This window comes from Hyperolius riggenbachi, chromosome 6 (genome assembly GCF_040937935.1).
Source record: "Hyperolius riggenbachi isolate aHypRig1 chromosome 6, aHypRig1.pri, whole genome shotgun sequence".
Taxonomy (NCBI): domain Eukaryota; kingdom Metazoa; phylum Chordata; class Amphibia; order Anura; family Hyperoliidae; genus Hyperolius; species Hyperolius riggenbachi.
In genome coordinates, this window is record NC_090651.1 from 50,471,085 (window position 1) to 50,532,032 (window position 60,948).

The following is a 60,948-nucleotide window of genomic DNA, read 5'->3' on the forward strand; positions in this document are numbered from 1 at the left end:
ATGGGGTATTTTCAGGGTTTTATATTCCTCCATACACTTAATGAATGGCAGTTACTCATTCCAACTGTCAGAATAGTGATTGAGCAAGTAGGGTGGGCTGGGCGACATCTTTGTAAAGATTCTTGCCAAAGGGATGTTTTTTAACTACTTGCTGACTTCTCCACGCCAATTGGCGTGAGCAGTGCGGCAGCCCCAGGACCACTCCATGCCGATTGGCGTGAACGGTCTTCTATGGGGCTAGCAGGAGATCGCATGCACATTGCGCACGCATCTCCTGCTCGGGGGCGGAGCTCTGCCCCGCCCTCAATCTCTGAGGGAGACCGTTTTTACCTATAGTACAGCGCTGCGATCGGCAGCAGCGCTGTACTGGGCACAGACGTGTGATTCGGCTGTCCCCCTGGGGGACAAGAGAGCGATCGGCTCTCATAGGCAGAAGCCTATGACAGCCGATCGTGTCATTGGCTGGTGGGAGGGGGAGAGGGTAATTTAAAAAAATCTGTAAATTTTATTTATAAATCAAGTGTTGTTGTCGAGTAAGTCATAATTGCCGTAATTGGCCGCCTAGAGCAGTGGTCCTCAAACTAAGGCCCGCGGGCCAAATACGGCCCCTGAGGCTTTTTTTACTGGCCCCCCACACACAAAATGTATTACTTATAGATGCGGTCAGCTACATCTTTAAATATTGGTGGTCCAAATGTAGAATAGCAATGCTGGCACCACCCATCCATCCCCATGGAATCCAGAAAGCAGTAATTCGCTGGTTTCCAATCAAATTCCACATCAGGTGATACTGCTGTCCAATTGGACTGCAGGTTGTCACCTGGGTATGCTTCACTGTCTGGCCCGCAAAGGCATTTCATGTATATTCCGGCCCCCCCAGCAGTCTGAAGTATGTTGACCCGGCCCTCGATCCAAAACGTTTGGGGACTCCTGGCCTAGTGCTTTGTTTGTCCACTGCCCTGCAGTCATCTTCTGTGTATATACTCCTCCACCTGAACACGCCTCCAACTGCTGACTGGAGGCTGTGGAGAAGGTGGGTGTGTCACACATGCCTCCAAAAGGGGCGCGACAGTGTGGGGGCGGTTTTCACTGGGCTAAAGCTAGTGTGACATCTAATATGAATATTTATTCAGAGCTCAAGCACACCTTTGAGGTGGAGGTGGGATTAAGACCCACATTATTTCTGTCATCTCAGAGTTGTGTATAAGTGACAGTAATATTTGAGTCTTTTTTTATGCAGACAGTCTTAGAGGGAAGTCACTTGGGCCCCCCAAAAAGTTCTTGTCCTACCTTTACCTACATGAGATAGGTAATGGTATAGATTGGCAGTCCTGCTGTCACTGTGGAACACTGGGAGATTGCCAGGCCACGATGCCAATGAAAGTTTGGCAGAATTGAATGTGGTTCCAATAGTATTTTTTTTTTTATAAATTAGCGGACTCTTGCAACCTGAACATTCTGCTGCCCAGTATTCAGCGGTAGGTCAGCCTAGCGGTTGCGAGTTTACTTTACTTTTTTCAGCAATTACGTTTTGCGATTCTCATTCTAGTGAATGAGGATTGCGACTCAATTGCCTGGAAAAAGCTGCATGCAGCGTGTTTGCGATTGCTGCAGGGAGAGTGATCCCGTAGGAATACTTGTGCAGCATTGTCGGCGATCAGCAAGCGTGGATCATGGGCAAAAACCGACAGAGAGTGAATGGGGCATTACCGACAGTTCAGTTTTCAGTTACACTGCAGAATAATTGACTTGCCATACAATGCTGTGATTGCGTCGGATTGCGTTATTCTAACTCGTTGCTTGCAGGCTTTGTATTAATGTCTATGTCCCAGTTCCATTGCAGTTCACACTCATTATAACACGTGCATTATGTTACTCGTAAGTGACAGCTAGTATAGAACTAGTCATTTACTCTGGAACAAATGTACATCTTATGCATGTATACAAATGTATTTTAAATTTGATGTATGTTGTAGTGCCCCCACTGGAAGGCTTTACTGAACTGAAGTAGTCTTCTGTGTTTCAACAGCACCATCTAGTGGTGACTATAGTCAGTGCAAGCATGTAAGCAAGCTCTGACAGTTGGCCAGTGTATGGCCTGGGGCACACCAGAAGAGTTTTTCTGAGCGTTTTGAGTTTTTAAATCTGCTGCTAATGTTATCCTATGTGTCTGTGCACACTGGAGCAATGAGGTTTTGTAAAAAAAACCCATAGCATTACATTGGGAAGAGCCTTTGAAACCTCTAAAAGCTCTTCCCAATGTAATGCTATGGGTTTTTTTTACAAAACCTCATTGCTCCAGTGTGCACAGACACATAGGATAACATTAGCAGCAGATTTAAAAACTCAAAACGCTCAGAAAAACTCCTCTGGTGTGTTTCAGGCCTAAGTGAGATTCTGAGATCTTTCTATGAATCCCGATCTAATTTGGTACCTTTTTACACAAGTGCATAAGAAGTGTAACTTTACCAAAGCACATTTAGGTTTTTTTTGTTTTTTAATATGCTGGAAAAGGTTATATTTAATTTGTTTCAGACTTCAGTGTCTCCTTTATTGCAGGTAATTCTAGAATGGGAGAATAGTTACTTTGCAGCAACCACTCATTAAAGCTTTAAGGGACTTCTATAAGAAGGGATGAAATAGGCTTATGATATACTAAACCATAGCGCCCCCTACTGTCTTTTTTTTTTTTTTAGTACTGCAATAATTCATTGATCTGCTTGCCTGCAATTGGGTTGGGGATTTGTAAATATCTAAATTGCTTGAGTTTTTTTCCCCCTTGTTTTTTTACAGGACTGCAACATTCTGTGAGCTAACAGTACTGTAAGTTGGACTTTTTTTTCCCGTTTCCAGTAAGATCTGTGACCTTGCTGGATGGCGACCTCTTTGCAGCAGATGTGTAATATATATATTCTCCACTTGGGGCGCCCTGGATAACATGAAGCAGATATTCAAAGTCAGGTCTTCCAAGCGCTGCTTTTTTACTGAAAGGGAAATGAGTCTTTACCCCGCCCCTTCCCACCCTTGGCATTGAAGAAATTTCACTGTTTTAAGGTCATGATAATGTGGAACTTTCTACTGGAAGATACAAATGTCATTTTACTTTTCCTGTTTTGTTTTGTAACTAGTAAACAATTTAATGATAACCATTTCTTGCTGGAGCCACACCTAGTACTGGTTTAATTAAACAAAGATCAATCTGTTTTCATCAGTTTGTTTGGGACTGTTTATTTTAGTCTGCAAGTTAATATAAAATGAAAATAATTAAGGAATCTGCCATCTTTATTCCCTTTTGACCTCCCTAGCGTCCAATGTCTGCTGGATTTTTGTGCAAAAAGTACCATAAAAATAAAATGTTTGCCTGTAACTTACCAAAATGTGTAAAGCAAGAGTCTAGTATACATTCTCATAAGAGTTTCAAACACAAAATCGTGTGAAAAAAGAATAAAATGTATGTGTATAACTTAATCCACCACTACAGTATTTCTACATCCTCTGTGACATCTGAGCCACGAGGACGTAGATATAAATCTTGTAGCTGAAGCACAGCTGTGCATGATTGGGCTTGCACTAACTGCTGTTGCACTAATTGGTGAAAGGGAATATATGTTCCCAGAGCCAGTAAGATTGATTTTTACCATTAAAAATACTTTTTGGTTCATAGTGAAAATTATATACTATAGTATTATTGCAGAATCAAGTATCTTAACCATAAATTGTGACAGGAACTTATCCAAGATGTGTGATTAACGGTTGAAATAGCCAAACAAAATTTGTGTTTTATTTACAGTAGTGCTTTTTATTGTTAAACTGGAATTGGTGAAACTGAGAAATTTTTCCCTCTATTTGCCTTTAAAATGCATAGAAAACAAAATTGGTCAAGGCCCAGGGAAAAAATGCTATACAATGAAAGCCTAGTTTGTCTTGGGGGAAAAAAAAAAAGAAATATATATATATATATATATTTTCATTTAGGTGTCATAAGTAGGGATAAAGTTATTGCTGATTAAATAGGGACATAACTAAAATGTCAAAACTGCTCTGGTCCATAAAGGGCAAATGAGGTCTGGATGCGAAGGGGTTTATTTTCCCTTTCTTACAGGCCAAAAAAAGCCTCAATTCCCTAAGCAATAAACACATTCAGTAATGCAGAAAACAGATGATTTTACTAATCACATTGCCAAGTTCCAATTCACTAAACCTATTACCGCACTTAAAAGTAAAATTTACTTCTGCCCTAAATACCTCAAGAAATTGCAATTCACAATGATTCAAGGATTCGGCAAATCAAGTAAACGTGTTTGGTATTTATCTTCAGCTATGACCAGCAGGCAACTCACAATCTCCATGTGGTAAAGGTTGACGGATGTATTACACAGCCAATAGGGAGACCCACACAGCTCTGCTTCTCGTCCCATTTAATCTGATACTTGGGGGGGGGGGGGGGGGGTACTTAAAGGGAACCTAAACTGAGGATATGGATTTTTCCTTGTAAAATAATACCAGTTGCCTGACTCTCCTGCTGATCCTGTGTGTCTAATACTTTTAGGGCCCTTTCACACCAGAGGGCTTTTTCTGCGTTTTAACACCACGGCCGAAGTTGGCGTTTTCCTAGGTAAAATGAAAGTCCATAGACTTTCATTTTACCTTTCACATCTAACACTGCGTTTTGGAGCGTTGCGTTTCAACGGTCCCAGGAGCTTTTTTAGGGCTGACCGTGGCGTTTCTCATTACAATTGATACTAATGTATTGGCGTTAAACGCCTTAAAAGTGCCAGCAGCCAAAACGCAGCGTTTTAGCCTTTTACTGCTGCCTGTAGTGTGAAAGAGCCCTTAGCAACAGCCCCTCAACAAGCATGCAGATCAGGTGCTCTGACTGAAGTCAGACTGGATTAGCTGCATGCTTGTTTCAGGTGTGTGATTCAGCCACTACTGCAGGCAACTGGTATTGCATAAAAGGAAACATCCATATCCCTCTGTTTAGGTTCCCTTTTAAGAATGGCAGAGCAGGAGGAGACATTTAAAAGGCTTGAATGTAAACCTTCAGACGTGCATCTGTATACTAATGCACAGAAAAGCTTTCTCTAGTTCATATAGATGCACATCTAAAGGGGATGCTCTGGGCAGGAACCGGCTCAAGCACAGACTTGTAGGAGAAAACCGATAGCTTTCTGCCTGACCTGCTCCACAGCTGATGAGACTAATGAGCAGGGCTTAGGGCTCTTTCACATCAGACAACGCGAACAGGAGCCGTTCTCCTGCACGCGTTGTCTGCCTGCGGCGTGTCGTCGGGTATCTGCGGTGCGACGCAATCAGCGGCGGTAGCTGGTAATTAAACCCGACGGAAAACGCCGGCTCGCGGGTGCATTGGAGGAAAAACTGCGCCCGGGTGCGTCGGAACCGCAACGCATCGAAACGCAGCATCGAGTGTGAAAGGTAAAATGAAAGTCTATGGACTTTCATCTTACCTTGGTTAACGCAAACGGCTTCCATTTGCGTTAACGCACAAAGTCTGCCCTAATGTGAAAGAGCCCTCAGTGAATTGAAGCATGTTTTTTCGGTGTTTTACCGAACGTCTACTGCATGCGAGTAATCTTAGTGAATTTAGGGGGGGAAAAGTTTAAAATACCAAATGCAGTATTTTACCGTCCTAAATTATTTCACCTTTATTTTGCCTTTAGTGAATCGAGGCTAATGTCCCAACTCTCCAGCTTTTTTGCAGACACTGCATTTTTTTCTCATGTTTGTTTTTTTGTTTTGTTTTTTGCATTAAAGGACAACTGAAGTGACAGGTCTATGGAGGCTGCCATATTTATTTATTTTTAAGCAATACCAGTTGCCTGGCTATCCTGCTGATCCTCTGCCTTTAAATACTTTTAGCCATAGACTCTGAACAATTGTGCAGCAGATCTGGTGTTTGACATTATTGTCAGATCTGACAAGATTAGCTGCATGCTTGTTTCTGGTGTTATTCAGATACTACTGCAGCTGAATAGATCAGAAGTGCTGCCAGGCAACTGGTATTGTTTAAAAGGAAATAAAAATGGCAGCCTCCATATTCTCACTTCAGTTGTCCTTTAATTTTTGCATGCAGGTTTTCAGAGCATTTGAAAATTTGCATACAATTGTAAATTATAATGTACAAAACTGAACCCTGACTAAGGGCCTGTACACACTTCTGCGCTTTTCAATCGCAAGGTCTTTTGGAAAATAATGAAAATTGGGAAGACTTGTACACACTGGTGTGATGCGCTTTTTCTATTCTCATGAAGGCTTACAATTTAAAAATCGCATGCGATTTTAAAAACGCAGTGCAAGCACAGCAGTGTACAGTCCCTTAGAACTGCTGGATAAGCCTGACTTGTCTGCACCTTTTCAATTATTTTACCCTGGACAGGTCATACTTGTCTATACCACCAGGGAGGCTATACTAGGTTGGGGGGGGTAACAACTGATGTGTGTGGTCATCATGGATAGAGTCCCCTTTAACTAAAGACTTGGGAAAGCTTGCAGGACTTCCATACTCAGAGGGAAAAAAAGTCAATTTACACTCCAGTGAGGGAAATGTCTGAAAGGGATCCCTCCCAGGGGGTTTCCTGAAATTCCAGACACTTCAAAGCCTGGAATACTCATGGAATGCAAGGAATTCTTGTTTATGTATTAGGCTAGGAACACAAATCAAATCAAAGATAGCTTTATTGGCATGACCAAGATTCATTACAGGTATTGCCAAAGCAAGGGGAAATAGGGGACATGGGAGGGGGTGGGGTAGCAGAAATGCTAGTGTTGTGGAAACCGTAGCGGTTTTGCTGCTAGTGCAAGTCATTGGGCTGCATCAAAAAAATGCATATGTGGTTTGAAACATGCATTTTTATTTATTTTTTTTAATGCTGGTTTTGCTGCATAGTTATAAAAAACGCACATAATGAAAGTCAATGGTAACGCAATGTATTGTATGCATTTTTTTTTTTTTTAAATTGTGATGTATTTCTACTTCCTGTTGTCTTCCTAGTGATTTCCATAAAACGCAATATAAAAACGCATGGAAAACATGCACTTTTTTCAGGGACATGGCCTGAAAAAAAAAATAGCTCTACGATAAGTTTCACAGGCGGGTTTCCACTGTGTATACTCGGAGAACGATGATTAGCTTTTAAATTATTTTTAGATCATTTAAAACGGACCTGAACTCTTGCACAGGACAAAAAGAGAACAGAGGCCTAGTGCACACCAGAGCAGTTCTGCTGCGGTTTGCGATCCGCTTGTGGGTGCGGATCCGCTAGGGTAATGTATTTCAATGGGCTGGTGCACACCAGAGCGGGAGGCGTTTTGCAGAAACACATACTCCCGGGCTGCTGCAGATTTTGGATTGCGGATGCGTTTCTGCCTCAATGTTAAGTATAGGAAAACCGCAAACCGCTCTGAAAAACGGCACTTCAGAGCGGTTTGCCAGGCGGTTTTTGTTACAGTAGCTGTTCAGTAACAGCTTTACTGTAACAATACATGAAATCTACTACACCAAAAACTGCTACGCAAAACGCTAGCTGAAATGCTACAGAAAAAGCGTTTCAAAATCTGCTAGCATTTTGCGGATCTGCTAGCGGTTTTTGGTGTGCACCAGGCCAGAGAGAGAAATGCCCCCTGTATGTATTTAGAGAGTTTAGGCTGTTTAATTCCCCCTCATTTGTGTCTAATCACAAATGGTAATTTGATCTCTCCTCTCATGTCTGCCATGGCATATAAGCTCATTTGAAAGCACAGGCTGTTATGTCTGCTTCCATGAATCAGAAACTGCAGATTTAATTAATTTAGGATTAGTACAGCTGCCTGGAATACAATGGTTTGCAAAAGTATTCAGCCCCCTTGACGGTTTCCACATTTAATCGCATTACTGCCACAAACATGATTCAATGCTATTGGAATTCCACGTGAAAGACCAATACAAAGTGGTGTACTAGTGAGAAGTGGAATGAAAATCATACATGATTCCAAACATTTTTTTACAAATAGATAACTGCAAAGTGGGCTGTGCGTAATTATTCAGCCCCCTTTGGTCTGAGTGCAGTCAGTTGCCCATAGACATGATGAGTGCTAATACGGCTGCACAGTTTTTCGGTTTTAAACCGAAACCGCGGTTCGTGTGGAGACGATCTGGTGATCGTCACACTCCTCGGTTTTCAGACAGCTGCCCGCTGTCTGTACGCTTGGCCCGCCTACCACTGCGCTGATTAGCCAGAAGCAGTGAATATTTATTATGGTTAATAAGCCGGGGGGCGGATCCACTCGAGTGAGCGGCACACAGCTTCACCAATTGCTGGATAGCTATGGAATGACTGCAGCGGTAGGTGGAGCTGTACGCTTTATACACCTACCGCTGCAGTCATTCCATCGCTATCTAGCAGTTAGTGAAGCTGTGTGCCGCGCGCTCGAGTGGATCCGCTGCCCGGCTCATTAACGATCATAAATATGCACTGCTTCTGCCCAATCACTGGATCTCCTCGGCGCAACGGTAGGCTGATGCTGAGAATCCATCAGCAGCTCCAGCAAGAGTCTCTTTGCACTAATCCATCCCAATGACCGGCCTCCGTGTCACATGTCAGGACATGAAAATCCAGCTTGAAAAGAGATCGCGCCCTGTCTGCGAGGTAACATATATCCTGATAAGGACAGTGTGCTTTGCTGTATTGATGTGTATTTTAGAGAACTGCTATCCAACATTCTTTCAGCATCTACCCCTTTATTGTAAAATGGTACATTCTAAGTACTCCATGTTGTGGGTAACATCCTCTTTGAAAAAAAAATCGTGAAAAAATCGAAATCACAATTTTTTTTAGATAAAAATCGCAATTTCAATTTTTACCTAAAATCGTGCAGCCCTAAGTGCTAATGAATAAATAGAGTGCACCAGTGTGTAATCTAATGTCAGTACAAATACAGCTGCTCTGTGACGGCCTCAAAGGTCGTCTAAGAGAATATTGGGAGCAACAACACCATGAAGTCCAAAGAACACACCAGACAGGTCAGGGATAAAGTTATTGAGAAATTTAAAGCAGGCTCTCGTAGGCTACAAAAAAATTTCCAAAGCCTTGAACATCCCACAAAGCACTGTTCAAGCGATCATTCAGAAACGGAAGGAGTATGGCACAACTGTAAACCTACGACAGGCCATCCACCTAAACTCACAGGCCGAACAAGGAGAGTGCTGATCAGAAATGCAGTCAAGAGACCCATGGTAACTCTGGACGTGCTGCAGAGATCTACAGCTCAGGTGGGAGACTCTGTCCATAGGACAACTATTAGTCGTGCACTGCACAAAGTTGGCCTTTATGGAAGAGTGGCAAGAAGAAAGCCATTGTTAACAGAACAGCATAAGAAGTCCCGTTTGCAGTTTGCCACAAGCCATGTGGGGGACACAGCAACCATGTGGAAGAAGGTGCTCTGGTCAGATGAGACCAAAATGGAACTTTTTGGCCAAAATGCAAAACGCTATGTATGGTGGAAAACTAACACTGCACATCACTCTGAGCACACCATCCCCACTGTCAAATATGGTGGTGGCAGCATCATGCTCTGGGGGTGCTTCTCTTCAGCAGGGACAGGGAAGCTGTTCAGAGTTGATGGGAAGATGGATGGAGCCAAATACAGGGCAATTTTGGAAGAAAACCTCTTGGAGTCTGCAAAAGACTTGAGACTGGGGCGGGAGGTTCACCTTTCAGCAGGACAACGACCCTAAACATAAAGCCAGGGCAACAATGGAATGGTTTAAAGCAAAACATATCCAATGTGTTAGAATGGCCCACTCAAAGTCCAGATCTAATTCAAAATACTTAGTTGCACCACTCTGACACATACAAAGATAAACTCTCATTCAAGCCTATGAGCATTTCAGTGCATGCTTTTCACGCTTCTCTTTTTATAACCAGAGTTATACAGGTGGTAGCCATTAGCAATTCCTCCTTTGCTGGACACCATCTACTCCACCAGTTTGCCGGATTCTGTCCCGGCAATATGAAAGGAAGGGAGGGGTTCCTCCAATAAATGTAAAATATTTTATATTTGTCATCATGCAGCTGAAAAAAGGCTGCCATTTATTATTATAAGTTAGAAAATAGATTTTATTTCTGAGATCTTGTATTTTTTATTTGGGTCCACTTTAAGCTATGTGATAACAGCTATCCTGTCTCAGCTCAAATGCAAGCCCTTTGTCCTAATGCTGTGAAAGGTGTTCGGTAAATAAACAGGCAGCCTGTTTATTTACCTAATGGTGGCCATACATGGTACAATTTTTTCATACAATCTTACCATTTCTATGTAGTTTAAAAGTAAATTAAATTAATATACTGAAAGCATAATTTAGGCAGTTCCCTTATACTACATAGAATTGGTAAGATTGGATGAAAAAATTGTACCATGTTGGCACCTTAAGGCTCACCACACACCATACAATCTTGGTTGTTCAATCTTACCACTTTCATGTAGTATCAGAGCTTATCCAATCAATCATTCAAGGTATTTTCAATCTGTTGGCCCTTATACTACATAGATTTGGTAAATCTGTACAACCAAGATTGTATGGTGTGGTTGAGCTTAAGACTGAGTTCCCCAACCCTATCCTTAACCACTTCACCACTGAGGGGTTTTACCCCTTGAGCACCAGAGCAATTTTCACCTTTCAGCGCTCCTTCCATTCATTCGTCTATAACTTTATAATTACTTATCACAATTAAATGAACTATATCTTGTTTTTTCCGCCACCAATTAGGCTTTCTTTAGGTGGGACATTATGCCAAGAATTATTTTATTCTAAATATGTTTTAATGGGAAAATAGGAAAAATGTGGGAAAAAAATAATTTTTCAGTTTTCGGCCATTATAGTTTTTAAATAATGCATGCTACTGTATTAAAATCCCATGAAATGTATTTGCCCATTTGTCCCGGTTATAAAACCGTTTAAATTATGTCCCTATCACGTTTGGCGCCAATATTTTATTTGGAAATAAAGGTGCATGTTTTTCAGTTTTGCGTCCATCCCTAATTACAAGCCCATAGTTTATAAAGTAACAGTGTTGTACCCTCCTGACAAATATTTAAAAAGTTCAGTCCCTAAGGTAACTATTTATGTATTTTTTTTAATTGTACATTTAATTTTTTTTTTATTACAAAAAAAAAAAAAATGGGGAGTGTGGAAGCTAATGAGTTAATTTTTGGTGTATAAGTATTTGTATGTGAAAAATGCTTTAGGGTGTAGTTTTACTATTTGGCCACAAGATGGCAACAGTAACTTTGTTTAATGCGACCTCCAAGCGGCCTTCCGGACGCTTGGAGGGAGTACTAGGAGGCTGGGATCGGGGTTTTTTTCACAATGATCGCGCTGCTTAGCGGAGAAGCAGCGGATCATTGCGGGGCTTAGAACGAACGGGAATGGATTTTCCCGTTTATTGATCCCCGGGCGAGTGGCGGGTTTACCCGCGGGAGTGCGGGCAGCGGCGGGAGCGCGGAAAGTACGGATTTCTCCGCCCCTGGGGGTGAAAGGATGGAAAAAGGGACGGAGAAATTCATACGGGCGGGGGTAAAGTGGTTAAAGCCCACCAACAGTACATGTTTTGCAGGAAACCATAAACATGCACAGGTGGGGTAATTAGTGTCTCAGCAGAGCTGATTAACTGCCTCTGGATTTTCACAAAACATGCACTGTTGGTGGGCGTTGAGGACAGGGTTGGGAAACAAGGACCTAAAACATTACAAAGCGCAATACTTTCTGCTGAATGAACTTGCATTAGGATGGGGCTTTAAAGGAATCAGGCAAAAAAAAAAAAAAAATGTTTCACTTACCTGGGGCTTCTACCAGCCCCATGCAGCCATCCTGTGCCTTCGTAGTCACTCACTGCTGCTCCTGTCCCCCCGACGCCAGCTAGTTTCGCTTTTGCCGACCTCGGGGTTGGTGGGCCACATTGCATACATTTTTACGCATTCCAGCTGGTGCAGGAACATTAATGCATATTTTTTTGTGTTAGCGGTGCAACAAAATTTTCGCATTGCACCGCTAACGCGAAAAAAATGTATGTATTAATGTTGCTGCACCAGCGGGAATGCGTAAAAATGTACGCAATGCGGCCCGCCGACCCTTAAGTCGGCAAAAACTAAACTAGCTGGCGGCGGGGGACTGGAGAAGCAGTGAGTAACTACGAGGGCACAGGATGGCTGCATGGGGCTGGTAGAAGCCCCAGGTAAGTGAAACTTTTTTTTTTTGCCCGACGATTCTTTTAAGCTGACGAGAGAAGAAAGATGTTAGCTGTTATCACACAGCCTAACCGAACACAGGCTTCCCTTGCCTTATTGGTGACGCCAGGATCTGTATCTGAGCTATAAATTACCACATTCAAATGACCTTTGTAAAACAACAGCACTATCTAATAACATGCTACTAGGGAATACCCAATAGCCTGTAATGCCCTTTTTAAGCTGCTGACCCCATAGCAGACGATGCAACAGCAATTCCCATCTGTGTGCCGGGGAAGTACTATCAGACTTCACTCATCTGAAGTCTTTGTAAGCAGTAAGCAATTATTTGTCTGGGAAATGGTAGATTTTTTTTTACTAAAGATTTCCGTTGAGAGAAAGAAAACTGAGCTGTATTTCTTACTTACTTAAGAGGACAATATTGCTGATGGTTTGGCTCCCATTCATTTGTAATACATTTGCCAGTCAATGGAATAGGTGTGGAAAATTAGTAGCAAACTCTGAGCAGCCAATCACTCCCGTGATCAGCAAATCGCTGGAACGTCACCTAGTGTGAACTAGCCCTGAGGGCCGGTTCACACTCTGCGTTTTGCCCGCGATCGACTCCGCGATTTGTAGGCAAAAATCACGTGATTTGCACATGTGAATCCGTTCAATGGAACGAGAATCACAGAGCAATCGCCTCCAAATCGCTGCAGTGTGAATGTATCCATAGGGATACATTGTAGCAGCGCTTTGCTGATCGCCGGTGATCAGCAAAGTGCTGAAGAATCGCCCCAATGTGGACCAGCCCTGAGAGCTTCTCTGAGCACGTGTGATTTTAACCACTTCACAACTGAGGGGTTTTACCCCTTCAGCATCCAAGCAATTTTCACCTTTCAGCTCCTTCCATTCATTTGCCAATAACTTTATCTCTACTTATCAGAATGAAATGTGTTAAATGTCTTTTTTTTATCACTAATTAGGCTTACTTTGGGTGGTACATTATGCCAAGAATTTTTTTATTTTAAATGTTTTTTAATGGAAAAATAAGAAAAAAATTGGAAAAAAATCCTTATTTTTCAGTTTTCGGCCATTATAATTTTTAAATAATGCATGCTACCGTAATTAAAATCCACGTAATTAATGTGCCCATATGTCCCGGTTAATACACCATTTAAATGATGTCCCTATCACAATGTCTGGTGCCAATATTTTATTAGGAAATAAAGATGCATTTTTTTTCAGTTTTGCATCCATCATTAATAAAAAGCCCATAATTTATAAAGTAACAGTATTATACCGTCTTGACATACATATTAAAAAAGTTCAGTCCCTAAGAAAACTATTAATGCATTTTTTATAATTGTAAATTTATTTCATTGTATTTTTTTACAAAAAAAATAAATGTTGGTAACTATTGGGGAGTGTGGGAGGTAAGGGGTTAATTTAAAATGTAAAAACAGGTCTTTGCATTTAAAAAAAGTACTTTTAGATGTAGTTTTACTATTTGGCCAAAAGATGGCCTCAGTCTTTTTTTTTGTTATATGTCCTGTAAGCGAAATATGTATGCTTACAGGAAGTGTACTGAAGATGGGAAACTTTTATTTATTAGAATGATCGTGCAGCTTCTCATAAAAGGTGCCGATAATTGGTACGGGGACTTAGATCAATGATTAGGAATTGCTTTCTCATTCATTGATCTCCTGGCGGGCAGATGGCAACATGAACGAGTGCACAAATAAGCGGGAGCGCTTTCAGCAGTGGTAGCAGCGGGAGTACGTATATTTACTCCCCTGGGCGGTTAGATGAAGTCTGCAGGGGAGTAGATATACTGTACTGGAGCTGTGAAGTGGTTAAAAGCCCCTGCTAATGTTATCCTATGGGAGGGCTGGTGCACACCAGAGCGGTTCTGGAGCGTTTTTTAAAACGCTTGCAGGGGGAAAATCGCTTGGCTAATGATAGTGAATGGGATGGTGCACACCAGAGCGGCTCGTTTTTTCCACAAACGCAAACTCCTGTCCTGCAGCATTTTTTAGATTTCTGAGGCGTTTCTGCCTCAATTTTAAAGTATAGGAAAGTGGAAAACCGCTCTGAAAACACTAGATCAGAGCAGTTTTCCAGGCGTTTTTGTTACATTAGCTGTTCAGTAACAGCTTTACTGTAACAAAATATGAAATCTGCTACACAAAAACGCTCCAAAAAAACGCTAGGCATGTTTAGAAAACATGCCTAGTATCGCTCTGGAATCTGCTTCAAAAACCTCTACCGTTTTTCGGATCTGCTAGAGGTTTTTGGTGTGCACTGGGCCTATGTGTTCACACTGGAGTGATGTGATTTTGTAAAAATCCCCCAAAGCATTGCATTAGCAAGAGTTTGTAAAATCTCTAGCACTTAAAGAGACTCTGTAACGTCAAAAAGATCCCCTGCGGGGTACTCACCTCGGGTGGGGGAAGCCTCCGGATCCTAATGAGGCTTCCCACGCCGTCCTCTGTCCCATGGGGGTCTCGCTGCAGCCCTCCGAACAGCCGGCAACAGAGCCGACTGTCAGTTCAATATTTACCTTTGCAGGCTCCAGCGGGGGCGCTGTGGCTGCTCTCGGCTCCGAACTACACGGAAATACCCGGTCTCAGTCGGGTCCGCTCTACTGCGCAGGCGCCGGAAACTTCGCCTGCGCAGTAGAGCTGACCCGACGGCGATCGGGTATTTCCGTGTAGTTCGGAGCCGACAGCCGGCAGAGCGCCTGCGCAGGAGCCAGGAAGGTGAATATTGACGTCATTATTCTCGGGGGCTGCAGCGAGACCCCTGAGGGACGGAGGACGGCGTGGGAAGCCTCATTAGGATCCGGTGAGTACCCCCCAGGGGATCTTTTGAGGTTACAGATCCTCTTTAAAAAGCTCTAGTAGTGTGAACGGGCCCTTACTGCTTACAATGATGCATATTTAAAGCTCTGGAGGGCCACATATAAAATGGCAAAGAGGACCGCATTCGGCCCACAAGCCTTGTGTTGGACACCTGTAGGTTAGAGGATTCGTTTTATTTGCAAATATACTGCTGCAGTGGCTGATCCCGAAGCTGCATACATTGGCATCAGTTTGGAATTATTAGTATTTCACCGGCCATCCCTAATAACCCACACTACACACTGTCCTGGGCAAACCAAGCATCAATAAAGCTTCTGGACTCCAGATTTACTTTTATATATTTTATTATCAAAGTTTCTCATAAAACAAAATTTCAGGAACTGTACATCGAGATGGCACAAACTAGAACCCAGATTTCATTGGTGGGTCACCAAAATAAAAAAAGCAAAGAAAAGGAAGCTGTGAATTTTTTAAAAAACGAATGAACTTCCTACTGTGTGAGAATGGAACCACTATCAGAATACTATGGCGCTAATAGTGAACACAAAAACAGCATGTGAGGTTCTTGAAACAAAAGAATAAAATAAAAATAAAGGACTTCTCAAAAGCATCATACACAACATCCAATCAAAAATGCAGGACTTGTATCTGCCAAGCAAAAACAGGAAAACTATTCAAGTGAATGGTCAGAGGCGAGTGCTAAAACACACAGACTTACTGGATAAGATAGCACAAAGAGCAACAATGTGCAGTTACCCATAGCAAACTGAGGTTAAATGTTCCTTTACAGAGAAGCCATGGTAGTAGTAAAGACAACACTTAGGAGCCATACAAATTATAAATACAGCCAGTTACCTATGCTGCTGGTAGCATCTCTAGACGTCACATTAATCTCCCATACCGGGACAAATATGCTGCCTTAAACCATGTTTCACAAGTGCTTGGGGTAACAGTGAACCCCTAATTGGTGTATAGATGTGCTGTTCAGCTATGTGCCAAGCAGCCCGGTCTGTCTTACGGAGAGGGGAGGACATGCAGGAGACATCCCACTGCAGGTCGCAGCAGGAACTACAATAGGGGTGGGCCAATGTCAATGTAGTCATGAGGATTGGCGAAAGACACCTGTACGAGATTTTCACCTTAACAAGTCACAAATGATATATTTCAGTGCCACAAATGTAGAAGGTGGTCATATCTTTAAGACTGGTATTAAATCTGTAACACAAACAGTTTGATACCCACGTAGCAAGAAGCCTCTGGATGGTTCAAAGGCTTCCAGTGCCCTTGACCCCACCTCCATTGGCCAGGACCCTCTTCCTGTCTGCAGCCACGCTCCCCTCCATGTACTAGCACAGTCATACTCACGCAGCCACACGATGGTCATGCTCATACACGGGAGTCTGTTCACGACTGGCTCCATGATGGATCAGGAAGCCCTTGAGACTATTCAGACACTTCCCTGTATATGGGTAAACCCCTACTGTGAAGGGAGGAGCCCGTCAGCCACACAGCCTGTAAATGGCTTTCTTTCCTGTTACTGCAGGTCATTTTAGTTTAAGATAGACCGGAGAACTGTCAGATTATTAATGGTGTCAGTATAGCGGTTGGAGCGATTCCGGTTCTAGCATAATGGTCACAGAACAAGGGTGAAGACAAAAACACCTTAACTAGTATGGATAAGTATGTAAAATAAATCCAGGACCATTTCACTGCTGCAAAAGAAAGCTGCCAGGTTACAGGGGAGGCAATGCCTCCATCATCAGAACCTTAAATTACAGCCCCTATCATGATAGCTGAGGTGGGATGGAAGACGCTGAGCCAACAAGTGCAAATCAACTATCTAGAGAGGGGAAAAGGTAAGGCTTACTTTTCTCATGACATGTTTGCATAATCTTAACAACTTCTAGTTCTCAATTGTAACCCAAAGTAAAATAAAGTGATTTTTGCACTAAAATCTTTATGTCACAGCACTTTGAAGAACTGTGGGGTCAGAGCAAGATGCAGCAAACCAGCCGATATAGGGGCAGAGCGTTCATCTGTACGTCCATCCCCCCCATGGGCAGGGTAAACAGCACAAGAAACATGTCATTAATTGTAATTAAGGTTTAGCCATATTTACAGGGGAGTCTTACCATACACTTCAACTAATGTATAAGCAGACAAACTTCTCATCTTCATTAAATATTCTATCTTCACCAAAGTTGAAAACCACAGCATTCTTTGCATTAACACTTAGGACACTATGCTGCAGAATCTTCCTATCAGAGGTGCTGACACTCCAGGGTAGTAGCAAAATTCCTTCTAAAAGGTGCTCAATAGCTGCCGTGATACCCCAATAATAACAGCAATCCAGTGAGGGAACGGCGCAATCATGTATGGAGTTTAAGGCATTTGAATGTTTTAATGCATGCAGAACTTCTTGCCCCTCACCCACACTTTCTACTTAGCTGAAAAGTGGTTCAAAATATTAAAAAAAACAAAAACACAACAGTTTCACTCTAACACTCGAACTATCAGAATCAGCAAAACTCAGATGACTTCTGACCCCCTGGCCCACATCGTCATTGCTCCTTGTGCTACCTTACTCAATAAGCCTTGTTGTTAGGTAATTATTATTATGTTAACTGAATATTCCTGAAGATCACAAAGACAGACGTGAAAGCTGAGGGGATCATCACAACCTTCAGAAAAAAAGTTAGTACGTTTTATTGAAGCCTCAAAACGGGACCCACAAAATATTGAATCTGCATGGCTAGCGACATACCCAGAATAATAGGGTGGTTTCACTTCCAACCTGCCGTGCTCGACTGTCGGCCGACAACGGTGGTCCAGCAAGCCGTGAACGCAACTTCGGTGTTGTCGGCTAGAAGTTACGCGCCAGTCCGTCTAGCACAAGACAAAAATGGGCAACTAAGTAGCGAAGGATACAACACATGCGAGGTGTAAGACGCATGCAACATATTTGTTAAGTTGCGCCACACTAGAGAATTGGGGCTGTTTTTAATGTACAGGTTTTCAACCACACAATACCGGTTATTCACTTCAATGTTTTATATAAGACAAACCTTTCAGAACGGCTCTAGTAAACTCATGGAAATGTACATTCACCAATAGCTCAGTGTTGCATACAACCAAAAATTAGGACATATTAAATAGAAAATAAAAATCACATAGGAAGAATCTGGGGTTTAATCGCTCATGTCCATGTCTTCCTCATGATGGTCATCTCCGTTCACTTTGGAGTCCTTTGTGGGCTCGCTGGTGGTTGCTCCCTCAACTACAGCCTCGCTCTCCTGTGGCGTGCTGCTCTCCGTCACTAGGTACTCTTCTCGCTTGTCCTTCTCGCTGTCGTAGCCCTGTTCCTCTTCATCATAATCCCGGGTCACCTGCTTTATGGGTACAAGAAAAAAACTAGGTAAAGATTCATACCAAAGCAGAACCGGGAACTGCAGACTCATCACACATGCTTAGTTAAATAAAAGGGAACAATACATAGTTTAGTGTCCGGCAAAAGTCTGTGCCCCGTACCCATTTAACCTCCCAGACGGTACGATTCCTTCCTGATTTTAGAGTCTAAAAGCAGTCTCAACAGAGAAGCTGCAGCAGCCTGTGCACTTACTCACCTTCCTGAGATCCTGCACTGCATTTCTCCCTCCATCCTCCAGGTGACACTGTAACCCTACATTGAGATCGCCAGCTGTCATGACGACAGACGCGATCTCACCAGAGGGATCCACAGTCTCCGAGGACAGGAAGGAGAATGGCGTCCGGCATCTGGATCCTGGGTGAGGAGAGTTTAACTGCCTGCAATACTCTGCACTAACTTCGCGGCGGTTACCACAAGTCAGGCAAGGGTTGCCGCTCTAAGCTACGGATTTCCAGCCCCAAGCCTGACTTGAGGTTATAGCTAAGGAGGTGAAAGTAGAAGTCCAACTTGAAGAAACAGATTTTAGGTTAGGATATTGTGAAAAGGGGATTTGCTTGCTTCTTGCTGATTTGAGACCATTCCCAATCTTCGCTCTACAGGCCACCAAGGGCCTGAGCCCACTGATGCAGTGGTGTCCACTTTTCAGATACAGATGCGGAGGAGCGGATACAACTGCTTAGTGGGCTCAGGCCCTAAAAGTGATACTTTGGGAGGGAATGAAAACTGATATGCAGGTGGATGGCCTCTCTAAAGTTCTGAATGACAGCGCATTTATCCATCTACCCTCGGCCCTTCAGTGGCTGGGATATCAATACATTTTACTGCCTGCCTGAGAGGTTTCTTTCTGTCTGAGAGGTTGACACCTGGTGGAACAATGCAATACAACTACACAATTCATCAACCAAGAACGCCTGGGGTGACTGAGCCAAGTTACCAGCCAGTGGATGATTAGAGCGGCCCTGGAAGACGGGGAGGGAGCCCACAGCTTGAAGGGGGTGGAGTAAGCACCGGGAAAGTATCAATTAATTTAGTCCCTTGTCTCAGGTACACTAAGGACCAAAGCTCCCCCCCATTCTGACGGTTGTGATCACCTGGTAAGGAGTCAATGAAACTGGCTCCTTGCCCATAGTAGGAAGCTTGGCTGTCACATGAAAGCCGAATCTGCAGCCTCAGCGAGCAACAATCGGCTCGGGAACGTGGCAACTGCTGGTGTAGAATCTACACCACAGAGATGGACAGTCGCAAGTGCGGCGTAGATTCTTACTTCTTGAAAATGGACTGCTCGAAAGAAGTCAAGGCGAGATTTGACTGGTCCATTTTCAAGCTGCATAGATTTGCATCAACTTAGATTAATTTGTATCTCATTGACCATCCCTTGTAATGAATAAGGTGCAGCAAGGTGTTTTAAGTTCCAGGCATGCGTCTGACCATAGCTCAGCTGCAGCATTACTATTGTAATATCAGGATAAAGTACAGCAACGCTAACTTACTTTCACATCTTTTTCACTCTCTGATCTGCGATCCCGTTCCTTCTCCTTGTCTTTGCTCTTTTTCTTCTTACTTGAAGATCGTTCTCTTTCATCCCTATTCCTTTCACGGTCTTTATCCTTCTTCTTTTCTTTTTTATGTCTGAAATTCAAACAAGCTAGTTTAGATACGATGCAAACAATACAATAACTTTATCACGGAAGACAGATCGGACCAAGTAACAGAAATGGCCTTGATGCGGTCAGGCTGTAGCTTCTCATGTGCTGGCAGGCGTGACTTATTGATATTATAAGCCGGCATTTGTTTTGTACCTGCTTTATGTCGTTTGATTGCCCTAAGCATTGTGTTACACCCACACAAATTATGGTGAGTGGATTGTGGTGCAGCTTAAAGTGAACGTGAGGCTGCCATATTTCCTTTTAAGCAATGCCAGTTACCTGACTGTCCTGCTGATCCTCTGCCTCTAATGCTTTCAGCCATAGACACTGAACAAGCATGCAGCAGATCGGGTGTTTGATAATATTGTCAGATCTGACTGGAATAACTGCATGCTTATTACTGGAGCGATTTAGACACTAGTGCAGCCAAATAGACCAAGCAGGTCTACCAGGCAACGAGTATTTTTTAAAAGGAAACAAATATGGCAGCCTCCATATCACTTTCACCTTGGGTTCACTTTAATTGTGCAGCATCCATATGCATAACTGGTGCAGGGCTATCTGATGTGTCAGAAATATTGCATTTTTAATTTTTTTTATTTTTGCTTTGTCTTTTTTCAAGATGTCATAATAGCACTGTCTAAATACTGTATAATAGATTTATTTAAAGTGGATCCGAGGGAAACTTTTACTCATTGCATTCCTCAAGCCAAATACTTTTTTTCCCCATAAACTAAACAAGCCTTGTCCACAGCTCCTCCAGCACCTAGGCACTCAGACTCATGTAGAAAGGGTTTATGGGAGCTCAGTCTGTGGGAAGGGGGGTGTTACTAGCCAGAGATTTCAGAGGCAGAGGGGAGTCAAGCTTTTACAGGCTGAGGGCTGGAGATGCAGAGCAGCTTGCCTGTGTGCAATGATCAGAAGCAGAACATGGCTGCTGTCATTGTATCACAGGAAGAAATAATCATATACTGTTGAAGCTGTTTGCAGCTAGATTTGCTGTGCAAATAATCTAAACTTTAGATAAGAGACAAGTTACTTGTTAGTTTTTCATCTCGGATCCAATTAAAGGTGTGAAAACACGTCCTACTTTTCGCTTACTGTGTGGGAATCATTGCTTTATCAGGTGAATTCCTGTAGGACTCATAAGATAAAAGTGTGTGCAGGGTTCTCCCCCAAAAATTTTTCCAGCCGGGTGGTATGAATAAGGTGGGTGGGGCAAGATGAGAGAATGCAGGGCCAGTGCTTCTGTGAGCAACTATGCTTACAGCATAGGAGGAGGTGAGCCGATGATAGCCGGGTGCTTGCCAAAACTAGCCGGGTGGAGCACCCGGCTAAAAGAGCCTTGGGAGAACACTGGTGTGAATATAGGAAAATGAAAGTAGCCATTCTGTTACTAGAAACAAAGTATTCTGGTGATGGATATGGCTAAATGCATACATATGCATCATGGGAGGAGCAAGTTTATTTTTTTACAGTAGATTCAGTGGAGGCTGTTGAATCCTGAAAATGAAATGAGAAAGGCAGAAAGACGATTAGATGGACTCTGTCCCTATAACCCCCACTGCGCCTGTTTCACTGTAACAAATGATCAATGAGCGATTTAAAAAATGGGGGGGGGGGGAGGAGAGAGAAGCTGGAAATGTGGTCACGTACAAAGGTTAAAAAGCACAGGCATATGGGAAGAAGGGGTGCGGTTCAAAGTAGCACATGAGTGGCAGACTCTTAGGGTGAGATGCCAAACAAATTCTTATTTTTTCCTCCACAGTAAGATTTAAAATTCAATGTCCTCAGCCCAAAACATCATACATCCACAATGCAACTAAACAACACAACTAAAGGACAATGGTTTAGCTATGAACTCATGAGACTGTATGCCAGCATCTGTATAATGAAGAGGAGATAGCACTGACCTCCTCGGTGAAGGTGAGCGAGAGTACTTCCTCTTCGGTGACCTCAGCTTTTTAGGAGGAGACCGAGATGGAGTGCGACTCTTCCTGCGTCTCCGATCTCTGTTACAAGAAAAAGAAGCAGCATTAGCCGTGTACAATCTTTCAGCAGTGAATGATCTTGCCTCAGTTGATATTTTGATTATAGATGAAGCAAGTGTCAATCAGAAGCAACTAGTGTTCAAACCAGTGAGGACACATTAACTAGATGTTAAAGAGGAACTTCAGCTAATTAAATGTTAATTAAAATAGATAGGCAACAATCTCTCACCCACCCTGTTTTAAAAGAACAGGCAAATGTATGATTTCTTGAGGGCAGCCATCTTTTTGGTTCAAAGGAGGTGACAGGGAGCATGAGACAGTTCCAACTGTCCTGTGTGCTGATCACCCCTCCCAGTTGCTAGGCAACGTGAATAATAACATAGGAAATCCCTTCATGCTTTGCACAGCATCAGAGAAAAAAAGCCCTGGCAGTTTTCTTTGATGGGTGGAGCTTAGCTAAAAATGCAGCTAACAATTCTGCTTTGGAATGAAAAACAAAGTTCTGATGCTGTGAAACAAAGAAACACCAAGCCTTTTCAGTTCTGCTGAGTAGATTTTTAGTCCGGAGGTTCACTTCAAATTGTATTTTTGTTAATTGCGTGTGTATGCATATTTTATTCTACTAACCTCCACAGTAACCCCCTATTCGCACACCTAACCCTCCACTATATACGCTTAACACTAACCAGCCCCCTATCTATGCTTAACACTCCATAACCTTCATAAACCTGGCACCTAACAACCACCTATTACCGACACCCTGTCTTACTGTGAGAACTGATCTATTAACAATCCTTTGACATCCCTCCAAATAACCTGCTAACTTATTTCCCCTCCCCCGATGCTTGGCTATATAGCTGATCACCTTTTACCAATCCCCTATCGCTCCATAATACCTGTTCCCTATTGCCCATCCTTCAACGTTCCTCAAATAACTGGGTGCCTAGGTTAGCCCTGCTTGGCTATATTATGGCTGACCGTCTTTTACCGATCCTTCCCTACTCCGATAACCCAGACACCTACTGTACCCACCTGCCCCCAGCCATTGGGTATAAGTATTCCTTGTGTGGAAAATTATTTTACTACAGAGAGCAGGAAAAGTTTGCTTACCTCTAATCTTCCGTAAAGGCAAGAATCTCCCTGTGCTGAACAGACACATCGCCCTGGCAACAGTCTCTTCAGCAGAAAAGGAGGCAGGCAGAGAGTGAAGATACAGGCACAGGGAGATTCTTGACCTGGTAATTTTCTGAAGCCCAGTTGTCAGTAACAGCAGAAGAGTGTGCGTTGTTTCTGTGTTACATCTGTTTACAATAGTAAGAGGCCTCATGACATCCCTTTAGATGTACATGTTTTGTTATACTGCCTCTGCTCGCTCTGAATCTCTCTATTAGTCCCCATTAGTCTTTCTTAACATTTTATTTCTTTCCCACAGCTTAGATGAACTTTCCAAGAAACTTTAAACATGACCTGCTTAAGCGATTTCCCCTACTAGCTACTCTGCATCTTCAAACAGGAAACTGAGGGGTTAAACTGCTGAAGAGATTCAGGGGAAACCAGTTTTGTTCCATCTCTGTCTGTTTGCTGCCTGGTGGGATAGGAAAGCTGGTCCCAGCGGAAAAGGCTTTGGGTCCAATCAAAATCTTTTGCAGGAGACAGGGGCAGTTCCTATTGGCTTCTGCTCCTGTCAGTCATAGGGTATCGTCTCTGCTTCTAAGAGTTTTGCGATTTCCACACTGATTCCAACAGAAGAGAACTGCCGGTAATCATCCAGTGCTTTACTGCATGCTGTACCCTTGATGAATTGACATTTACTGACATTTGTTGAGGTGTTTTTACCCTACTGCCCGGTAATTTCAGCTTTTCATGCGGTAACAGCCTTGATGAATCGACACTTTCCTAAGTGATTGGCAAGAACAGCTGTTTTCAGCATTACCTAATGTGGTAATGCTTGGTGAATTGACGCCTGTCACACTTTAAAACAATGGGCGCACACACATATGCATCCAACTAGCCATTCAGGGGGCCACAAACTTTCACACCAATGCTGCAGCAATTCATGGCAAGCGCCAGCAAGGACGCGCCCAGTTCATGGGAGCTGCTGACAGAGCGTAGGATTCAGCACCTTTAGCCTCTCCAGGAAAATGGGCATATGATCAAGCAGGAGTGTAAAATGCAGCACACCACTACTTATGGCTTTACAGGAACTAGGAATTAATAATAAAATACACATTTTATTTGTTGAATAAGCATGCAACAAGCTGCACCAATCAGAATCAGTTGCTGCCATTGTTTGCAAAAACCTCAGAAAATTAACTCCTCACTGTTTATCTCCAACAGGAACCCTCAAGCTGTACCTCAAACTTCATCCCACCTATTTTAGCAAGAACATTTTCTTCAACTATTTCAGGTGAGATGGTGACACAGTAGACGTGCATTTGGTATATACGGTACCTGCTTGTGCTTCTGGACCTTCTGCTTGTGCTGTAGCTTTTGGGAGGGGTTTTAGACCGTTTTTTCTCTTTTTCTTCTCTTTTCTTATCTCTGGAATAAGTAACATGAGGAAAAGATATTGAGCCTTGAGCACAGTATCGGTGTCCGTGAAATAGATCAAGGTGACACGTATGTATGATACTGCAGGATAACGATGGAGTGATAGTGAAGGAGAGTATGACGGAACAACAGAGGAAGAGACAATCACTTACCGAGACTTTGAGCGAGTGCGTCGGCTTCTCTCCCGAGAATGGGATCTTCTCCTGCGGGGGCTCTTAGATCGCCGGCGGCTTCTAGATTTTGAGTGAGATCTCCTCCTTGATCTGCTTCTAGAGCGTCTATACATAGGATAGAAACACTAAAATAAGGTGGAATAATAACATTCCCATTACTCTTACACACAGGATACCAGAGCTGAACCAGTTATTAAAAATAGTGGTAACAGACACCGGTTGGATGCTGCCCCCATTTTTCGAAGAATCATCTTTATTTCGCCAAGTACAATTGGTTTACCCGGAATTATTAGTGGTTCTCTTGGAATAGGCAGAGCATACAACAGTCATAACATTTAAAACATACAAAAGTTTAGCATCCAAAACACACAAGTGTAAAGCAACTGAAACAACCACGGTACTAGAAGCATGTCATTTAATAACGGTTTCAGCTCTGGTATCCTTTAAGGTCCTATTTTGATCATGATCTAGGTAAAAACAGAAAACCTTTATGCTAGATCTACACGGCACGATGTTACTTATCAATCGAGCCGCATAGATCCAACAGGTCCGATCTCGCCACCGCTCGATTCCCCGCGAGCGGACAATAGCGGGGAATCGAGCAGAAGATAAGCGGCTCCGGTGGGGACGAGCAGGTATCTAATCCGATGCACGCGGGGACGCAGAAGAGGCGATCCGGCGGCTAATCGAGCCGCCGGATCGCTCCGTGTAGATCTAGCTTTCAAATTATGCTCAGACCAATTTGCTAACAGAAACCACACTTAATCTAGGCATTCTCCTAAGCATGGTACTGAATCTCCCCCCGCGCCCGCCCCCCCCCCCCATACACCCCAAATCAAAACCACCTGCCGCCCCCGTACATAATTGCAAAGTGCTGCAGATAAGCTCTGCTTAACCTATAGGTTAGTTCTCTTCTGTTTAAGCCAGATGTGGCTCTTTTGATGGCTGATCCTGTCAGGTCCAGTGCCTTTTTAGGACGAGATCCCCACACTTTGATTGGTCCAATAGGCTGTCTGTCACTTGACAGGCAGCCTATTGGGCCAAAGTGCAGGGGATCACATCCTACAAAGTGAATCAACCCCCAAGTCAGCTGGCTAATTATAAGACAAGACAAATAACATTTATATCGCGCTTTTCTCCTGGAAGACTCAAAGCGCCAGAGCTGCAGCCACTAGGACGCGCTCTATAGGCAGTAGCAGTGTTAGGGAGACTTGCCTAAGGTCTCCTACTGAATAGGTGCTGGCTTACTGAACAGGCAGAACCGAGATTTGAACCCTGGTCTCCTGTGTCAGAGGCAGAGCCCTTAACCATTACACCATCCAGCCACTACAATTATACAAGCTGTCAGTCTGTATTTCTCCTGTCTGGCTCTCAGAGAAATTGCTGATGTTGCTGAAACCCTAGAGAAGCTGAAGACATGTCTGACACTTCCGCTGCCCGGAGGATCAATTGTATACACATCACCATGGCAACAGGGATGTGAGCCCTACTGTCCCAGTTTAAAAAACATTGTATGGCTCTCACGGAATTACATTTTAAAATGTGGCTTTTATGGCTCTCTCAGACAAAAGGGTTCCTGACCCCTGCTCTATACCCTTCCTAATTATGGTTAGGAGTACTAAATACAAACTAGAAATTATGTAAGAATGTATGTACACTGTATCTTATTTCAACACTTACAAGCTGTGACAACTTGATAATAAAAGTGCAATATTAATAGGCGCTCCACGTCCGTAATTCAGCTTTACAGGCACAAATTGTAACCTGAGGAAGCTGGTAAGGCTCACGAACCGCATCGCGTAAAGCAAAAAAAAAAATTCTGTTTTCCCATTCCTCGAATGAAGTGAGACTATTTTATACATTTTAATATTTTATTTCCCTGAGGCGCCTCCTCCCACCCTCATTTAGGGGGTGTCCTCCCTCCTCCCCCAATATGACATCACATTGTTTTTTTCTGTACTATCTGGAGAGCAACCAACAACATTCTAAAGAATCCTAAATTAAATCATGTGGAGATGGGATTCTCCACACACAATAATATTGTGGTTGCAATTCAGCAATCCACTTTTGTGTTTTCATTTATCTTATCCAGTTGTCACAAATGCTACACTATATATATTGGTATGCCTGGCTTTTCTGCGGATCGTTTTCTTTCTGGTCCTGGAGTGCATTCTTTGACGTTCCACCACAGGACACACCCATCGTGCACGAACACACGCGTGCAAACACACACATTAAAGAGACACTGAAGCGCGAAAATGATACAATTTGTTGAGTAGTACAGTATAGAAATAAAACATTAGGAGCAGAGACATAAGTCTAATATTGTTCCAGTACAGGAAGAGTTAAAGAGAACACGAGGTGGGTTGTAATAATCCTATTAGCACGTAGAGGCTGCGTCTGCATATAATGCCCAGCCTCTGTTGCTATACTGTTTCCCCACAGGCCCCCCCTGCGCTCTGCTGTCCCCCATAAATCACACAGCGTGTCGATAGCTGGCTGTTTACATTTGCACTGTCACTCTCGCTGCTTCCCCGCCTCCTCTATATCGCCGCTCCGCGCTTGTCTCCTTTCCCTCCAATCAGCAGGGAGGGAAGGGACGCAGGCAGGGGTGCGGCGGCATAGAGGGGGCGGGGGAGAGGCGCTGAATAGCAGTGCAAATGTAAACAGCCTGCTAGCGATGTCTGTAGCACGGCTGTGAGATTTATGGGGGACAGCGGAGCGCAGGGGGGGAGGGGGGGGCCCTGGGGGGAAACAGTATAGCAACAGAGGCTGAGCATTATATGCAGACCCAGCCTCTGTGTGCTAATAGGATTATTAGAACCCACCTCGTGTTCTCTTTAAGAAACTCCAGTTATCTATGCAAAAGAGCCATTGAGCTCCACGACTTTCAAAGTCGCAGAGAGCTCTGTCTTCTGAAGCTTGTTATCTCAACTGTCAAGTCATATTTTCTTTTTCTCTCCAGAGAATAGTTCAAAAGTTCACTGGCCTTCTCTGTAAAATCATTTAGAATGCTGAGTAGTGTGTAAACTGCAAATATTAGAGAATGATGCAATGTTATAAAAACACTATATAACTGAAAATAAAAATATGAGAATATTTTCTTTGCTACTAATGTTCTAGGAATTATCCGTACTACACAACTAATTCATTGCATCTTTTTTTTTTTCCGCGTCAGTGTCTTTAATGACAAGTACACCCATGATGAGGAACCAACGTATATGTAGTAAAGGGAGTTGGCTAATATTAGATTAAGCAGTGTTTCTCACCTGTGCCTGGAAGAGGAGGGTGTTCGCCGCCTTCTGGATCGAGAACGTGACCTTGAATGTTTTTTTGACTTATCATCCTTCTTTTCTGTAAAACCAAATACAAAAAGGTCAGATAGCCGATCAACTACCATACTAGCAGTAATAACACACAGATCTGGATTCTTACCTGGTTCAATAGCTGCAGAAATTAAAGACTGGGCTTCCCGCACACGTTTCATGGCCTCCTCAATATCCTTGTTCGAGGCATCAGCCTTCAGGCCTGGAGACACTAGCCCAGCTGTCACATGGTTCAGTCTACAATACAGACAGTTTATAGTTATATAGTTCAGTCATAGCGTACTGAGAACAGTAACATGGACAAACAAGTAACTACACACAAGGGTCTTGTGGAGAACATTACTTACTTTGGATCTACTGTGCTCATCAGTTTCAAAAGCTGATCTGCTGCAAGAGACTGCAAAAAAGAAGAACTACTCGTTGAAGGGAGTTGTAATATCCAAAAATAAAATCGCCAAAAAATTGTGCCCCAAAAACATATGCAAACCCTCTTTTTTCTAAAATGTTCCCCAATTTTTTTTTCTTCATACTTCGTCTGAGTGCCTTTGCCTAACTACAGGATCTATGGAAAGTTCTTTTTCCCTAGCTACAGTAACAAGCTTATCTCAGCATGCAAATAACAGAAAGCTTCCTATTTTGGATAAGATAAGGCTGCTATTGCCATAAGTTCCCCATTGAAGAGTTTACAGTGATGTAAGCTTGTTTAGGACCTAGGTTCTCAACATGTGGTACGCGTACCCCAGGGGGTACTTCTGATGGTTCCAGGGGGTACTTGGGCTTGATGACCTTAACCAAGAATAACAAATTTAGAGTTTTAGAAAATTATAAATCTTATTTTAACAACACCAAATTAGTACTTTAGCTAATTAAAAGCAATATTAAATGCTTGGAAATTATTTAGAGCCAATTATCATGTACTATGATTAAATATATATTTGTCAAGGGGTACTTGTGAGGTTTACTATGCTAGGGAGTACCTGGTGAGTACAGGGTTTTAAAAGGGGTGCAAACCAATAAAATGTTGAGAAACACTGGTCTAGGTGATGTTTGCTGTGGGAGGGACAGTAAGCAGAGAGAAAAAATGAACAATGAGCTGGGTACAAAAATAAAAAATGAGGGGGAGGGGGTGGTCAGAAGTGATGTCACTTTTGTAAAGATATAAACCAGCAAAAATATACTACTTTTCATATCACATTTCAGTTAAATTTGACAGTGAACACTAACAACAACAGGATAGGTCTCCCAGTACATTATAAGAGCCTCTGAGAGACAGTGACTGCAGTGTGGTAGACCCAGTACATTATAAGAGCCTTTGCTAGACAGTGACTGATGTGACCAGGTGAACATTCTTTATAAAGCTCCATACAAATGAGTAATTTCAAAAGAAAATTGGAAACAAGTGTTACCTGTGTGTTCAGATTGGCTCCTGGAAGAGTGAGAGCGGCTAGGGTTGGATCAAGTGTCGGTGCTCCCAATGCAGCGAGAGGAACCGCTCCAATCTGTAAACAGACAAGATCTTAGCAACTGGCCTGACACTCAACTCTATACAGAGGCTATGCATGAAAAAAGTTATTTTTAAAGAGGAGCGTCAGCCTAAACAAACATACTATCATTACATTAGTTCTGTTAATTAAAAAAATAATGTAAGAGTGGACAGAGGCGCCAGCAGGAAAAAAAAACAACAACAAAGGTTCTAAAAGGCTTAAAATCCCTCAGGAGGTGGTGGTGGACTCGCCTCCCCGAAGCAGACAAGATACCGTCAGTTTTAGGACAACAGGTTTATTAATATACTCCAAAACAAACAGTGCAACACGTTTCACGGGTATGTTCCTGCTTCTTCAGGCAATAAACAGATAGGAGTACACAGTATAGTCTCAAGGTCACGAATAGCTCTCAGAGGCGCTATTCGTGACCTTGAGACTATACTGTGTACTCCTATCTGTTTATTGCCTGAGGAAGTGGGAACATACCCGTGAAACACATTGCACTGTTTGTTTTGGAGTATATTAATAAACCTGTTGTCCTAAAACTGACAGTATCTTGTCTGCTTCAGGGAGGCGAGTCCACCACCACCTCCTGAGGGATTTTAAGCCTTTTAGAACCTTTTATCCTGCTGGCGCCTCTGTCCACTCTTACATTATCAATATCCATCCCTGGTGGAGGGGTTGATCCCATTTTTTAGGCGGTAACCCACGTTTGTGAGTATACACATTATATACTTTTCATTTCCAACCCCTTGTTTTGCATACTACACTATATTGGGCTCTGTTTTAAAAGAACAGGCAAATGTTTGTGATTTCATGGGGGCAGCCCATGGGGGGAGTTGAAAGGAGGTGAGAGGGAGTATGAGAGACAGTTCCAACTGTCCTGTGTCCCGATAACTCCTCCCAGCTGCTAGGCAACGAGCACAACAACATCAGAAATCCCATCATGCTTTGCACAGCATCAGGGGAAAAATGCCTGGGCAGATTTCTTTGATGGGGCAGAGCTTTGCTTCTGTGCAGCTAAAAATGAGGCTTGGGTGAGAAAGACAATGTTCTGATGCTGTGAAACTGTTAAAGAAACACCAAGCCTTTTCAGTGCTGCCGAGTAGATATTTAGTCTGGAGGTTCACTTTAAGGACAGTTTCCAAGAGCATATCTACCTCTTTGAAGTACCTAAACTGACATGACAGGAGATAAACATGGGTACAAATAGAACTAGTCCTAGAAAACTTGTCTTATGCCACATTTTTTTTAATCACTGCAAAAGTTGGCCATACATGCATCAACTGTTCTATGAATTTTGAAAAATGTGACCACTTTGATTAGATTGAATCTGCCAGTAATCAGTTGTGCCAAAATCTTCAATAATCGATTGACTGCTATTTGATTTTGTGCAGTTCATGAATCAACAGTCTGTTTAGACATGATGTAAGCCTTTAGTGCGATAGGGGCGTGGAAGGAGCAGTGGGAGAAAAGATGGCCTGTAGCTTTGACTGCGTGAAGTAGCATAGAGACGAAAACAAAAGTGAAATAAAAAAGCAGCAATACTGATATAAGTATCTTTGCAAGCAATGAAACAAGGCCTAGGACAGGTGATCTGCTGTGTGTTGGGACGGAACTCCCACTTTCCTGGCAATAAGGAGCTTCTGAATGCAGCTGTAATGATCTGCTCAGCTGCCTGTGCAGGCAGGCAGCTTTTTGACCATTGTTCAGGTCTGCATTCTGCAGGTCTCTGGAAGAGAGACCTTTTGTCAGTTTTTCAGCTTGCTGCTGCTGAAGAATTTGCATATGTTTGTAATGCAAATTGCCTAGCCACATCCCTTGTAGGCTTGCTCTATATATACCATGTGATATCACAGACCTTCGCTGGTCATAAGGATTCTTCCTGTGAAACACTCCGGAGTGTGTCAGCCTTGCTCATTGTTTGAAGATTAGCTTAGAGTTTTTCCTGGGACTGCACTAGGCAGGTTTCCCTAGTGCAGTTAGGATTGTATATCTGTTTTGTTTGTTGCGATTGTCCTGTCCCTGCGGTGGTCGACAGGAAGTCGTTCTGATCTTTGTTCTTGGAGTATAGCTGGAGCAGCGGTTGCTACCAGCTATCTCCTCTGTCTTGCCTGGATCGCACTCGCCTAGCGCTAGTGCTGTGGATCCGTCTGATCTCCATCTCTCTGTCTCCCTCGATCGCACTGGCCTCTTTTCGCTAGTGCTGTGGATCCTATCTCTCGCTTGTTCCTGTTTTCGTGTGTCTGTCTTGTCTGCTACGAACGCTTGCTGGAGGCTCGGTGAGGTAACCGTTAAGCAAGCGCTCACGTCCTCTGTTTCATGTTTGTTGGTCGGTGGTTAGTTAGGCGTGCTTGTCTCTATTGTGCTTATCACGTGGAGACCGCGCATAAACGCGTGCACTGTTGCGAATGAGTGCGGTGTTCGCGTTTAGCTAGCGTTTGTTATTTTCCGCATCTCCTCATTGTATGATTTGCTGTGCCTTTGCTACTCTCGTGCTCTGCCTTGCTGTAGCCTTGTGTCACGTCTAGCGATCGCACCTCTCGCGATCGCGTTCCTACTTCATATCTGCTGTGGTGTGTGCACCGTCACGGGTTGGCGACTAGTTTGGTGCACACACATACAATCTGTCTCTGTGCTCATTCTCAATCGCCTCTCTTGTGATTGCGTTTCTTCCCTTCGTACAATTCCTGTCTGGCGTGTGTGGTAGGGCAGAGGAGCTGTTCCTCTGCACTCCACAGCTCCACCTGCCGACAGGAATTTCCCTCTACAAGTGCATTGCACCTTCTGCTGGGTTTCCTCAAATTATACGCTTGTGGAGGATTTCCGCAGTGTCAGCGCACGCCTTGTGCGCTGATCACGGAGAGAATTCCACAATCGTTACAGCAGCCTGCCAGAAAGCCAGACAGAGGTGCTTTGGAGAGCAACAAAAGTAGCTCACAACATATATTGAACCAACTTCATACTACCAAATGCAGTACCAATTTCAATACCGGTGTTCCAATAAATATTCCATCAGATCTGAACATAGCTTAAAATCATCGGGAACTGGTTAAAAAAAATGAAGCAGATACTTACCTAAGGAGCGTGAAGGTTTTAGGTCCAACAGAGCCTTCCATCTCCTCTCTCGGTTCCCGTTCCAGCAATGGCTCCCCGGTAGCAGTATTCAACCAATTTGGTCAAATACTGCTCTCTCACTGCCTCGAGGACGGCTTTCTGAGTGCCCCTGAAGACGGGCAGCTCGATACGCACGAGCGCCCTCCCTCTCTCGCTCGCTCGCTCACGTGCAATATGGAGCCGCCTGTCTTCGGAAAGACTTGGCTCCCTAAGACTTCTGAAGTCCCCCATGGCAGGGGGTTTAAAAGGAAGAGTCAGCCCTTAACAGAGGGGAACCGGAAAAGAAGCAGGACCGAGAGCCTTCCCTCAAGTATCTGCTTCATTTGTTTTCAACCAGTTCTCAATGACTTTAAAAGCAAGACTTCTCCAAAGCTTCAGTGAACTTACCTGACTGAGTGGGTTGGGAGTGGGCAGGAGCCCTCCGCCTGGCAGCAGACTAGTGACGGCATTAGCTGGCGCCACAAGTGTCAAAGCTTTAGCCTCATCAGGAATGATTCCTGTAGAAGGACACATCGTTATTAGTCCCATTTTACGGAAGGGTTGAACACACACAAAGAAATAAGGAAGTAAAACAAAAACAAAAATAAAACAAGAGAAAATATATGTATATATAAAAAATAAATAAAAAAAACACCCAGAAATTCATCTTATCCATCACTCAAACTTGTAGAAAAGCATTTATCCCTGGCTGCCATGTTCATGCTAGCACTAACAACATGTTACCATTACAGCGAAGAGAAGTGGCTGGACTCGCTCTGCTCATTCTAGACATCAGTAAAGGTTCTAGAGTAAGAGATACTGCACAATACACACTACTGCTGCTTTTTTTTGTGTTAACACTGCCGAGATTTCATCACCTGTACGAGATTTTTAATTCATGAACCAAACGTAAGCAAGCACAGTCGGTTGTCTCCGAGGGAGGGGTGTGCTCTCAACTTTTCAAAAGCTGCTATATGAACAACGACTCGTGTCGGCTGCTTCACTATAAAGCACACAGAGAAATCAAGATACACAAGACAAAAAAAAAAGGTTGGTTTAGGCGTTTTAATCGTATGGAACAAATTCACTAGCTCTTGCATCATACCTACCACAGAAGAGTGTGGGACAGTTTGCTATGTAGTGTACAAGGGATTGCCTGGGAGAGTAAGCAAGCTCTCTGACATTTCAATTAACGTCTAATGTTTGGCTTACCTGATGACGAACGCTAACCCAGGCCGACTGGGCAGGATTGTGGCGGAGAGCATCAACTATATATTGCCGGGCTTCTGAAGCCAGGATGTCATATATATGTACTTATGTTAGAGTAGTACAGTCACTTACATACAAGATGGAATAACCACTGGAAGTTGGAGTGAACCTGCCAACTTGTGCTGCAGACAATGATGGAAGGAACAAAGTAAAGAGGAGCAAAAGTTTTATTCTCTTTTATAAAGCTTTCCGTGGAGCTTAACAGGTACCTGAACTGAAAAAATATTACAGCAAACCTGAAGGCAAAAAAAAAAAAAATTAATGGATAAGGAACAGAACATTAGTAGCAAAGAGAGTCTTATTTTTATTTTCAATTATATAGCTTTTATTTATAACACTGAAGCATTCTGTCATATTTGCAATTTACAAACTACACTCTGTATTTTAATCTATAAGATAAAGCAAAGCTAATGACCCTTTAAGTTTAATCTACACGATACGATTCTTTATATGATTCGATTACGATTCTATTTACGATCCAATTAAATCTGACATGTCCGATCGGGATTCGATTTGCCATTGCAAAACAATGGCAAATCAAATCCCGATCGGACATGTCTGCTTTAATTGGATCGTAAATAGCATCGTAATAGAATTGTACCGTGTAGATGGGGCTTTAGACTTTCCTGCAGTAAAACCTTATCTCAACCTGTCTAAATGTTTCTTGGGTAAGTGCTTCAAAAACCAGTAGTCGATGCAAGTTGGGTGCAAGAGCTCAGAGAAGCTCTTTCACATAGGTAACAAATGAAGTTTAATTCTTCCTGTACAGGAAAACAATATCAGACTCTTCTTTGCTACTAATCTATTTATTAGGTGTACTACATATACAATTCATTAGCTCATAAGTTTATTTTTGCTTCAGGTTTGCTTTAAGTCATGAATGTTTTTGAAATTTCTGTTTTGCTCCTATAAGCATTTGAAATCGAAACCTTTCCATAATTATTCATTTTATTATTCGACTTCCCGGCGCTCAAATACCTTACACCGCAAGAGCTCAGGTCATGTATAAGCATACATGCACAGAGAGTGAGAGAGAGTGTGAGAGTGAGAGAGCGAGAGAGAGTGAGAGTGTGAGAGAGCGCGAGAGAGCGTGAGAGCGCGAGAGAGAGAGAGAGAGAGAGCGCGAGAGAGCGCGAGAGAGAGTGTGAGAGAGAGAGAGAGAGAGTGAGAGCGCGAGAGAGAGCGTGAGTGAGTGAGTGAGTGAGTGAGTGAGTGAGTGAGTGAGTGAGTGAGTGAGTGAGAGAGAGAGAGAGAGAGAGAGAGAGAGAGAGAGAGAGAGAGAGAGTGTGAGAGAAAATTCACAGATCGCACTAGTATCTGCACTGGGAATGCGCAAGGTTATGTACTACTGCACAAGCTCAGTAAAAGAACTCGCTTGCACGTACATTTTCACTTCAGGTTTTGTTTAATATCCAACTTTAAAGGACAACTGTAGTGAGAGATATATGAAGGCTGCCATATTTATTTGCTTTTAAGCAATACCAGTTGCCTGGCAGCCCTGCTGATCTATTTGGATGCAGTTGTGTCTGAATTACACTAAAAACAAGCATGCAGCTAATCTTGTCAGATCTGACAAAAAAAGTCAGAAACCTCTGATCTGCTGCATGCTTGTTCAGAGTCTATGGCTAAAAGTATTACAGAACATCAGCTAAATAGCCAGGCAAATGGCATTGTTTAACCTCCCTGGCGGTCAATTGGGGTGGTTCTTTTCACCTATACTTTTTTTTTCATGTAGCTAGCATAGCACTAGCTACATGATTCCCCCCTCCCTGCTCCTTCCCTCCCACATTTCCGATCACCGCCGGCGATCATACCCATCAGGAAATCCCGTTCTGAACGGGATTACCTGTAGGTCTTCCCTCGTCACCATGGCGACGATCGGGATTACGTCATCGACGTCAGGGGGGGGGGGGGGGGGGGGTCCCGATCCACCCCATAGCGCAGCCTGGTGCTGATTGGCCAGGCTGCGCAAGGGGTCTGTGAGAGCCCTCTTTCGCGGCAGGTAGCGACGGATCGGCGGTGATCAGGTAATACACGGAGCTAGCAAAGTGCTAGCTGCGTGTAACGAGAAAAAAAAATAACACAAATCTGCCCACCAGGGCCTGAGAAATCCTCCGCGGCAGCTTACCCCGAACTCAGTTCGGGATAACCGCCAAGGAGGTTAAAAGGAATAAAATATGGCAGCCTCCATATACCTCTCACTACAGTTGTCCTTTAAAGGACGCCTGAAGTGAGAGGGGTATGGAACCTGCCATATTTATTTCTTTTTAAGCGATACCAGTTTCCTGGCTGTCCTGCTGATCCTCTGCCTCTAATACTTTCAGCCATAGACCCTGAACAAGCATGCAGCGGATCAGGTGTTTCTGACATTATTGTCAGATCTGACAAGATTAGCTGCATGCTTGTTTCTGGCATGATTCAGACACTACTGCAGCCAAATAGACCAGCAGGGCTGCAAGGAATCTAGTATTTTTTTTTACATATGGCAGAGGCTCCATATTCTTCTCACACCAACTGTGCTTTAAAAGAAAATCAGACATCGCTGAGCTGGTGCGGCTGACTAGTTAAGTATAGTTTACTATTAGTTTAATGTGTGCTATATTGCGCGTTCGCCCGCAGTCGCAACCTCTGCTCACCCACGGCTCTCTGCATGCGCACTACAGTGGCACGCACAGACTCCTGGCGTTTTATAAGGTGGGATAACTGTCAAACTACATGCACATACCAGAGTCTCGTTGCCAAAGGTCATTTGTGATTAACAGATGTTGCTAATGTTGGTGATCAGTTATAAAAATAACCAACCGATTTTTCTATTAAAGTTCTTGCAGCTAAGCCTATAAATAATACTCAAAAGATCTCCAACATTAAGTCAACACAATGGGATTTTAAAAACAATTCCCATTATGAATTCACAGTATATTAAAATGTGCTGCATATAAAAAAATAAATAAAAAAAAATCAAATCTATCCCTAAAATATTTTTATGCAAACAGAGCTTTAGAGTCAAGAACAAGTGTTGGGTAAGTTAGTACTGCAAAAATGTACCAGGTGATAATACACTAAAATTGCATATTGTCGAATTTAAAAAGCGATTTAAGTTTGTGTATATCTAATGGTGATGTGCAGTTAAACTCTACGGAGAAAATGACACATTCTTCATGTACTATATGAGCCAGATTTATAGGTGACGGACAACAGATCTGCAGGGAATGTTTATGAAGAAAATATCCTACTGTATAATTACATTATTTAAAAAAACAAATCCAACTTTATTATATGAAACTAGTAATTGTGCCTGTTTTATAAACAGGCGCTAAGTGGCCATTGGCCACACACACGGCCACAGCTGTGGCCCTGCACATGCGCACTAAGGCAATGGGCAGCACATGGATGCAGGGGGACGCAGACACCTGAAGTTTTATACAAGCTTATACATGACTAATTTCTTTCACGAGCCAAGTGAATTTTATTTTCCTGAATTTCAAGAAACATAAAAGGCAGAAGCCTTTTTTTCTTCAAAGGGGTGGAGCTAAGTTCTTGGAGGAGGACTGAAACGGGCCTCAGGTGGCACACCAAGCGCAATATGTCAGCCCAACACAACACGTCCTCATTAGAGGGTCAATTAAACTTTAATTGGTCACCAGAGGTTCTCCCTAATGCTGGGAATACACGGTTCGTTTTTGCCTTCGTTTAAACCTTCGATTCGTTCGGTAAACGAATCGAGTGTTGAAAACGTATGTGAAAATAGTCATAATCTCATTATAGTTTCGATTAATAGACCCCAAAAACGAACGACTAGTGATCGAACATGTTTGATATTATCTCTCTTTATCCATCTAATCGAGCCATTGGTAGGCTTGATGGCTGTTCAGATCGATTATATATTCGTTTATACTAGTCCGTCCCTGTAAAAAGGGATTTTCGTTTCGTTTCTTTGCAGCCTTCGATCATTGGAAAAACGAAACCATCAGAATCGAAAAAAAAAACGAAACCGTGGGTGGTGATATTAACCGTATGACCGATTATTTCGGGATCGAAAAGGACAAAAGGCACAATCGAAACGAAGGTTTAAACGAAGGCAAAAACGAACCGTGTATTCCCAGCATTAGAGTGCTGTTAATGTGTTACAAAAGTAGAAATCAATATTGTACAGTTTTTCCTTGATCAATAGAGCTATGGCAAAGTTAAAAAGCTGCCTTATGCTAGTGTTCTTTACATTACACCACCTAAATACATTGTCATATATAATGTAAAGCCTCCTCTTGACTAACCTATCCCTTGCCATTACCTTCCAGGTGCTGGAAATCGATCGTTAATAGCACAGCGTGGTGCGTGCAGAGCAATGCAATTCCTACTTCTCTCTTTACCATCATGTCTGCAGTACAAGCGACAGGTTCACTCTAACACATGTAGTATGTTGCTACCAGGGATGGGCTCACAGGTAATAACGGGTCTGTAAAGACTTGAATTCGTAATTAAAATGAGCTTTCATTGCCGCAGCAAGCCTCACTACGCGCACTTCCGACCTTTAAGCTGGAAGTGCGCCGTGGTGAGGCTTGCAACGCTTCCAATAGGAGGTGTGCAAGATATTTGGAACGCAGGGAGGACGGTGGAATTGTGAGTAAATAACCCCTTATCAACCAACCGCACAGCTGCGGCAATTAAAGCTTATTTTAATTACGAATTTGAGTCCTTACGGACTCGTTATTACTCGTGAGCCCGTCCCTGGTTGCTACACCCCAAAATGCACAATCCAGTTTTTTGTGTGTGTTTTTATGTAATTCTTTATATAATCCGCAGTTAAAGGGAATCTTTCATCTTTGCTTCAATAGGATTGTTACGGTTGGCACTAAAAAGGTTTTAAATCGTTTACCAATATGGAAAAATAAAAAGTGACACTGGATTGGTGCTCCACCTGCTGCTTTAAATGGCAAGCTAAGTGTACTAAAGACAAGACAAAACAAAGCCAACTGACCCTCAGCGATCGTTTAGCGCTGTCTCAGTCCAGAATCTAGCGTGTGAAAAACTTCCCCACCATGGCAGATCACTATACAACGGGCAGTGAACAGGTCCTTTGACCTCTTACACCCTCCGCAGGAAGTCGCTTGCTTATGTGTCACTCAAGTGCCCGCCCACCCCTCCCAATTCAGCAGCTACTTCCAGTGCCCTGTAGTCCTTCTGCTTTGCTATGATCAGCAGCTGTGCACCTCCAGAAGATGCAATCCTCTTGATCACATAATTGAGGATAAGTGTGGGCTGAGGCCGCACATGCATAGTAGCCCGGGACTGGCTCAGTCAGCCAGCTTTCAGAACGGCGCTGCTGCTGAACTGAGCATAGAATAACTTTGAGTGACCTAAAGGCCTACAGAGGGCTGGAAGAAGCCCTGGTTACCTTTATTTTAGGTACCCTTTAAGAGCTGTACCTGGAAAGTACCGGCCCTAGTTAACAGTCACCACTCTTGCCATGCCATCAACTGGTTTACTGCATTAGCAAGTGGAGGTGCAGGTGGAGGACTTCAAAAATCGAAACATTTTTAGTGCCAATTAGAATAGCTAGCTGTTATACATATATCCCATTTCAAAACTAAAGTGTGTTCCCTCCCTGTATGCAGGTGACAGTTTTATGTAAATAAGTGTTCCCAGCACAGATTACACTGTGGCAAGGCTCTGCAGATTTATCTGTCCAATATTGCCCGGATCCTCCCCCAAAGCGTGAGCAAAAGCAAAGAAATGGGAAAAATAAAAACAAAAAGAACAAAAACGTAAACTAGAGATTTCCAAATACCAGTTACTTTAGTCTTGGATTAAACAGAGTGCATGTGAGCATAAAAACATACAACATTTACAGGGCTCTTAAGAGAAACTGGACAAGCTGGAGAAGAAAACGGTTGAGTGGTATTTTCAGCAGGGCCTGGTATATAGTTCAGGCTGAACCAGGGAAAAGAACTGTAAAACACAACAACAAAAAAAGAAAAAACCACTGTTAAATAAGGATTATGGTTCCTTCCACCTACGCTGAGATCTGCAGATCTTAAATCAATTGAATATTACACTGCATGGGGCAGAGATAGTTCTGAGGCTAGGTGGGCCCTCCCGAAATACCCCCACCCCCCATTACATTACACATAGCCAAGGTATATCTCAAGGGATAGTCATGCAGGTGTCCAGAGATAATTATAGTAGGGCGTTAGAGAGAAATAATTAATGACAGAATCTACCATAAATCATGCTCTGGATAGTCCAGTCTGGGAATAAACTATTTTACCCAAAGTGACATTTTTGTTTTCTAAATTTGGAACTAAAATAAAAGAAAATGAAAAAGCAATGAGGACCCTCACCAGGTAGATTTTCATGCGTCATGGTTTATTTTTTTTACACACTGCCGCTTTGTAAGAACCATGAAATACTGCGTGGATATGTTGAAACGAAAGAAAAAAGAAAACAGACAAAAAAGAAAAACATTAACCAATACACCTGAAAACCTGGCCACTTGTACTACAGAAGGCCTTTATATGAAGCCAAAGTGCAAAGAGGAACCGAAGTTAACGTATACTGAGCACCTGGATGCAGCAAGCATTAAAATAAATGTCAAGTGAACCTTTAAAACACAGATACTTACCTAAGGAGAGGGAAGGCTCTGGGTCCCATAGAGCCTCTGTTCCTCTCCTAGTCCCCTCATTCCAGAGCTGGCTCCCCCCAGTAGCAGTATCTGACCAGACAAATACTGCTTCTATTCCATCACAGGAGGCTTCAGAAATCTTCGGGAGCCCGAGTGCTCCCAAAGACAGACGGCTCCGTACTGCGCCTGTGCTAGCGCTCTCACGCATGCCCAGTATGAAGCGGCCCGTCTTCAGGAGCACTCAAGCTGCCCAAGACTTCCGAAGCCTCCTGCCAAAGCAGACAGTGCTGGAACAAGTAGACCATAGGAGGAATGGGAAAGCTCTATAGGACCCAGAGCCTTCCTTCTACATAGGTAAGTATCTTTTTTTTTTCAGGTTAAATTTAAATTGGCTTTAAACAAAACTCCCCCTAAGGGAGGTTCTTAAATTGTGGGGGCTTGCGCAGTGCAGCAGGCATTTACTTACCTATAGGGGTGCTGCCCCTTAGAGCCTTGTCTATATGGAAGCCTCCATCTTGTCTGTCTGAAATTCCTGCAATGATATAGCACATGCCTGGCCGCCGCAATGCATGCCAGGAGATGTAGATCATTGATGTGACTACATCTCCCAGCCAGGAAATGTAATCACATCAATGGGAACAACATCACCCATCATAGCGACCAGGAACGCAGTGTATCCTTTTCAACCTGTGGTATAATAAGGAAGAAGATAGAGGCCTCCATATAGGTGGTGGACTACAGAGCAGCCCCTGTAAGTGAATGCTTACTACAACCCCAAAAGCCCACACCATTTACAAACCTCCCTTAAAGGGAGGTTTGTTTACATTTTTTTAATATACTGCATAGTTCCCTTTAATGAACCACAGCATCCAATCAGACATCTTGCTTTAGTTCTGCAGAGGCAGATAAGAGCATATTACTGATTGGCAGCTGTGGGTTAGTGACACAGTCTCTACATCACTACTGATGGGAATAGGTCACAGGCAAGATAACGCACTGGAGATTGCCATTACCCAAAATTCAGGCAACAACAATAGCTTCAGGGGCTCTGTGCATGTTCAGTATCATCCATGCTTGGTGAAGTTAGACAATAGCAAAAAATAACACTTTTGGTAGTGTCATAACATATAGCAATGTGACAGGTCTACTTAACGGTTAAAAGGATAGTCCACTCAATAACAACTTATAAAGACTAACAACTTATAAAGACTAACAAGTGGAGTCACATAGGGACACGAGTGGTGGAATGTATATATCCCAAGTCCATTCACCTGTCAGATATAAGGGAACTTTGTACAGCACCATGGAATACCTTGGTGCTTTATACATCAATGATAACTTCCTCACTTGCAAAATTCGCAATAAAGTTTTCAGAAAGGCAGAAGGAGGTGCAAAACCAGCCATGTGAGGAGCAGAAATGGGGATTTTTGCAGTGCAATCTCGCCACTGGTATCCCTAAGTGGCTCCAACTGGTGACGTAGGCAAAACTGAAATGTTAGTTTAGGGTGGACAGATCCTCTAAAGGACAAACGAAGTGTCTAATCTATTTTTACTTACCTGGAGCCCTTAGCACTCATTTTGCTCCCTCGCTGCAGCTCAAGTCCTCCTAAGTGTCCTGCTGGCTGCCCATAGAGATCGCAGACCCACCAGCTGTTCTGCGCATGTGCCTGTACGTCCACGTGACCGGGCGTGTACTGCGCCTGTGCAATATGCGCCAGATGACAGGTGCTTGTGTGGAAGAGCCTACCAGCTGGCGATCCTTACAGGCGGCCAGCAGAACTGATGCGAGGGAGTGAAAAGACTGCAAGGGGCTGAAGGAAACCCTAGGCAAGTAAAAATAGATTAAAGCCTCATCTTTTATGTCCTTTAACTCTATAAAAGCATCCAAAATAATAATATGAAAATCTTCCATCCAAATACCACATTACAAATACAATATTGCTAATTTGTGTCCATTTTAGCAACAATACCGCTACCAAAATCTACTTTTGTGGCCACCATAAAAACTGCTGGTCGTTTATGAAAGCAGCCGGACAGGAAACTGCAGGAGTCGCTACAAAGCAAGACTTTCTCCAAAGCTTCCTGTAGGGCAGATTCATAGGTAACTCTAATGGTCTGGGTGGCTGTTGTGGAGTGCCTTAAGGGATAAAGGACTCTAACTTGCCCCAAACTGCCCTCTTGCAAGCATTGGCTTTCATCCACCACCTAAATACATCCAAACCAGTGTGGCTGCTATACCTACCATTTCCCTCCATGCCTCTCAATGCTTTCTGAAAAAAACACAAACGTGCGTAACCGCTACTCACATATCTGTCATCTGAACATCAGGTGTCATCAGTAATCTCTACATGTTTAATCCCCTTTGTGTTTTGTGGGCATGTCCACAATATGAAGGAAGAAAAGATCAGACATGACTTTCAGATCACAGATGTGAGGCAGGTAGCATAGGGGTATTTCCATAGAGCAGGAGTTGCTGAGAGGAAGGGACGATGCAGCAGCATGCAACGCAGGAGATCATGTACAGGCTGTTACATGAAAGCGTTTGCAAACACAATGCCGGCCGATTCTTAGAGCCTTAAAAGCACCCTGAGCAGTGGCAAAAAAAAAAACCCCTCAAAAACTTAGACTTACTCCAGCCCACCGTTGCCCGCGAGATCCCTGGCATCCTCCTGGCCCCTTCCGCGGTCCGGCTGGTGGCTTCAGTAATGCAGTTGACTTCAGGTGAAGTTGCGCGTGTGCACCTCCGCCAAGTCATCACGACAGTCACCGTAAAAGTCCTGCGCATGCGCGGTTCTCTACATACAGAACCGCGCATACGCAGGACTTGCGTCGTCCGACGTTATGGGGATGCACGACTTCCCTCGAAGTCGCCGCATTACTGGAACCACAAGCGTACCGCGGAAGGGGCCAGGAGGATGCTGGGGACCGCACAGGCTACGGTGGGCTGGAGGAAGTCCAAGGTAAGTCCATTTTTTGTTTTGTTTTTGTTGCCACCGCTCAGGGTCCCTTTTTAACAAAAGCTAATCACACTGAAGACCTATTTCACTGTCCACATGGCCAACAACAGGGGAGGTTTATAAAAGTGAATAATTCTAAATAATTCCATTTCAATGTACAACAGTCCCCCTGTAGATCACTCTCACCAGAATCCCATCTTCATTTGGCTATAGACAGGGGCAGTCACATTCAAGTATTTAGTTTTTTTCTTTTATCATCTTGCTCTAGGCTGTCAGTTACCAGATTAATAAGCCTGTTGGCTAGAAAGGGGCTTTAGTATTTCTTTAACACGTGGCATGAAGTAATCTACATGAAATACCAAACGGATCCCAAAACACTTGGATGAAATTGCATTTATGTTGAATTTATATTACTTACTCTAAAATATTCTACACTGTTTCTAAGCACCCAGATCCCCTCCCCAGAAACACAGCCTGATCTGCTGTCATGACAGTGAGAGCTCCATAGCTTTTTGCTTTTTTTAGTAACCGTTATTATCGCAAGGGAAATGCCTTCATTACATTGTGTGCATGATATTGTTACAGGCTGTATGTGAAACAATGGGATTAGGGAGTAAATCTTATAATACATGACTAAATTCCCTCAACTGTTACTGAACGTGGTTGGTGGCTGGAGAGATCTACAGCAGTAGCTACAGCAAGATATTAATAGAAAGCCTATTTTTAAAGTAAGCAAGCACTGAAGGATCAATGCAAAGATGTGCTGCTAGTCCTCAGTACCCCGACATACTGTCTGGATTCTACTTTCTCCATTCTAGACTTTACTGTGACAAATAATATATTTACAGAACACTAGGAATGGTTTCATTGTTTTCTCACACAAACCTCTACAGACATTACCCACAAAATATATACAGTATTCAGAACTAAACAGTTGTTGATCAGTTTTAGGTTTATAAAATCCCAACATATTTATTAAAATACTACGATTAGGGATGATCATGGAAAAGCAAATCTGTCTTTACAGGATTATGCAGATCTTGCATGCAAACGTATGCAGCTTAAAAATGGACAAATCCCATTTCACCTTGGCAGCATTCGACTGGTCCATGTTCAAGGAATATGCATGAACTGTATAAATTAAGAAAGGTTTGCATCTCATTGACCATGTCTAACCAGGATCTTATTTTATAAGCATTTATACAAAAACTGCTCCTGACTGCTCCCATCATAGCGCCTCAGCATCTGCTCCCATCATCCACTTCCACAGGTACCAGGAGCTGAGTAACCACACCAGCCTGGTCCTCCTTTGCCTATTCTCCCTTTCCGGGAGAAAGTAGACAGCCTCTGTATTGAAATTACTGGAGAATCTGTATGCTTCCTACCAAACAGTGCCACCAAGTGGCCGGAGGGTATGGCACTAAATGTAGACAGAATTCTCAGTAGTACAGATCACATGACTACTGGTACCTGCCTACGTGGATAAGGCAGAAGCAACTACCAGAGTCCCAGGAGGGGGGAGGGGGGGTCTCTAATTCTCTTAAATGTCAAAATCATCATTTGATACCTTGATCCCATAAACACTCCTGTTCTCATGACTTCTACGCACAAGCTGTTTCACAGCTCTGACTAAAGTAACTGAATTATCTATTCTGCAAATCTAAAAACTGGTCAGTATCAACCACAATCGAAAATGTCTTCAATTAGCTTATTTCAGTGAAAGTGAATGCAGGGCAGCTTTACAGAGATGGTAGAATAAACAGACATTGGTAAGACATTGAATCCCACTCTTTAAGTGATCACAGTGAAGTTTTTGTCAGTCAGGTGTGGGGGTTTACCTTGTACATTTTCCAGCTTCTTAAGAAACGACACTCATCACTGACTGAGGTTCAGTCTTACCGGATGCCTGCCATTTTTAACCGGTACACAAAAAAGCTACAAATTGACGTACCTTGTCAGAAATATATGTTAAAAAAAGAAAATAGAGGCTTTGTTATGTGGGTAGAAACAGAAGCAATGAATGATAACAGCCTGTGTGTCCTTCCGCTGCCACACAAAGCAGAAGTACACAGGACTGTGGCACAATATAATTAAATAGCAGGGCAAACATTCAAATTAGGAAGGTAAAAAACTTCACTGTCTCAACATTTTAGAATTGAGATCAATAGAAGACTATAGAGGCGTTGGTTATTTTTGACTTCTTAAAATATGCCAGTTTGCAGGCCATAAGGACGATTCTCCACCTACAACACTTAAATCATTAACATCTGATGAAGTATTAAGGTGTTTGCACTTTCCTGATCTACATAACTGGTGTCAAATAATTGCATAAATGGACAACTGCAACTACCATATACCTTCAAATCTCTCTAAGATAACTGCAGCTTAACCACTTAAGGACCAGGCCATTTCTCCCAGATCTGTGCTGCGTGGGCTCTCCAGCCCACAGCACAGATCAGGAATCAGCAAGGGCGATCAGATTTCCCACCTTTTTTTCCCACTTGGGGGATGTTCTGCTGGGTGGGTGGTGTCTGATCGCCGCCGGCTATTTTCGCCTTGGCGGGGGGGGGGGGGCGCTCCTCAAAGCTCCCCTCCGCAGCGCTTTTCGGCCTCCCTGCCCTTCCCTCCCTTCCCCTGGGCGGCGCAGGACGGTGATCCATCCTGCACCGCCTCTAATAGGCTTCAGCCTATCAGACTGCGGCGATCCCCGGCCAATCAGAGGCCGGGGATCGCCGATCTCCTTTACAGCAGCGCCGTATGATGTAAACAGCGGGGATTTCTTCCCCGCGTGTTTACATTTAGCCTGCGAGCCGCGATTGGAGGATCGCAGGCTGTTCACAGAGACACCCTCCATGAACTGACATGGAAAGGCCGCTCGAACGAGCGGCCGTTTCCATGGGAAACCACTTGCGACCTGCTGACACCTGTCGGCGTTAGGCGGTCGTTAAGTGGTTAAAGACTGTCATTCATTGAACAGTTTCGAGAAAGTCATTAGCACCTGGTAAGCCCTTATTGACTACAGTTTATTATTCACATGAAGTAATCATCTGTGCACCATGAGCAAATGATGGTGCTGGTAACACAGCTATTGTTACCAATTCAGGTTTAATTATTACCAGTTTGGGTTGTGCAAGTTTGATCACATTCCAGGTCTTTCCTGCTGTCCTGAATCCCACTGAATGGAGGTAGACTCCAGGCAGGAACGGAAAACGGCTAACCTTGACATTTCAGCAGACGCCTGGGAGACCAGACTACATGTTGTTCTTATGCTGCTATGGAGACACCAACTAAAGAGCACAGGATGCAGAAATACTATAGGAGAATTATCTAGCCCGGTGGTTCTCACCCCTGAGCCGAGGTCAGTTTGTAGGCTACAAATCCTAATTGTCAGGGAAAATTCGTTTCCTAGAACATCTGACATATCCCGCCTTGACTACTGCAACATTCTACTGCTATCTACTGAAAAAAAAAACACACTGGTGTTTCTCCACTATCCAATACCTGTTGAACTCTAGCGTTTGTTACATTCACGTGGCTGCTAATTGTCCACAAAATCCAACTCTCTTATGCCTGCTTCACACCATGCAATTTCCCATTAAATTGACAGGTTGAATTGATAATTTCTGAAAGGTCCGATCTAATTGTTTTTATGATCAATTTTGTAAAGAAGTAATCGGAAAATGACTTCAGCTGATAACTACCCTCACGCAAATGAAAAAACAAGTTTGCCTTCTATGCAGCAGAGAAGAAGATCTACCTCATTGCATCAGCCCAAAGACAGCAGTAAAGAGCTGGAGAGGGATCAAACCCTGCCTATCCACCACCAAATGGGCAAATCCAGTTTTTAGAGAAACCATTCTTTAACCACTTCGGGACCAGCACCCTCTGCCCCCTTAAGGACCAGAGGGTGCTGGTCCAGTAAACCGCCGCTTCCCGACGAATCGCCGCTAAAATCCGCCGCTCCCGTCGCTCTGTGCCTGCCGCAGGCTGCTCTCTCTGCCGTCGCTATGTCAATAGTGCCGGTCAATGTAAGCCAATGGGAACGGCTTACAAGAATGACAGGGCCAGAAGCCAATGAAAACGGCTAATGCCCGGCTCACAGTGCTCTGCCGTCATAGAGGCGGCAGGGCAGCACATTGCGGCGGGGACGCGCGGTGAATGGGACGTAGAGTTTACGTCCGGTCAGAACCGCAGCGCCCCCTGCCCACCGTAGATTTATACTGCGGCGGTCCGCAGGTAAAGAGAATCTGTGAGATTCAAATTAAAAAAAAAAAACAAAACAAAAACAAAAACATACTTACCCTCAGAAGAGGGAAAGCCTCTGGATCCTAATGAGGCTTCCTTTGTCTTCCACAGCAAGCCCGATCCAGAGCTGGCTCACCCAAACAGTGCAGAGCAATAAAAAGGGACATTGCCTGCGCAGGCGTAATAACTGTTCTCTACTCTGGCAGAAATAGCTGAGCCCGATTGGCTCTGCTCTACTGCACAGACGACTTGTGCCTGCCCAGTAGAGCTGAACCAATCGGGCTCAGCTATTGCCACTGAAGCCAAAGGGGAAAGCCGCTATTGCAACAAGGGGCTGTCGGGGGAGCCAGTGGATCCCCTCTGCTGAGGACAACAGGAAGTTCAGAGGCTAACCCCTCCCAAGGTAAGTAGCCCACAGGCAGGGGCACTTTTTTCCCTTTCAGGTACACTTTAATACCAACTAAGCCATATAACCTTGAGAGTTGGAACTGTCTGAGTGAAAATACAATGGTTCTGCCATGTTGTAACAAACTAACATTCCTAGACATACAGCAAATTGTGAAAAAAAAAAAAAGAAGAAGATAAGGTTAGCAAGTAGTTACACCACAGATAACACTTGGGGACACGAGTGCTTGCAGGCGTCTAGTTAATGTCTAGCATCCCCTGAAGCAGAAGAGGACCCACTTTTTCTGCCATCAGGAAGGGCTTTGCAAATGCCTTCTGCACTACAAAAATCACACACACAAATAACAGAGAAGAGAGTTCATTATTTGGCAAAAACTGTGAGGTATTGAAGGATGCAAACTTCAGAGGGAGAGAAGGAAAAACTGAACACCCGGCACCCATTCTGCACCTCTGCAAATTTACTGACTTAACAGGGACACCAAAAGTGATCCGTGGTACACCTGATACGCCCGGGCCAGTTTTAACAGCTGGTAATTGGAAACTGTGACTGCACTAAGAGCATGCATGTTAAACGAGACAGGCCACGTAGAAGACAGTAAGATGAGGCTCTGGAGTTTTGAGCTTGTTACACAGCCACAAATGGGATGCAGATTTAAAGATTAGAACTGGCAAAATACAAATCATGGGCGTTTGATATTAAAGAGAACCTGTGAGATTTGAAAGTGCCTCTATGGGGTACTCACCTCAGGAGGGGGAAGCTTCAGGGTCCTAAAGAGAGACTTTCCCTGTCCTCTTCTGCAGCCTTGTTCGAGCGTTGGGAACCCAAAAGTCAGCTTGTTGACCCTCGCGCTAGCTCCGCCCGACTTCCTTTGGAGATAGCCGGGCTGGGACCACGCAGGCAATCTGCGCAGTAGCACAGACCCGACCATTTCTGTTGGAGCCAGAGTGGGATGGAGCTGCGCGCAAGTGCAGGAAGGCTACTTTTCAGGAGTCCCAGAACAGGAAGGAGACTGTGGAGTACAGTGGGGGAAGCCTCTTTAGGATCCAACGGCTTCATCTCCCGAGGCAAGTCCCCAATAGGGGCACCTTTAACTCTCACAGGTTTACATTAAAATATTCAGTGTATACCAGGGATCATAAGAGGAAACAGCTGAAGCATGCAGACTGTGCTCACTTAAGAACCCAAAACAGACAGCCCTCCCATCTCCCTCAGAGTTGGGTATAAAGTGGGTGATGTACTAACCTTCTGCATACGGAACCACTATCAGCGCTCTGTCCACGAACACTGTGTTTGTCAGGTGCTGGGCCACCACCGACGACTCTGGCTCATGGAACTTTACAAAACAGACACGAGATGTTACAGGCAAAGGAGAATCACTAAAAAAGGAAAAGGAGAAATCCGGATGAAATGCATGAAGGTTATACAGAGAAACACTGGGCGGTGGGCTAAAATAAACTCCAGCATCATGGCAACAAAGAGTAGACAGTACTCACCCTTACTGTATATGTCAGCACTTATTAAACTGTGCCATTTAATACAGAGATGGAAGGATATGCCAAGCACTCACAAGCGATTTTACATTACAATTACTACACTTATGATGAAAACTGTCAGTCAACAATTATCTGCAAAATACATAAAAAGGTAAATAAATAGATGAAAGCAATTTCAGTATGAGTAGAACACCCGCTCTTCCAAACCTCAGCAAGAAGGGGAATTAGCTGGATGCCTATAGACCAAGAAAGACCAATGTGCCTTTGCTGATCCATGTGCTCTGAACAGTGCTGACCAGGGAATGCTGAGTGATGCAATTCTCTGCACTATAGATTCCACTAGGGACACTATTAACTGGCTAAACTGGAAATCGCTGCACAGTGTGTGGCCAGGCAATAGATCCACCGCTTAACAGACTCAGAGAGGAATCTAGATGAGGGTTGATCTGGCCGTACGTCGAAGTATGCATGGCCACCTTAAAGGACAACTGTATCGATAGGGATTTGGGGGCTGCCATATTTATTTCCTTTTAAACAATACCAGTTGCCTGGCGGTCCTGCTGATACTCTACCTCTAGTACTTTTAGCCATAGCCCCGAACAAGCATTAGCTTCATCACATTAGCTGCATGCTTGTTTCTGGTGTGATTCAGGCACTACCTCAGCCAAATAGATCAGCAGGACTGCCAGGCAACTGATATTGTTAAAGAGAAATAAATATGGCAGCCTCCATATTCTTCTCACTTCAGTTCTGTATTCATCACCCCCAAAAGTGAGAAAGGAATCCTACACAGGCCTCTGCAGGGGTGCAGGCCAGAGAAATAGCTAGCAGAGTCTACAAGAAAAAGGCGGAACTGGTGCATATAAACCGCTCCTTAAACTTGCATTCAGTTGAGGGCCCATTCACACCGGGGAGAGTCCCGCTAATCGCCAGCAAGCGCTAGCGCAATACAAACTATATGGCAGTGATCTCACTGCCACGATTGCCACCGATCATGGACGATTAGAGATTAGCGGCAATCGCAAAATGCGCTACATACAGCATTTTTTGCAATTCTAGAGTGATCGCGATTAGAATGCTTAAAGTGAATCAGAGACGAAGCGCCCTCACGTATTTTACCATATATATCAGTGGGAACATTAGAGAAAACACCTACCCTGCTCTCTGTTTCATTTTTCACTGCTTAGCCTGCTTTACAGCCCTGATAAAATACCTGACTGAGCATTCAGTCTGGCTTTGCTTAGGAATCATTATAGCAGAGCCAGAAGGGGGCAGGCTTGGGCTTGAAACGACATCAGGGAAGACAAACTCAGATATGATTCCTGAGCAAAGCTAGACTGAATGCTCAGTAGGGGATTTTCTCAGGGCTATTTAGAAGCAGGCTGAGCAGTGAAGAATGAAACAGAGAGCAGGGGAGGTGTTTTCTAATGTTCCCACTGATATATATGGTAAAATACATGAGGGTTCTTCTCCTCTGGTTCAATTTAATAGCGCTAATCACAATAGCTCAAAAATCGCGAGTGCACAGTGATTGCTGTATTGTCACCATAAAAATCAAAATTCAACAGCAACTGGTCTGAGTGTAGTAAGTGATAAAGATGCTAATCCTGCATTCAAAACTTTTTCTGCTGTTATGGTTTGGAGTTATCACATACTTTAGGAGCACTGGCCCTAGTGCCAAACAGTTGAATGCTGGGAGTTCTTTTTATCTATAATATATTCCTCCTCTTCCATTTCCCTGCCTAGCTGCTTACTTGCGTTAACAAGCAAGGCTGAGGTGACTCAGCGATTGGAGGTGTAAATAAAAAAAAAAAAAAGAAACAGTGCAGTTCCTAGTATACACCTCAGTGGGAGTGTCTGAAGACTCTGGGAGGAGGGCAGCTAATGAATACACAATGAACAAGAGAAGGGAGGGGGGGAAACAAGAGTCAGGGAGGATATGATGTCAGCATTAGCTTGGCAAGATGGCCACTGCCTAGAATAGGACTTTCTGCTTTTCCTTTATAAAATTCACAGGAATCATTAGGTGGATAGCACTACACATCTTATCTAAGTAGAAGTAGTATTTATCTACATATATATTTATATACATACATACATACATATGTTTATTTCTAGGTTAGCATGTGTGTCGCTTGATTTTTAAAAGACAATGAGTGCACAGTGATTTTACGGTATTAATCGCTGTAAAATCACCAGCGCAAAAACACTAGCATTTTGCATTTGCCAGTGTGAATTGGCCTCGAAAGAGTCTCCTTTTGAGCATGAGCAAGCAGAAGGTCTTATGAAACCTTCAGGCAATCCCTAATGACATACAGCTTCATATTAAGAATCCCTCAAAAACCTAGCCATCCAAGAACCAGGGCAAGCCGCCAAGCCTGGTTACATACTGACATAATCTCGCCACCACAAAAATGCCAGAGTACGTTTCCTGCATGTATAATGCAGAGGAAACTGTTCTTTGATAATACAAATGTGCACAGCTTTATTCCTCAGAGTTGTCAAAAGTTCCTTCTGCACAGACTCTGTGCATACAAGACTTGAAATCAAGGGTGGGGGGGGGGGGGGGGGGGGGGGGGGAGATACAACCCTTAATCTAAACAGCTGCATACATCGCAGCTAAATCCAATTACAATGCAAGGTGTCAGGCATCATTTAGAACGCAACCATGCTGCTAATTATGAACAACATTATGCAAATCCTCCAAATAGAGAAACATTACAAGCCCTTCATCACACATGCAGAATACAAGGACAGTACAAATACCAGTACACAGGATTCCATTCTGTCTCAGACTACAGCAGCAGAAGCCATTGTATGGAATAAAAGCGCTACTGTATGGCACTGTTCTTACGACTGCACAAAGAAAACTAATTTGTGTCCAAACACACTGGCAATTGTAATCCCAAATTCATTAACATTGCTGTTAGCTGCAAAGCCATTAGACAAGGCAGACATGGCTCATTGCTCACTGTAGCAGCACATCTACAGGAAACAGTGACATCTGCTGCTCTGCAGAAAAACATCAATGATGCAATCCTGCTACAACGTTATTTAAATAAAAGCCAATTTTATCCAATGCCCGTTACATCACAAATACAAATGTACTTGTATAATGCATGACAATTCTTTTGCTTTGCTTAAGCAAACAGCATTCTATTAAATTTCACCATTTTAAAGGCTACCCTAGTCCTTAAAGGAGACCTGACCCCAGAACACCCTCTCTGCTCTAAAAGATAAGCAACAGAATAATAACCTTTAAAGAAAAACATTTCTTTGTTACAGCTGATGCTGATGTTTCTACTTCCTGATTTATGAAAGCAGACATATTGTTAACATCCTGTGCTTTCAAATGAGCTTATCTGCCATGGCAGTCATGTGACATGGGGAGATATCAAATTACAACTTGTGATTAGACACAAATGAGGGAATTAGACAGACTAAACTCTCTAAATACATACAGGGTGCATTTCTCTCAGTTTTCCTTCTGTCCTGTGCAAGCGTTCAGCTCCACTTTAAAGTGAACCTTAAGTCTAAAAAAAAAAAAAAAAAAAAAAAAAAAAAAATTATATATATATATATATATATATATATATATATATATATATATATATATATATATATATATATATATATATATATATATATATATATATATATATATATATATATATATATATATATATATATATATATATATATATATATATATATATATATATATATATATATATATATATATATATTATATAAGTTTTACTCACCTGGGGCTTCCCTCAGCCCCCTGCAGCTGATCGGTGCCCTCGCCATGTCTCTCCAATCCTCCCGTCCCCGCCGGCGACCACTTCCGGTTTCGCCGACAGGACCCGACAGTCTGGGAACGCGAGTGATACTTTGCGTTCCCAGCCACAATATCTCCCCCTATGCTGCTATTGCGGCCTTCCTTGCCGCAATAGCAGTATAGGGGGCGATATTGTGGCTGGGAACGTGAAGAATCACTCGCGTTCCCAGCCTGTCGGGTCCTGACGGCAAAACCAGAAGTGGCTGCCGGCGGGGACAGGAGGATTGGAGAGACATGGCGAGGGCACCGATCAGCTGCAGGGGGCTGAGGGAAGCCCCAGGTGAGTAAAACTCTTTTTTTTCTAGACTCAAGTGCCTCTTTAAAGGATAACAGAGCGAAAATCTTCGGAGAAACAGGGGAGCCAGCATACTGGTAAATAGTGACCCGCCCCGATGGCCACCACTCCCCCCCCACCCATTCTCCTGTGTCTCCTTCCTTTCACTTCTAAAGCCGCCCGTCAGCCTCCTCCGGGTTGCTGGAGTTGGGCTGTACTGCTTAGGCACTAGCGCAGCTTCCGCACATCTCTCAGAGCGCCCAGGAGCGATTTGCAGATGACGCCATGATTAGGCCATGCGCAGAGCGCTCCCGGCCACATACTGAGGGAAACGCACAAGCTGGGCTAGCACCTGCGCAGTGGAGCCTGACTCCGGTGACCCGGAAGAGGCTGCCGGGCGGCTTTAGAAGCAAAAGGAGGGGGGACAACAAGAGAACAGGGGAAGCAGTGGCCACCAGGACAGGTTACTATATATGCCTGCTCCCCCTCAGCTCTGGTATCCATTAATGAACTCTGCGTGGTGTGGGTGTAGGTGCGTGTTGTGGGTGTAGGTGCGTGTTGTGGGTGTAGGTGCGTGTTGTGGGTGTAGGTGCGAGTGGTGTGTGTGTAGGTGCGCATAGGCATACCACACCTCCCCTGGCCCGGTGCCTGACTGAGTTTAGATGTAAAGCTTCCCGTTCCAAAGTCGGGGTCGCCACAGGCACAGTATGCCCACATAAGTACGCGCAACCTCCTTCAGTGCACACACTGTCAGAAGGCGCCAAAGCACACGTACTGCGCATGCAGTATACCCAGGTTAGAGGGCAAGCGCGCACACACAGGGCATCAATTACAGAATTTATTTCTATAGCACCGACATCTTCCGCAGCGCTGTACAGAGTGTGATGAATCAATCATTTTTGCAAACAGATCCATTTTTATGTATTTGTGCGATTACAGTTATATAATATTCGACATGCCAGCTACGAAGGAAGCATGCTGTGCCAAAGAACTCAGTTCAGCTTTACCAAGCTAAAAATTACAAAATGTACACAGCTTTATTAACTATTTAACACAGCAAACTATTGCATGTAAAAAAGACAGAAGTAGACAGCATATAATTATTAATGAGCCCAGATTACAATAAAAGCCACATTAGTCGCTAAAGAGGTATGTGAACCAACATGTAGGATAGAAAATGTCATTCTACAACTGCAAAGCTAGAATCTAATGATGTGGATGCCGGAGTCAAAATTATAGCTACATTTTTATAACCATACACGACAATGGAAATTGCAAGATAACCACACATTATCTTATCCCATTCCAAATCAATTTAGTAATCACACGAACTTCCCTGACGCTGTTTTCTGCTGTGCTGGGGGGGTGGGGTTGCACTGTACCTTGTATCCCCATGTACTTCTGAAGGCCAGCAGATCTGCATTGCCCACAAGCAAGTCTGGGCTTGCGCATGATTGCTTGTCACATGCTCTCGTTTATGCGTAGGGCTCTTGCAGTCAGATGCAAACTTATATAATTGTATCAAAAATGAACATAAAACAAAGTGGCAGGCAAGGTGGCACCACAAGACCGATTCACAAAACATTTCAAGCGGAAGTCGTTCTGGAACCGGCCTGCAGTTTATGGCAACCGACAGATCTCTCTCCGATCAGAGAGAGATCTGTCTCTTGGTTGACTGGCTGCCACAAATCGCATTATATATGGCCACCTTAATGCTAGGTACACAAAATACAATTTTGTGTTAGATGGTTCGATAGCTAATTTTCGCCATGTATGATATTTTGATAGTTTCTCTGGTCGATTTCTCATAGAAGTGAATGGAAATCGATAAGAGAATAGAGCGGAAAAACAAAAATTAGAAAATTGACAGAAAAAACCCATCGTGTGTACCTAGCATAAGACTCAGGCCTGCGTTATAAATTGTGCCCACCCTTTCCTGCTGCCATTGCCCAACTGTACATATCAAGTCATGCCATACCAGTAAAAGGATTAGTAGACAGAGGTTTTCAAATACAGTAGCATCTTCTGTTAGTTCTGTATTGCATGAGAGATAATAGGGGGTGAATGCACTGCCTGTCTACAGCTCCAGTATGCTGCAGAAGCTGCCACCATACTGACTCACATCTGTATAGGGCCGTACTCAAACACAACACCATGCAGTTTCTTGATGCCGGGTAACTACACTGCTGCCATTAGGCTGAATTAAATATGTAGCCAGCAAATGGGGGTCTCAACAACCCCCAGTACTTACTCTCGTATCAAAGAGGCAATACAGAGAAACTCACAACCCAGAGCCTACTGTATGGGAATTATTTGTGCTTATTGTCCATAGAAAACCATTTCTTGTTCTCAGCAGTGTAAAAAAAAAAGCTGAAAGTAGGACAAATGTTTTAGGGGAACCAACAATCATTCTCACAAATAAGGGAGGGCAAATGCAGGCTAAAAAGCTACAAATTTCCTCTGAAAACATGAATTATAGACCATTACCAGGCCACAAGTAAGGAAAAAAGTATTCTAATTCTTACCGTCACATCTCTGTACATTTAACTAATCCAGCTCATTTTATTCATTGTATTTATTTTAACACAGATTTACCGAACGTAAAGCACAAGATGAAATCTCTGAGCTCACTCTTGAGTTCTTTGTTTAACATTGATTTTCCCAGTTGGTTATCACTCCTGTAGCTCCACATTACAATCCACAGACCTTACTGAATGGATTGGTACATAGTTCAATCAAAAATACCCAGCACTTCCACAGTCACCTCTAAGTCCACTGAATTTTACAAGGATTGTAAGGAAAAAAAATAGGAAATGAAATAAACATGATTTGCAGCATCAATGCAGATGTAATTCCAGGTACCTACAGAGTCACACATTATGCATTCCTGCCTAAAACAACAGTTTTTGGCCATCACCACAGACACATTTGGTGACTTTTTCCCAGATGAAGCAGAGTTCTTCCTTCTGCAATTCTGCTTCTCCTCTCTAAAGGAAATCAGTTTCTGGCAAGACTGATGGCTGAAACAATAGTTCCAACCAACACAAACCCACCACTTAGGACAATAGAGTTGATGGTTCCTTCGCAGCTATACAACTCCTCGACATCTAACTGGGAGATTACGTTTTTTTCAGCAGGCCTCAGCATAATCTAACAGGAGGGAGTACAGACGGCCACAGTTCCCCAGCGTAACGTGCTAGAATACAATGCACACCAGCAATGGATTCCACAGCAGCACGTGGAGCATGCTGGGATTTCCTCTGCTAAGAATGTTTAGCGAGTTTCTCAGCACTGTGATAGGACGTACCGTAATTCCTTATCAACTGTGGGCAGCACTATCTGCACAGTTTGTGTGTTTTCCTTGGGTTTCCCCCAGACACTCCAGTTTCCTTTCACATTCCGAAAACATAGATAAGTTAATTGGCCATAGACTATGATGGACATATGCCTATAGCAGGGATTAGATTGTTAGCTCCTCTGAGGGATAGATAGTACAAAGGCTATATACTCTGTACAGCGCTAATGACTGGTTCACACGGACTGCAGGCAGCATTGGGACGGCCGGAAGCCGTGGCGTCCGGTTCGGGGGCATCGGTACATCGATCGCCGGCTTCTCGTTCCGATCGGCATGAAGCCGCGACGGCTAGGCGATCCTGGACGTCGCATGCGGCTTTAAGGGCCTTTTTCCACTGGCTGCAATGCGATTTAAAAAGCGCATTGCAGCCGTTTTTCTGATCGCTAGAGCACCGCGATAACATGTAAATCGCTGTGCTTTTTCCACTACAGCGTTTCATTTTTGCCGAAACACGATCGCTGTCCTGCGTGATTCTCCTTGCAATCGTGTTACATTCCCGACAGCGGTACAGCAAAACGCCGACAGTGAAAAAGGAGCCTGCGTGATCGCAAGCGCAGGCGATCGCGCTTGCTAGTGGAAAAGGGCCCTTAGGGCCGGCCGAAAGAACACATTTGCGCAATCAACAGTAAACGCGCGATCTAAACGCTCCCATTTGCTTGAATGAATGAACAGCCAAGCATCCGTGTAAACCAGCCCTTAACCACCCTGGCTTTCTGATTAAATCGCCAGGGTGGCTGCGGGAGGGTTTTTTTTTAATAAAAAAAAAACTATTTCATGCAGCCAACTGAAAGTTGGCTGCATGAAAGCCCACTAGAGGGCACTCCGGAGGCGTTCTTCCGATCGCCTCCGGCGCCCAGAATAAACAAGGAAGGCCGCAATGAGCGGCCTTCCTTGTTTTGCTTACATCGACGCCATAGCGACGAGCGGAGTGACGTCATGGACGTCAGCCGACGTCCTGACGTCTGCCGCCTCCGATCCAGCCCTTAGCGCTGGCCGGAACTGTTTGTTCCGGCTACGCTGGGCTCAGGCGGCTGGGGGGACCCTCTTTCACCGCTGCTCGCGGCGGATCGCCGCAGAGCGGCGGCGATCGGGCAGCACACGCGGCTGGCAAAGTGCCGGCTGCGTGTGCTGCTCTTTATTTCATGAAAATCGGCCCAGCAGGGCCTGAGCGGCAGCCTCCGGCGGTGATGGACGAGCTGAGCTCGTCTATACCGCCCAGCTGGTTAAAGGGAACCTTAAAGTGGACCCAAACTAAAAATACAAGATTTCAGAAATAAAATCTATTTTCTTTTTTCAGCTGCATGATGACAAATATAAAATATTTTACATTTATTGGGGAAACCCCTCCCTTCCTTTCATATTGCCGGCAAATAATCCGGCAAACTGGTGGAGTAGATGGTGTCCAGCAAAGGAGGAATTGCTAATGGCTGCCCCCTGTATAACCCTAGTTATGCAAAGAGGAGGGTGAAAAGCATGCACTGAAATGCTCATAGGCTTGAGGGCCCATTCACACCTGAGTGGGAATCGCACGATTCCCGCTCACGGCAAACCGCTAGCGGTTCTGCAAGAACCGCTACACAATGTAGCGAGTGGCAGTGTTCTCATTGCCGCGGTTGCGGTTAGCAATAACCGCAACCGCGCTGCATGCAGCGGTTTGCCGGCGACGAGCGTTCCGCGATTTGCGATTGTGATTAGCGTGCATAGCACGCTAATCGTGATCGCTCCAAACCCGCCGCAGTGTCCAGTGATTTTTCCGCGCTAATCGCGATTACCGCCGGCGTTCTGTGGTTTTAAGTGTGAACGGGCCCTGAAGGAGTGTTTATTTATCTTTGTATGTGTCAGAGTGGTGCAACTAAATATTTTGAATAAAAAACTTTTTTGGTTTGGGTCTGCTTTAACTGATGGGGAAAAAAAATTCACTTACCTGGGGGCTTTCCCGAGCCTCCTGCAGCCGTCCTGTGTCTGCGCCGGTTCTTCGGTGCCCTCCGGTCTCCCTCCGCGGCTAAGTAACGTTTTGCGTCATGCGGACGCGCTTTACGGCTCTTTACGACGGGGAATGCGGAAGAAGAGGACGCTTTGCCCGAGGACGACTGGCAGTCATCCGAAAACAAAACAGCCGCGGAGGGAGACCGGAGGGGCGGGCACCGAAGGACCGGCGCGGGCACAGGACGGCTGCAGGAGGCTCGGGAAAGCCCCCAGGTAAGGCCCCGTTCACACTGCACGCGTTTCCAGCCGCGTTTTGGAAACGCGTGCAGGTGGCCGACACGCACGACATTGCATAGAGTGCAATGTCTGATGTTCACACTGCATGCGTTCCGGACCTGTGCGGTCCGAGGACGCATGCTGCATGCATTTTTTGTAAAAACGCATGGCTGTCCCATTCACTTTTCAGTGATGGGATCAGCCACGCAACGCACACAAACGCGGATGGCGTGCGTTCGTACGCGTTGCGGTCCGCACGCGTTCCGCACGCATGGCCATCCGCGTTTGTGATGTGAACGGGGCCTTAGTGAAATTTTTTTTCCCCACCAGTTAAGGTTCCCTTTAAGATGTTGGCACTATATAAATACTAAATAATAATAATCTGATGCGTTGCACGCAGAAATCAAAAGCCAGACAACTATGCTGACACATACTGCAACCTGATGCACCTCAGAAACTGATGAAGAATGCTGGGTATGTTGGTTCATCAGCAGCTGCTGTATATTGCAGTTACTCAGCAGTTGGTGAAAGACATGCAATAGCTTTATCAGCAGCATGCTGGAACTTGTAGTTCCTCAGCTACTGATGAGGCATGCTTGGGTTTGTTGTTCCCTCAGCAGTATGCACTACATGCATGCTGAGACGCAGATTCCTCAGCAGTCTGTGAAGGAGGTTTGTCCCGGAGCATGCTGGGTCTTGTAGTTCCTCAGGAACACATTCCCAGGTCACACATCAGGCCCCCCTCCCCCTCGTCCGCCATTTTGTCCCCCGCCAGGCCGCCCCGCCATGTTACATCACTTACTCCGGCGGGAAGAGGCGCAGCTCGTCAATCTTGCCCAAGAAGCCGAAGAGGGTCCTCATCTGTTCGGCGCTGGCGCTTGGGGACACGTTGGTCACCTGGATGACGTCAGTGCTGGAAGCCATGGCGCCGCCTGCTCGGACACACAACAAGAGGGGGACACACACACACGATTAGTAATAAGGCGGGAGAGTCAGCGGCCGGCTACAGCGAGCAGCGACCCGCCGCCATCCAACTCCGACCGACAGCAACCAAGCAAGACCGGGCCGCGCACACTGCCCCACAATGCACTGCGTGCGCCTTCGTGCTACACTCCGCCCCGCCGCTCGGAGAACCTACGCGCATGCGTGCCTCCGCTGTGACCACGCCCCTCGTGTGGTCTTCGGCCTATACGCCCCGCCCTGTGTTCCCCATAGGCCCAGCCCTACTGTCTTCAATGAAAGAAATGACTTCTCTGGAGACACTGTGAGAGCATCGAGAACGAGAATCACTTTCTGCTGCACTGCCTCATATACTGTATACTACAACTAGGGAAACCGTCTGTAACCATTTCAGCCTGCAGTTATTTTTCACCTTATGCATTAGAGACATTTTCACCTCCCATTCATTTGCCAATAATTTTATCACTAATTATCACAATGAATTGATCTATATCTTGCTTTTTTTCCGCCACCAATTAGGCTTTCTTTGTGTGGTACATTTTGCTAAGAAT

The 60,948-nt window shown here is 44.1% G+C and overlaps 1 protein-coding gene across 1 annotated transcript; it reads right to left on the minus strand.

The window, feature by feature from the left end:
• Positions 1-15,409: 15,409 nt before the first annotated feature.
• SRSF11 (serine and arginine rich splicing factor 11) lies at positions 15,410-60,573 on the minus strand. The gene is made up of 12 exons (XM_068239233.1): positions 60,240-60,573; positions 49,515-49,648; positions 33,185-33,294; positions 29,603-29,695; positions 28,544-28,593; positions 28,306-28,433; positions 28,140-28,224; positions 24,850-24,975; positions 24,599-24,688; positions 22,070-22,168; positions 20,001-20,139; positions 15,410-18,472 (listed from the first exon to the last, which is right to left on the minus strand). The coding sequence occupies exons 1-12, from the start codon at positions 60,359-60,361 to the stop codon at positions 18,272-18,274; spliced, it is 1,377 nt and encodes a 458-aa protein (XP_068095334.1). The 5' UTR covers positions 60,362-60,573; the 3' UTR covers positions 15,410-18,271.
• Positions 60,574-60,948: the final 375 nt, after the last annotated feature.

Bases quoted from the DNA above. Each gene is read 5' to 3' on its own strand.
- SRSF11 (XM_068239233.1), bottom strand. From the start codon at position 60,361: ATGGCTTCCAGCACTGACGTCATCCAGGTGACCAACGTGTCCCCAAGC. The intron at 24,976-28,139 runs GTGAGAAACACT...TCCTATGTATAG, and splicing joins CCCTCCTCTTCCAGGCACAG to ACGCTCTAGAAGCAGATCAA. The intron at 22,169-24,598 runs GTACCGTATATA...TTCTTGTAACAG, and splicing joins AGGTCCAGAAGCACAAGCAG to AGATCGGAGACGCAGGAAGA.